The sequence below is a fragment of the Oreochromis aureus genome, linkage group 4 (genome assembly GCF_013358895.1).
Source record: "Oreochromis aureus strain Israel breed Guangdong linkage group 4, ZZ_aureus, whole genome shotgun sequence".
Taxonomy (NCBI): Eukaryota; Metazoa; Chordata; class Actinopteri; order Cichliformes; family Cichlidae; genus Oreochromis; species Oreochromis aureus.
The window spans coordinates 32,002,849-32,063,796 of NC_052945.1; the positions used below are offsets into that span (position 1 = coordinate 32,002,849).

A 60,948-nucleotide genomic window follows, 5' to 3' on the forward strand; every position below is an offset into this window, starting at 1 on the left:
TTTCTGTTGCGCTGTTTAGTTTTCTATTGACTGAAGAAAAGTGAAAATAATTTGCTTTCTTTTGCCTGTTAGACATTAGTTCTCACGTCACCATCACCACAAAGACTTTCCTGCGCTACAGAGAGCTGAAGGTGTTGTTGGACAGCATCCGAAAGTTCTACAACAACATAAAAGTGATTATTGCAGATGACAGCTTAGAACCAGAGCCAATTCATAGAGAAAACATCTTACATTACCTCATGCCTCCAGCACAGGTATGTGTGGTATATCCAAGAATTTGAACCACAGTGGTGTTTTACTAAATATGTAATGTTGGTACAAACTGTTAGTTTAAATTTTCTACAAAACCAGATGAATCTTTGAGTATAATTCAGATTTCCATATGTATGAATTTAAAATAAGTCTGAGCCATGGTGGGTGATGGAACGGTTCACAGGCGAGTGTGAATCGGTGGGAATGAGCACCTCCAAATCTGAGACGATGGCCCTCAGCTGGAAAAGGGTGGAGTGCCACTCCGCTGACGCTGTACCGGTCTGTTGTGGTGAAGAGAGACCTGAGTGTAAAACCGAAGTTTTCAATTTACCAGTCGATCTACGTCCCTACCCTCACTTATGGTCACAAGCTGAAGGTAGTGACTGAAAAAATGAGAAATGGGCTTCCTCCGAAGGGTGGCTGGCCTCTCCCATAAAGATAGGGTGAGGAGTTCAGCCATCCAGGAGGGGCTCAGAGTAGAGCTGCTGCTCCTTCACATCGAAAGAAGCCAGTTGACGTGGTTCGGGCATCTGAAAAGGATGCCTCCTGGGCGCCTCCCAGGTGAGTTGTCCTGGGCATGTCCCACCGGGAGGAGGCCCCGGGGCAGACCCAGGATATGTTCGAGAGATAATATCTCTGGGCTGGCCTGGGAATGCCTTGGTGTTCCCCCAGACAAGCTGGAGGAGGTGGCTGGGGAGAGGGAGGTCTGGGCTTCTCTGCTAGGGCTGCTGCCTCCATGACCCAGCCCCAGATAAGCAGATGAAGATAGATGGATGGCTGGATGAATTTAAAGTTTGGTTTTTGCCAATGGTTTATACTTTTATCAATTAAAACAAACAAAGAAACAAAAAACAGTGTTGCTTTACAATGACTTTTATTCTACTGGTCAACTGAGGGCACCATTACAACAGACTGTAAAAGATTAAAATGTTAAGATTAAGGTGTGAAAGATGTTTCCTTCCTCAGGGCTGGTTTGCAGGCAGAAATCTGGCTGTTTCCCAGGTAACAACTAAATACTTCCTGTGGGTGGATGATGACTTTGTCTTTACAGAGAAGACAAAGATCGAGAAGCTTGTGGAGGTGATGGAGGCGAACCCTGAACTGGATGTGGTAAGAAAAATAGCTCACTTAAAGCTTTTGCAGTTTATTTAAAATAATTTGAATAGAACATTAAAAGGTAAATATAATACACCCATAAAATACACATGTTAGACTGATGTAATCCTTTTGCCTTTATTACATCTGACCTAGTTAGGCCTTTTGGACCATGTAGTATTCCCCTATATGCTAACATTTGGGGTCTTAGCTTCACAGTAACTTCTCAGAGCAGCTCTGAGCAAGCATGTAGCAGATCCTTTATAATCAATGAAGACAAAGGTTATTCTAGATTTTTGGGTTTACTGTAACACAAGCAGTTATGACCAGGCATGATAAAGTAAAGTTGGTGGAACCAGCTTCTGGACAGAGGCATAGGTTACCTGGAAGACTAGTCTCAGTTCTAGATTTGCTTTTTAAAACAAAAGGATGACAAGTAGGGTCTATCTGAACATCTATTGAACAAAATTGGAGCTTGCAGTGAAACAGTAGCCATTTTGTAACAAGTTGTTTGGTTTCTTTATTCGTATTAGGTTGGTGGGGCTGTAGAAGAGAACCAGTTTTATTTTACTCTTATATATGAGGAAGGAGAAGAAAATGAAGGTGGCTGCCTATACAGGATGTCTCAAGGGAAATTTCACTCACTTCCTGGCTACCCACAATGCTTTTTGGCTAATGGAGTGGTCAACTTCTTCCTGGCTCGTACAGATGCTGTACAGAAGGTGGGTTTTGACCCTAAGCTACAGCGGGTAGCACATTCAGGTAGGTCCAGATCTCAAAAAAGTTTAGATCACAAATGACAGTAAGAGAATTTTATGTTATATATTAAATGCCAATTTCTAACTCTAGAGTTCTTTATGGATGGTCTGGGCTCTTTGCTGGTCGCATCATGTAGTCAAGTATCCATTGGTCATCAACCCAAAACAGCCGACAGCCAGAGTTCTACATACGACAAATATAGAATCCCGGGAGAAAATGATGAAGAATTCAAACTGCAGCTTCACTTTTACAAAAACAACCTTAAGTGCATTAAATATGGATAGAAAGAACACAAAGGACATCAGTGTCACTTTTATTGTCTTTATTGTTATTGTTTTGTCATGATCTCAGGGTTATCTGAGTTTAGGATTCTCTGTGAATATAGCCGAGTTTGGCTTTGTGTTTGGATTTTATTCATCCTGATTTGTTTTCTTTTTTATTATTCTTAGAGTTTAATATCTTGTGATTTTGTTGACAATGAATTCTGTTTTTACTTATTTTCTTTTGCTGTTTTGTCATCCTTGGTTTTCATTTATATTATAGATAGATAGATAGATAGATAGATAGATAGATGTATTAAAAAAATGCCCTCTCACCCCTGCGGGCGGTCTATCCTTCAAGCTCGGGTCCTCTGGAATGGGAGCACCTGGCATGGGAGCTTGAGGGTCCTGTGCAGTATCTTAGCTGTTCCTAGGACTGCACTCTTCTGGACAGAGATCTCCAATGTTGTCAACTAGCAGCTGGTTCATTTGTGCTGCCAGGCCCTCGTGGAGTGCAGTCAGCTTCTTCAGCCTGTAGGCGTGAACCATAACGGGGCCTGGTGCTGTTTAACTTTTCATATTGGATACCCTTTCTTGGATGTCTGCCACTGTGATGGTTACTGGACCCTGTTCGGGGAGGTTGCTGTGGTCTGCCCTCAGATCCACTAGCCACTGAGCATTGCCATTATGGGTTGCGTTCTTCTCCCATATGCTCTTCCAGTATTGTTCCATCTTCAGCCATGGTGGTGCTGTTCTCATATTGTTCCCCTGCCACTGAGAGTACACCTTTGCTGGTTCTGCGGAGAACAACTGGTTTATTCTCCTACCTTCAATCTCTCTAGTGTACCTCTTCAAGCGGCTGGCCAAGGCTGTGAGTCGTTGCTGGACAGGTTTCTGTACTTCTTAGGCACCTTCTACATCACACCTTTCTGCAGCTCCGATAGTTGGCTAACCTCCCTCCGTGCTACCTTGATCTTAGCCTCTAGCCTCCTTCTCCATGGAGGGTACTGCCCCTTGTGGCTGTTCAACTTGTAGTTGTGCATCTCATTGATCACTGCTGCCGTGGTGTAGATCAGCTTGTTAGTCTCGGAAATGGTGGCTGTAGGTATCATCCATAGAGCTGCATTAACATCATCTAGAAGGAATTGCAACTTGTATCCTAAACATTAAACCATTTGGTTGATTTGGATGGTTGCCATGTTTTTAGCTGGTAAAGTATAAAGCTTATAGCTGTACGTCATCATGAAACTGATACTAGCATGAATTAGCATAAGTTTAATGTAGCAGCATTAAATGAATCATATAAATACCAATGACTGATCAGAAGGGTTTTTAAGTCTTGATTTCAGTTCACTAGCGTCAGGTCTAGTGTTTACCATAAATGGTCAAATCAACCATTTGGTAGAGTATGTTTTTAGAAAATGATTTGGCCCTCATAAAACTTTATTTTATCTTATCAAACAAATGTTTGGTGAAAATTATATATTTTCATCAAACACAGTCATTTTTTTGGCATGTCAGTCCACATTTTTTAGCTTCCCTTTCCCGTTGCTAACTGTCTGTAAGGAAGCTAATTGAAAAGGTCTACTAATAAAAGACAGTTTGACATTTAGTGGATCTTTTGCGAATAACAATTTAAAGATAAGTGGTGCAAAAGGCTCAAACAGGTTAAGTTAATTTTAGTGCCTGTTTCAGAGACATATTGGAACTGCTTTTATTTTGGTCATCTGTTGGCTCTTGTGCTTTGTGTTTATTTTCACTTCATTTATCTTATTTCCACTGATTTGTTGCACCTGTTTTTTTTACCCATCTGTTCCCCACTATCCTAATAAACGTGTGTGTGTTTACTGCCTCAGTTTTCTCTTTGGCTTTTTGTCTCAGCACCTGTTACTCTTACTCAACACCTCTTTCTAAATCTGCAGCTTTGCTCAGTTTACCAGTGTTAAGTCAAATTGTTGAATGTGTAATTGTGTTTCTTAAATTTGTGAAGTCTTAGTTCAAGCAGTAGGATCAAAGCCATTCCTTTGATCCTGACCACCTCTCCAGCCACTCTGTGCTGAGGGAGGTTTTATTGCAGATACATTCTATCTGAAAGATCTGTTTCTTGTCTTGTAAGCTTCCTGCTTTTATGATCCTTTTGGTGAGCAGGAGGTCACACACACACACACACACACACACACACACACACACACACACACACACACACACACAGGTCTACGTGGTAAGGAGGGACCATACTACGTCAATCCGCCCTGTGGTGGTTTAAGGGGACTACCGTTTCCAGAGGACTTAGAGCCAAGGGAGCGAGGTTAAAGTGTTTGAAAAAATCTGAAAAAAATTTGGGTCACTTCGGACCTCATACACTCCCTGTCGAAGTCTAGATACACTGATACACACCAACCAGACTCTATTGTGTTTTCTGGAGACATTGTCCACTTGACAACGATATGTTTTATGAGGTCCAAAAAAACCCCCAATATTGGGTCTTTAAAGGGACAATGATGTCATTTTTAAATAGCTCATCATTACCATGAATACACATCTGACAGCACACAGGATTACTGGAACATCATTTTATTAGTGTTCTTGGATCTGAACATTAATTTTAACCATAAATAAAAAAGAAATCTATGGACAAAAATGCCCACGCTTCCCACAGAAATATAAAAATATAGAAAACAGAAAAATTAAAAACATTTAAAATGAATTTTAATAGTTTAAAGGTAAATATTAAAGGGAGAAAATATGCATTTATATTTTTTTATTTTAAATATAACCTGTCAAAAAATATATATTAAAATAAGAACCTGTCAAAAAAAACCTAAATAAATTAATTTTAAAAATTATGAAATACAAACTACTTCTGTAATTAACAAGAACTTTTTTTTTCTTTAAACAGAACATCAGTGAGGCAGCCTGCTGCACAATAAGTCAGTTTCAACAACAGTTCGGCAATCTGACCAAGATGTAAAACCACATCTGGCTAAACAGTTATTTTAGTTCATTTTTTTTCTGCCTTTTTGCAGTTAATCCTCTGTTTCTTACAAAATCTCTTATGTTTTGAACTGTTCTTCCTGCCAACACCGGATCTTCTACCAATTTGCAATGACTGCATTCATTTTTGGTGGCCAGTTTCCCTTCGTTTATGTGGTCTTTAAAATGCCTCATCACTGCAGCAACCTCAGCCTTGGACCACATGTTTTTGGGAGCTCTTCGGGAATTGTGGGATTGAGCAGCATTTTTATCTGGAAGATATATAAAGTAGTAGTAGTTAAAACAAACAAACAAACCAAAAAAAAAAAAAAATCATTTTCTTGTTAAAAGAATGGATGCTACCCTGTCCTAACTTCTGAAATGTGTTGGTACCATCAATATCAAAACGAGCTAAAATTCTCTTTGAAAATTTATCAAATTTCTAAAATGAGACAACATTTAGTGTTCCACTGTGAATAAAAGACTGAATAAAAAGTTGAATAAAAGTCTCTTGATGCATGCTCAATCATCCAGGTAAGTAAATCCCAAAACGTTGATTCTGTTAATCTGGACGTAGCGTTTTCAGTGGGAGAAACATTTTGTCACTCATCCAAGTGACTTTTTGCCACCACTCTGCAGTTTGCCATATGTTGCAAAGTGATGAAACAATAGATGATGAACAATTCAAGAACCTTAAAGCACAAACATCTAAGTGACGAAACATTTCTCCCACTGAAAAAACGTTCAGATGAAGAGAATCAACATTTTTACTTACTTACCTGGATAATGAGAATGCATCATGCAAGCACCATAGTATGTCACATTAAGTAGTCTGTAGACAGGCCTCACCCAGTCATTAAATTGTTTGTCAGCTATACAATTACCCTTGAGCTTCTGAGAATAATAGACTACGCATAATGGCTGTGATGTGATGATTCCGTCTAATCCCTAGAATTAAAGCAGGAAGTCTACTTTAACACATATGGATATTGTTTGATTTTAAAATCCATTGTGGTGGTGTACAGAGACAGAATTGCAATGAAATTACAAAGAACATGTCCATAAGCTTAGAGAACCAACTGCACCCCTTACCTTCAGAGGGAGCAGCAGTCGCTGCAGGCATTGTGAGTGGTCCTTCATCTGCTGATTACACAATTTGATTAAGTTTTTTATCCACAGAAACCAAGCTAGTGGTAACTTACCACAATCTACAGTGTCTTGGAGCTGCGCTGTGTTTGTGGAATCAGCTACTGCATGTACAGGCTCACTGGTGCCACACGCCGACATTGTGAGTGCTGTGTCATCATCATCTGATTCACTCTCACTGTCCTTTGTTTCATCATCACTTAATGCAATTTCATCTGAGAAATTGTGGGGGGGAAAAAACCCCAAACACAAACCCCCCAAAAACCTCACATTAACAACATGATATGACAAAATACAGAACAAATACTGGAAATTATACTTTTTCCACAGTACATAGTTTTACTATTTAAGGCCACCACTCTGCAGTTTGCTAAATGTTGCAAAGTGATGAAACAATAGACTTCAAGAACCTTAAATCATGGACATTTAGCAGAATGGTCTGTGCTTTTAGGTTTTAACTCTGTTGATAAAGCATAATATTCAACTACTGCCCTAATATTTGCTCCTTTCAATACAAACCTTCAATTTCGATCTCATCCAGTGATTTCCCCTGGATCTGAGAAAGATGTCCTTTTTCCAGTGTTAAAAGCAGTTTGGAAATCTTGGCCAGCTGTGTTGTGGGAATTGGTAATCTGTAGAATTCGCGGTGAACTATCATGACCCAAGAAATCTGCAACCTGATCAAGTTCATTGTTTTTCAAATTAAGGACTTGTGAGAGTGTAGCAACATGTTTTCTGAGCTGTGTCGATCTTAGATACTCAGGCTGCTTTGCTCCACACTGGTGTGCATGAACACGCAAGTAGTCCATTCCTCTGTAATGACTCATTGATCGGGGTCTTGCAAAGAGGTAGATATTAGTGGCACAAATACCACAGTCAGGCCTCCTACTAACCAGTAGTGACAGAGCATCCAGCATGCTTGGTGTTAGCAGCACTGGAACATTTCTGTCCCTTTCCCCCATTATTTCTATTCTACAGAAATAGTTACAGAGTCTCTGTTCCATTTGTGAGAGCCCCATGGCAACATCTGTGTGGAGTGCCGTTTTGTCTCTTTCAAGAAAACTTTTGAGGCGCATCTTTGAAACCTCTGCAGAACGTCTTCGATTGAACACAATGATTTGTGAGAGTGTAACTTGTGCAAGTTGGGCATAATTCTGAGCTGTGGCTTCATTCTCCAAGCTGCAAAAGGCACTTACTGCAGATTTTTGAAGGTAGTGATGGAGAATCCGAACATCTTCTGTAAAGGGCAATGTTGATGTCTTGTTAAACTTTGCCTCACTCAATGTGTTCAAGGCACAGTGAGACACCATCTCGGACCATTTGGAGACATACAACTTCTTGAACGCATCAGTGGACTTGATTAGGGCTTCATCCTCTGTCATGAGGGCACGACAATGGATAATGTCAGACATTTTATGCAGTGTATGTCCCAGTTTCAGCGCAAGGCTTGGAGTTTTGTATGACAGTGTCTCTTCATCAAAACCTGAAACTTTACTGCTTGCACAACTCTCTGGAAGTTAGCAGGCTTAATAGCTTCTTCCATGTTGTGCACTGAGAATTCTGTACGCAGACACAACAACAAACGTCCCGCTTCACGAAGCTTCTGTCGTATATAATCATGCTTTGTAGGGTCTTGTCCATGTTTATTGTAGAGGGACTGGGCAAACTGAATAACAGTAAAGTCATTTCGCACAGCTGAGGCAATCTCATCTTGTTTCATAACACCAAGAACCTTCCACACTCCACTTGACACCTGCGGATAACACTGAGACTCCAGAGTTAAAGCCAGGCCAAGTACTTTGGTTCTTCCAGGTTCTTTATCCGTGTCATCTTTTGGTTTGTTAGGACATCTGCGGACATGTCTCCAAAGATCCTTGCGAACATACATCCCTTGACAATAAAAGCAATGAGCAAACTTTCCCTCTACTGTTTTAATCTTGGGTCTTCTCTTCACTTTCAGTGGTCCCACTCCACCATTCAAAACTGCAGCATTATGCTTAAAATTTCTCAATTTCTCTAACAGGCTTTTACGCTCGTTTGAGTCTCTAGGCAGGGAAAATGCATGCACAACATCAGGAGCTGTTTTGTGCGTTTTCAGATGGCGGGAAATTTTAGCTTGTGGTTTACCACAAAAATAGCAGTAATTTCTTTTACTTAAAGTCATTTTTTCTGATTCAGTTTCGCAAAGCTCACTTTTATCTTCTGGCTTGTCCTTTGTCAAGTTGTGGATTAAATTCGTTGAATCTGATTGTTCATGCGCTTTGGAGATGTCATTTTGGCATAGCAGACCTTTTGATGTGCTTGGCAATAATGGGATGTCTTCATCTGAATCTTCATCATCTGACTCTGAATCTGGCATATATTCTTCTTCTGATATGCTGTGGTTGCCATCATCATCGCTTGATATTTGATCCAGAACTGAATGTGGCAATCCATCCTCCCCTGAATATTCAGAAATTTCTTCTTTCTGGAATGTAAGAATAAAAGTTATTTTAATTGATCAATACTTTAGACAGGTAAAAAATAAATTGAAAAAAAGTCAAGCCAAATATGAATGGGATACACACCTGTGTTGACTGGTGACAATTCTGATTTGCCAATTTTGCAAGGCAGGATTTGTGCCAGACCCCCAAACAAACTGAAACACATTTTGATAGACTTAATTTAGCTTTGCAGTTCTATTTAAGTGAAGTAGTTTTGTGTCAAAGCATTGCAGTAATGTCAAATGCTGAAAAAACAAACTGTTCACACTTAAGGATATTTTAATGACTACACATACACTGCTAAACCCCCACCAAAAGGACATCCCACATGTGAATGAATGAATTATTCTTATTAAATACTTTGTTCTTTAGGTAGCTGAATGGCATGAAAGTGTGTAGTTGAATGTGTGTGGCCTCCAGATGCCTGTATGACTTCCCTACAATGCCTGGGCATGCTCGGGATGAGGTGGCGGACGGTCTCCTGAAGGATCTCCTCCAAGACCCGGACTAAAGCATCCGCCAACCCCTGGACAGTTTGTGGTGGATGGAATGAGACATGATGTCCCAGATGTGCTCAATTGGATTCAGGTCTGGGGAACAGGCGGGCCAGTCCATAGCATCAATGCCTTTGTCATGGAGGAACTGCTGACATACTCCAGCCTCATGAGGTCCAGTGTCGTCTCGCATTAGGTGGACCCCAGAGCCAAACGCACCAGCATGTGGTCTCACAAAGGGTCCGAGGATCTCATCTTGTTACCTAATGACAGTCAGGCTCTCTGGCAGGCACAGAAATGCCACCCCACACCATTACTGACCCACTGCCAATATGATCATGCTGGAGGATGTTGCAGGCAGCAGAACGTTCCCCACGGCATCTCCAGACTGTCACATGTGCTTAGTATAACCTCCTTTCAGCTGTGAGGAGCATAGGGTGCCAGTGCCGACATTGCCAAACTTTGTGTTTTCTGGCAAATGCCAAACGTCCTGCATGGTGTTGGGCTGCAAGCTCAATCCCCACCTGTGGACGCTGGACCCTCAAGCCACCCTCATAAAGTCAGTTTCTGACCATTTGAGCAGACAAATGCACATTTGTGGCCTGTTTGAGGTCATTTTGCAGGGCTCCTCTTGTTCCTCCTTGCACAAAGGTGGAGGTAGCGGTCCTGCTGCTGGGTTGTTGCCCTCCTATGGCCTACTCCACATCCAGGTAGCACCTCCATGCTCTGGACACTACACTAACAGACACAGCAAACCTTCTTGCCACAGCTCACATTGATGTGCTACGCTAGATGAGCTGCACTACCTGACCCACTTGTGTGGGTTGTAGACTCTCTCATGCCACCACTAAAATGAAATCACCGCCAGCATTCAAAAGTGACCATAACATCAGCCAGAAAGCATAGGTGCTGAGAAGTGGTCTGTGGTCACCACCTGCAGAACCAGTCCTTTATTATGGTGAATTGACTATAATTTCCACTTGTTGTCTACTCTATTTGCAAAACAGCATGTGAAACTGGTTGTCAGTGTTACTTCCTAAGTGAACAGTTTGATTTCACAGAAGTGTGACTGACTTGGAGTTACATCGCATTGTTTAAGTGTTCCCTTTATTATTTTGAGCAGTTTATGTTATGGAATGGGGAATTGAGGACAATCCCAAGTATACCATTTTTACAAGGTCCTGCACGAAAGAGGTAATACTACATTTCTTTAATTAGACGTGACCACCCACTGATTAAAAAGGGAGCAGTGTTCATTTCAGCTAGTCTTAACTTGTTGAACTCTATTAATGCTTTTTACTATATACTGTACCTATTCACTAAATGTCTCACCTTTGCACTTATAGCCAAGCTACTTGAGGGAGGAAACCGGTCCCACACACTGAATGCACTTGTCCAAAGATGATATTGTTGTGCACACCAGACGATGATTGTGACACTGTTAGCAAAATATTGCAACATTTATTTGTTTTGGACAGTTGGAAAGGTGAGGTGTTTTCAGTTCAGTTGCAGATATCAACTAATACACTTCATCCCAGTATAAAATTTGAACGCAATCGACCTCTTCACTTTTTTCTACTGGAACCATTTTACTGGGATTAGGGGAATTGATTCTTTCACTTTGTTGTTATCTAGAATAGCAAATTGAGTTAAAACACTGCAGCTTCTTAAAAACGGCACATGCATTCTTATCTGTGTGGAGTGGGTCAGAGTAAAAAAAAACCCAAAACAATAAAAAAACAATCCTTCCTTATTTGCTTATCCTTGCGGCTGGAACCTATTCCAAATATGATAGGTGTACAATGCCTCTCACCCGAGTTGTATCTGGCAACTACAGCTTCGGCCAAAAGACATGCAGTTAGTGGGGTTTGCTGGACTGGTAATTCTAAACTGCCCATAGGTGTGAGTGTGGTAGAGTTTGTCAATGTGATACCCTGCGACAGCCTCTCACTTCAATGAACAACTGATTCCTTTGCAATCATCCATCCTCTTCCACTTATCCTTATCAGGATTGTGGGGTAGCAGGTTTGGGGCCTATACCAGCTACCATAGGGCAGTACAACCTGGACAGATCACCAGTCTAACATGGAAGGAAAAGCATTTGCATTCACACCAAAGGGCAGTTTTGAATCACCAGTTAACCTAACCCCATAAGCTACATCTTTGGACTGTGGGAAGAAGCCAGAGTACACAGCCAGAGAGAACCCATGCACTACAGCAGTAAAAAGTGCCTAAAACAAGTTAAGAAGTTGTATAGTACTATCTATCTTAATGTTCAAGCCTGAGTTTCAAACCATTTCAACATAGAAACAAAGCACATGCAGTCAGTTCTGCATGCTGTAGGTCAAACTGTCAAAAAATAAGAGAAGACCCCTCCTAAAACCAGAGTGATGTCACCATGAAGCAAACTTTGATGGAGTCCCCCAATAACAGTGTGGTCCTCCTAAGTCACATTTGGGTGGTTAACACACACACACTCAGATGTTATCCAGACTTGCACTTTGAAACAATGAAAAGGACCTACAAGCCACGGTCCATGTAAATCACATCACACCCAGGTGACTGCCAAACACACACACACAGCATCCATAAAGAATGATGATAGATTAAATTATTAGTTCATTAAGTGGTACACTGGATTATATTTACCCTTTCAGGCTCTGGATGTTTCAGGTCCAGATCATTGTTTGGAATGCTGTTTGGTTGCGGCTTTAGGCAGCTCACAGTCTTCTGAATCTGGCTGGTCTCAGTCTTCGTGTGTAACAGATAGAAAATGAAAATACAGTGCATTTTTGAAGAGCCTTTTGAAACATTAAAGAAACTGTATGAGAAAGATAAGTTTCAAGCTAATGTCTTTAAAATATTCACTGTCATGTATAGAGAATTTAAGGCTCTATGATTAAGAGAAAAATAGTCCGTGTGATTTCTTTAATCTTTTTTAAGCCATTGCTAAAGGAGTAAAACAATCACCTGTAGCAGCAACGAACTATCACTAGGGCCCATTTATCCTCAAGTGACAAAATTTAAACTGAATCTAACTAAAGAGGCTAGAATCACAGTAAACATCAATCACTGTTAAAATTTAGAAACCGAAAGCCATTTTTTATTTCTGCATACCTGCTGATATTTTTTTAGTGCTTTTAGAGGGCTTTGATGTGGCAGCCATCACAATTGCCTGTTTTCCATTAGTACCTACCCCTGTTTTTCCAGTAGGTAATAGTACCATGTAGTTTTTCAGTAACTACTGCACCAAGGTTCCAAGTGATCCAAAGTGATCAGAAAATTTGACATAGACAGACTGAATGCCACCAGGTGGCTGGTCAATGGTGTCACTCGATAAGTTATGAGTGCGCCTCCTTCATGAAAATCCAAGCCATCATTTTTGAAACTCTGAAATGTTTGAAATGGCTACCAACATTAACAGCGTGATCCCTGAATTGAACACTAAAGTACAGACTGAGCAGCAGGCATTTTGTCACCTTGACGTCCATGCTTGCTGGCATTTATATCACTGGATGCTCGGCTGCATTGCTATAGTGACCCCAGGCACAGTAGGTGATACTCAATTTCAATGGAAAACTAGATGCCCTAAGTCATGTTAAGCCAATTTGAGTAGGTACAAATGTAAAAATGGCTTACGGTATGCAATTTATCAGTTCCAAAAAGTACAATTGTAGAAATACCTTGCATCTCCAGGGCCAATCCGAGTCACCATAATTATAGTCTATTTCTTCGCCTGGACTTATGTCTCTGCTTGCAAATAAGCATAGATGGGGCTTTCCATTGATATTTAATATTTTCATCTTAGCACTTGGACTGATGTGGTTGTCGTTGACAAGTCTGCCTAATGACCCATCTTCTTGAGATGCATCCACACTGTGGGGTTAGGCAAAAAGTATTAGCTTAACTAGTTTTTGTTAGGAAGCTTTTTTCATAAATCAAAAGCAATGTGTAATTTAATCTTAATCAAACTACACTGATATAATACGCACCACCAGAGTTTTCCATCAAACTTGAATTCAAACATGAACACCTTCAGGCTGTCATGATAAACTCTGTGTCTCCGCTCACATTCTTCTTTTGTTATGAGTTTACCTCTGTATTCCAAAAGGAAGTCTCCTTTTTGGAATGGAACAGTCGTGAAAATGCCCCGACCTGAATTGCAGAGGCATACCAAGTGAGTGACAAAAGACAAAGTGACAAACTCCAAATCTAATCCAAAGTAAAGACCAACTTACCTTTGAAGGCATTTATGTAGTGGATATCAAGTCCCAGTTTGTCCCTTCCAGCAGAAACATGACAGACTGCATCCTCCCGTGGAGGAATGCGTCTCCTTCGCATGTTCTCCTGTACGTTTTGATTGATTGTATTACCAAAGCCTATAAAGTATTACGATTATCGTCATCATTGTCATCATCATCAGTAGTAGTAGAACTAGCAGTAGTTTACAGCATAAACACAGCTGACTTATTCATAGTCCTAATTTATGCCTTCTTTTAAAATGTTAAAGGCCTAGTTCTCAAAATGGCAACATGTGACATTTCTGTAACGGCGACTGTAGACAGTGATACAAGTACTGAGAAAGCTTAGGCATCAAAACTGTAAGAAGTTTTTTCTTCAGGCATATAAATAAACACATGACTAAATACACTTATACCCCTTGCTTTTATTTTAGGGCTGTCAGCAGAATGGACAGACATTGGACAAACTGCCCGAAATTAGCTGACAGCGACATCAGGGATTTTGACTCAGACTGCACTGGTTTAATTGTTAATCGCGTTAGTCGCGATGTCGGCATTAACACGTTTAAGACACAATAATGCTTTAACACCGAGTAAATCCTAACATGGGTTAGCCCGCTCTATCGCGTTGACGCGGTTGGTCGTCAGCCCTATTTTATTTACTCAATGACAAACGCTGAGGCAGTTTTACTTCTTCAAAGACTAACTAACAGTCCATAAAGCACAAATTAAACCTGTGCACCTATAATTTCATATAGTATTAAAGTCATGGTGCATTTTACATTAAAAAAGGCTTACCTTTGTGTTTTTAATCAGTCTTCATATTGCCGTCGACATATACTTGTTAAAGGGCACGCACGCGAAGTCGTGGCGCCGTTTCCTGTAGGTACCGCCTATATATATAGCCTACCAATCACAATGACTTCCAGCCGTGTGTATTGAAAATGTGTATTAAATTGCAGTAGTTACACACATGCACTCTAACTCGAAACATCGCTGTGCAATACACTGGAATACATAAAAATCAGGTGAGGGGTATAGGTGGACTTTTAAGAAAATCAGAAAATCTTTTAATTATAATTTAATAAATGAATTTAGACTACAGTTTAAGCAAATACAGGTCAAAAGATAAATAATGACCTCATAAGAAGTAGAAAAAAATATTATTTAGACACTTAAAAATGCATTTACAAGTCATGTTTTAGGGGGACACATGAATACACAGCAAAAAGTCGAAATGTCCCCGGAGCCCAGGTACAGTGTCAGGTCAAATGTCCATCCATACCACATAGACGCACGCACACACACACACACACACACACACACATACACACGCACGCATACACGTGCTTACACATACACACACATAGTGCCTTGTCTTAGAACCATTGGGGGGTTTTACGGTGGGAGGTGCTTGTGTTGTGTTGTATTGTGTATTGTAACTGTCATGGGAATAAATAGCTGCGAGGGAAGCTGGTCTTTGAAGGATTTGGGCTAGAGACAGGTGAGGAGCGTGAGCTCCAAGAGCTGGTTCTGACCAAAACTTCCCTCGTTAGCGAGTAAAAAGCCAGTTGAAGATGTTCTGTCTTGTTTTCCGTTCTTCATGAGGAATAAGTCTCTAAACTAGCGGGGCTTGTGGAAACACAGACCCAACAACCAGAGTTTCATATTGTACTTGTTACCTGTTCCCAACTGTGGTTGACTCACCATGTTGATGATTTTGGATACGGCAGGGAGCTGCTTTCAGTTCTAAAGCATGACCTAATCATCACCAAACACAATAACATGTTTAGATCCAGATACTCCCCTTAGGAGTTGGTAGAGAACAAAATCACAGCTAAAAGAGAGCAAAGACATTCAGATGGCCAGAAAAAAAAACAGCTCTGTTTAAAGATATGCCTGCATTATCCAGCAAAAGGTAAGCATAACTACATCCAGTATGTATGAAGATCTTTTTAATTGAGGGACAAGAATTAAAAAACAAATCACTGTGATTCACTGTATTTCATTTGGGGTGCACCATAAGAAACACATAACTCTTAAAAACACATTTGCTGTGCTTACAGATGGTATTGCAAAGAATGATGTGAAAATGAACGGTAGGTGTAGGTGTGACTAAAAATTGAAAGCTTTTTGTGTTATACTAATATTTTTCCATTTATAAGAGAGTAGATCTCATTTACTTATTTAAGTCCACTTTGCACTGATTTCATAAAATGAAATTGTAGTGCTCATTCTGAAGAAGGTACTAAGAAAACCATTTTTTTGAGCTCAAAATATTACCTCTTTTAATTACGAATCATGATTAGTTGATATTATATATAAGTTGCTGCTTTGGGGGGGAAACTGTGACATTATGGTCATATTGAATGGAGTTATGATTTAAATCTCTAATTCTGCTCAGTTTGACAGTCGCATATCGAGTTTCAGCTCATTAGCTATTCTGTCCCCAACTGTGGTTCATCCGTCATGTTCACAACATGATTGTGGCTACAGCAGGAAGCTGTTCTAAAACATGGCCTGTTCAGCACAAAACACAATAAATCCAGTAAGAGGTAAACAACATAACTTCTTTCTGTATGGTTAAATATTAAGCTTTTTGTACATAGGGACAAATGTGTAACTACATGCAGTACTGTATGTATGAAGAACTAACTTTAAATGAGGAAGTTAAGTTCAATCAGAACAAAAACAATAACAAAAAAACAGAAATTCCTTTAAATATGTTAAATATTTTGGGGGATTCATAGCACATCAGTTTACATGTATTCTAATGTATGTACTGCTGTGTTGTTTAATCTTTTATTTTGCAACATAATTTTAATCTATAACATTAATTGTGCGAGGTAAATGTAGTGAGGAAAAAATATAATTCATGCCACTGTGGCGTTGTTGAAGAAAATGCACAAAATGGTACTTCGAATTTATATTTAAATACAGGGTCAGGAATTCACTATTAAATAATATGAATAAATATGCTGAACTGTAGTTATGCTTTCTGATCCCTCAACAGGCATTTTGATGGCAACCACAAGTTGATTAGATGGCACTTTGTCCTGCATGGCTGTGTTGATGGACGAATTAAATAGTTATGTTGCTCATACAATAACAGAGCTTCAAGTGTCTTGTCATTATTTTTTGGAAAGAATACAAAAATAATGACACCTGATTCTTAAGGGTTTGCCATTAAGAATCAGGTGTGATCAGGGTATGGAAAATATACAGGTTGTTCATTTTCTGTTACAGAGAAGAGAAGTAGGCAGTGTCATTACAGGTGTTTCATCACAAAACCAAAGAACTAAAAGACTGTGGGCAGAAGTCAACAAATGTATCAAGACACTTTATAAATATTTTTTAACTTTATGGAACAATGGGGTGTGTTGGAATCACTTAACCTTCTTATTATGTTAAGGGTCAATTTGACCCATTCCAGTTTTTGTGTTGACCAAAATACTGGTCATCCTTTCTTTTTCTTCATGAAACCTTATGACTTTTCCTTATCTGGGGTCATGAACTGGTGTGTAAAAGATGGACACTTTGATGTGTCCTGGAATGTCTCTGCAGTGTTTGTATACAAAGATGATGTTGCGGGTCATTTTGACCCGCACACTTTTATGTAAGTAAAAAGTTGTTCAGATCCAAAATAAACATTTCCCTTTGATGTACTTTGTTTTGACTGCTTCTGAATATACATTCAGACCCAGGTGTGTATGCAAGACACTTTCTCTCCCCTATTCTTGTCACTGTTCTCATGTCATTTCAACACACGAAAAATGAGCTCCAGGAAGTTGACGACTGAAGAAGCTTTATCACTGCTTTTCAACTGGGATAGTGATGAAGAAGAAGATGTTTCAGAGACTGAGGATCTTTCAGAGGCTGAGGACAATGTTATTGATGATCCAGACTGCCAATTTTCAGACAAGGAGGAGGATTCTGAGGGAGAGTGTGCCGCCATCTCTACATCAAATGAAAACTAAGGAATCCAGCAATCATCATCCACAGAGGAGACATGGACATCTAAAGATGGTAATATAAAATGGTCATTATCACCACACCGAAGTCAAGGCAGACTGTCATCTTCTAATGTCATCAAAATGACTCCTGGTCCTACAAGATTTGCCATCACACGAGTTGATGATATTCAATCAGCATTTCAACTCTTCATATCCCTCCAATAGAAAGGATCATACTGGACATGACTAACCTGGAAGGGGCGTGTATTTCAAGAGAAGTGGAAGCCACTGGATCAGACTGACTTGCATGCTTATATTGGAATTCTGATATTAGCTGGAGTATACAGGTCCAAGGGAGAAGCAACTGCAAGTCTATGGAATGAAGATAATGGAAGGCCAATCTTTCGAGCAACAATGTCTTTGGAGACATTTCTCAAGATATCTCGTGTGATCAGATTTGACAACCGTGAAACCAGAGCTGGTCAACGTGAAAGAGACAAACTTGCTGCAATCAGAGATGTATGGGATAAATGGGTGGAAATTCTACCTTTGTTGTACAACCCTGGTCCCCACGTTACTGTTGATGAGCGCCTTGTCCCATTCAGGGGTCGCTGTCCTTTCCGACAGTATATGCCCAACAAGCCGGCCAACTATGGCATCAAAATATGGGCAGCCTGTGATGCAAAATCTAGCTATGCATGGAATATGCAAGTGTACACTGGAAAGCTACCTGGAGGAGCATCTGAGAAGAATCAGGGGATGCGTGTGGTGCTGCAGATGAGTGAAGGGCTGCAAGGGCATAACATCACCTGTGACAATTTCTTAACATCCTACTGGCTTGGAGAGGAACTTCAGAAGAGAAAGCTGACTTTTAATTAATTTGAAAGCCTGATGCTTAGCCTTGTCCACCCCAGCTGTAAAACTCAGAAACCAGTCTTACTTGTTATCATCTATCGTCCACCTGGGCCTTACACAGAGTTTCTCTCTGATTTCTCAGACTTTTTATCTGATTTAGTGTTCAGCTCAGATAAAATAATTATTGTGGGTGATTTTAACATTCATGTAGATGCTAAAAATGACAGCCTCAACATCGCATTTAATCTGTTATTAGACTCAACTGGCTTCTCTCAAAATGTAAAAGAACCCACCCACCACTTTAATCACACTCTAGATCTTGCTTTAACATATGGCATAGAAACTGAACATTTAACAGTGTTTCCTGAAAACCCTTTGCTGTCTGATCATTTCCTGATAACATTCACATTTACAATAATTGATTACACAGCAGTGGAGAGTAGACTTTATCACAGTAGATGTCTTTCTGAAAGTGCTGTAACTAAGTTTAAGAATATAATCCACCCACTGTTATCATCTTCAATGCCCTGTACCAACATAGAGCAGAGCAGCTCCCTGAACGCTACTCCAACAGAGGTCGATTATCTTGTTAATAATTTTACCTCCTCACTACGTACGACTCTGGATACTGTAGCTCCTGTGAAAACTAAGGTCTCAAATCCGAAGTACCTGACTCCGTGGTATAATTCTCAAACACGTAGCCTAAAGCAGATAACTCGTAAGCTAGAGAGGAAATGGCGTGTCACAAATTTAGAGGATCATCATTTAGCCTGGAGAAATAGTTTGCTGCTTTATAAGAAAGCCCTCCGCAAAGCCAGAACATCTTACTATTTGTCACTGATTGAAGAAAATAAGAACAACCCCAGGTTTCTCTTCAGCACTGTAGCCAGGCTGACAAAAAGTCAGAGCTCTACTGAGCCAACAATCCCTTTAACGTTAACTAGTAATGACTTCATGAACTTCTTCACAAATAAAATTCTTATCATTAGAGAAAAAATTACCAATAATCATCCCACAGTTGTAATATCGTCTACAGTTACTTTTAGTACCATTGATGTTAAGTTAGACTCTTTTTCTCCAATTGATCTTTCTGAGTTAACTTCAATAATGAATTCCTCCAAACCATCAACGTGTCTTTTAGACCCCATTCCTACAAAACTGCTCAAAGAAGTCCTGCCATTAATTAATTCATCAATCTTAAATATGATCAACCTATCTCTAATAATCGGCTATGTACCACAGGCCTTCAAGGTGGCTGTAGTTAAACCTTTACTTAAAAAGCCATCTCTAGACCCAGCTGTCTTAGCTAATTATAGGCCAATCTCCAACCTTCCTTTCATATCAAAAATCCTTGAAAGAGTAATTGTCAAACAGCTAACAGATCATCTGCAGAGGAATGGCTTATTTGAAGAGTTTCAGTCAGGTTTCAGAGCTCATCACAGCACAGAAACAGCTTTAGTGAAGGTTACAAATGATCTTCTTATGGCCTCTGACAGTGGACTCATCTCTGTGCTTGTCCTGCTAGACCTTAGTGCTGCGTTTGATACTGTTGACCATAATATCCTATTAGAGTGATTAGAACATGCTGTAGGTATTACAGGTACTGCACTGCAGTGGTTTGTATCATATCTATCTATTAGACTCCAATTTGTACATGTAAATGGAGAGTCCTCTTCACCCACTAAGGTCAATTATGGTGTTCCACAGGGTTCAATGCTAGGACCAATTCTATTTACATTATACATGCTTCCCCTAGGCAGCATCATTAGAAGACATAGCATAAATTTTCACTGCTATGCAGATGACACGCAGCTCTATCTATCCATGAAGCCAGGTAACACACACCAATTAGTTAAACTGCAGGAATGTCTTAAAGACATAAAGACCTGGATGGCCGCTAACTTTCTGCTTCTTAATTCAGATAAAACTGAGGTTATTGTACTCGGCCCTGAAAATCTTAGAAATATGGTATCTAACCAGATTCTTACTCTGGATGGCATTACCTTGGCCTCCAGTAATGCTGTGGGGAACCTTGAGTCATTTTGACCAGGACATGTCCTTCAACGCACATATTAAACAAATATGTAAGACTACTTTCTTCCATTTGCGCAACATCTCTAAAATTAGAAATATCCTGTCTCAGAGTGATGCTGAAAAACTAGTTCATGCATTTATTACTTCCAGGCTGGACTACTGTTATTCTCTATTATCAGGATGTCCTAAAAACTCTCTGAAAAGTCTTCAGCTAATCCAAAATGCTGCAGCAAGAGTACTGACAGGGACTAGAAAGAGAGAGCATATTTCTCCTGTTTTGGCTTCCCTTCATTGGCTTCCTGTTAAATCCAGAATTGAATTCAAAATCCTGCTCCTCACATACAAGGTCTTAAATAATCAGGCCCCATCTTATCTTAATGACCTTGTAGTACCATATCACCCTATTAGAGCACTTCGCTCTCGCTCTGCAGGCTTACTTGCTGTCCCTAGAGTATTTAAAAGTAGAATGGGAGGGAGAGCCTTCAGTTTTCAGGCCCCTCTTCTGTGGAACCAGCTTCCCGTTTGGATTCGGGAGACAGACACTATCTCTACTTTCAAGATTAGGCTTAAAACTTTCCTTTTTGCTAAAGCATATAGTTAGGGCTGGACCAGGTGACCCTGAGTCCTCCCTTAGTTATGCTGCAATAGACGTAGGCTGCCAGGGATTCCCATGATGCATTGAGTTTTTCCTTTCCAGTCACCTTTCTCACTCACTATGTGTTAATAGACCTCTCTGCATCGAATCATATCTGTTATTAATCTCTGTCTCTCTTCCACAGCATGTCTTTATCCTGTTTTCCTTCTTTCACCCCAACCGGTGGCAGCAGATGGCCGCCCCTCCCTGAGCCTGGTTCTGCCGGAGGTTTCTTCCTGTTAAAAGGGAGTTTTTCCTTCCCACTGTCGCCAAAGTGCTTGTTCATAGGGGGTCATATGATTGTTGGGTTTTTCTCTGTATTTATTATTGTGCAATCTACTGTACAATATAAAGCGCCTTGAGGCGACTTTTGTTGTGATTTGGCGCTATATAAATAAAACTGAATTGAATTGAATTGGTTAGCTAACAAGGCACAAGGACATCACCAAATTCTATTTTCTCCCTTCAGATGTTATCCCCGGCCTTTACTGCAAAACCATCTTTATTGGCAGCATTTTTGTGTGTCTTTCTACCTTCAGTTTTGACAAAATAAATGAAAGGCATGCTCTACTGGGTGAGATCAAGTGACTGATTTCACCATAGAATTTAAAAACTACGGTTGCATATGGTCTGCATCAAATTATAGTTGTAATGTTATGGAATAATTCAGTTCAACTCAGTTCAGTTCTATTTATACTGTCACGCAGGCAGAAGGGACTCAGGCGCAGACCAGCTGAACTAAAATTACAGTCACAAGTTTATTTATGAACACACCACGTGAAACTATATACAGTGTATGGGGGCAGGGATTTTCAGTGGTCCAGGGGGAGAAAGGGAAGAGGGTCCAAACACACTCCGCTTGTTTGCTCCTCTCGCATTTGTCTTCAGCACTCTCACCCACTCCACGCCACGCTGGCAGGGAAAAAGATCAAGGAACAAGGAGAGGTCCAGGAGTCTGTGTACAGAAGAAACGCAGTTAGAACAAACTGAGAAATCATGCAAAAAACAGAAATTATCAGAGCTGGACTGACAAGTATAACTCAACAATCCAGCAAAGACTCCCTCTGAGCCCTCAGCTTAAATAGCAGCCCATGAGTCAAGGTAATCAGGCAGATTCACAGCAGGTGCGTGGGCCAAGGGCGGGAGCCCAGCTGAGCCCCGCCCAGGCAGACAGGTGAGAGACAAGAGAGAGAGGGGGGAGAGAGAGACAAACTCAAAACAACATGTGGCCTGGAAACTAGGTCAACCAGGGAGACACGGAGACGATGACATATACAGCGCCAAATCACAACAACAGTCATCTCAAGGTAAGGTAGACCCTACAATAATAAGAGAGCAGGCCTCGGGTTGCTATGAAACTGACTGTCAGCCAATTCCCCAGTTACCTTTAAACCTCTGCTCTCTGTAGAGAGAAGGTGAGAGATCGTGACATTTATAGATATAGCTGTAATTCCTAAATAGTTAACAAGGATACTTTTCTTAAACCCTTTGACTTAAAGCTGAAAGTCCACACTTCAATCATATCTTGATCATAACCCGACTAACACAGATTAATGACCAAAATATGTGTACTAAAGTATAAACAGCGAATGGTAAAACATTCAGCATCAATATGATTATTGGTTTGAAACAGGTTTTAATCGGGTTGGTTATTGGTGGGTTATTTCTTAGTTGCACTTCAGCATGTGACAGTAATTAAAAGCTACACTTTAGCCATGGCTCATTGTCAAAGTAGCAGTTCATCTTACCTGAATCTTTAAATCTCTCCCTTCCTAATTATGCCCCTCCATCTTTTTTCTTACCATGATAATTTTATCTACTCCATCTATTCCTTACTTCTCCACAGCTGGTGCTAGCAGCAGCAGCCAACTGTGACTGTAGGGCCTGGTTACTAGCTGTTACTAGTTGTTGCTGGTACTACTGTTCATGATGAAGCAGCACTAATAGCTGATATATTGGTTTATGTGACACATTTTGCTGCATCTATTATTTCAATTCAATTCAGTTCAGTTCAATTCAATTTTATTTATAAAGTGCCAAATCACAACAACAGATGCATGAAGACTCTTCAGAATCAGAATCAGAGAGACTTTATTAATCCCAGAGGGAAATTGAGTTGTCATAGCAGCAAATATATAACAAACATAAAGCACTCATATAAAAAGAGTGTTGAAACAGATATTGATGGATAAATATTAAGATTAATAGATAAGTATAGAGATATAGTTACAACTCTAAATATCCATAAAAATATACAAGTATGTGTGTAAATATATACCGTGGAGTACAAAAGTGACAGGGTGCATTGAGATGTGATTATTTCTGTGATTAGTTCCACATGTGTGGACCTGACCCAAGTGGATTAATTAAAGAGTCTGATACCAGCAGAAGAAACAACCTCCTGTAACATTTCCTCAGACAGTGAGGTTGAAGGAAGCTGTTGCTAAAAACTGCTCTTCAGATTGTCCAGTGTGTTGTGGAGGGGGTTGGAGTCATTGTCAATGATTGCCAGCAGTATCACCAGCATTCTGTCACTGTTCACCTCCTCCAGGGTGGCGATGAGTTTGTTCAGTCTTTTGTGTCCTTTGCTTTGATGCCTGCACCCCAGCAGACTGATAAAATGTTGTAAACTCTGACCGTTAGTTCTTGCCATAGTTTTTTATTGGATTCAGGTCAGGTGTTTGGCTGGGCCATTCTAACAGCTTTATTTTCTTTCTCTGAAACCACCTGAGAGTTTCCTCTGCTGTGTGTTTGAGATCGCTGTCTTGCTGAAACATCCACCCTTGTTTCATCTTTATCATTCTGGTAGAGGGCATCAAATTTTTATCAAGATGTCTTGGTACCTTTTTCCATTCATCTTTCCTTCAGTTATATAAAGCATGCCAGTGCCCTATGCTGAAAAACAGCCCCACATCATGATGTTCTCCAAACTTCACTGTTGGCATGTGGGGTAATCTGCAGTGCCTTTTGACCTCCAAATATCATGTTTATTATGGCATCCAAACACAGACTATAGTCCTATATAGGCATCCAAACAGCCTGTGACTATAGTCACAGGCTTGTCTAAATGTTGCTCAGCATTTTTTTTTCTTCAGCAATGGAGTCTCGCTGCTGGTGAGGTTGCATACAGGCCATGGTGGTTGAGTGCATTACTCATTGCTTACTTTGAAACATTGCTGACTCATTCTCATTGCTGATTTCAGGTCTTTCTGTGAGCTCTCCACAGTTGGTCTGTCTGTGTCAGGCATGTACATGTCTCTCTCAGTCTGATTTTGTAATACATTAACCAGCTGTTTTGCCAACACTCAGCCTTCATTTTCCATTCATATTTCAAACCCCCTGTAGATTATTATCCATGTCACATACTGCTCAATGCTTTTAATTCAGCTGATTTTTTTGCTATTAATGTATTTTAATATATTTATTATAGATGTACTTTTAATCAACTGTCTTTTTGGTTTCTTTGTTTTATCATAGCTATGTGGTCCTCACAGGACAGCCACCACAAACATATGCTTGGATGCTGGACATTAAACAGAATACAAGTATTTAAAATGAGCTCAATCATAAACAGCAGCAATATTAATCCATTTAAGACTCATGGAGAACATTTTTCTACAGAATAACTATTTTTACTTTTGGTATTTTATGCAAAAATTATTCAATAATACAGTTTTATGTGTTAACTTTAGTGTGTACTGTTGTACTGTACTTGTTAGGTTAGGATGCCTGGGTCGTTGACCCAGGGTTTTTTGGGTTTATTATATTATTTATAATTTCTAGTCTTTGGGTTTTTCTAGTCTTCCTTATGGTTTGTCTCTGTGTAATCCTTAGTTGCTGTCTCCCCTGTCCACTATATCCCCGTGTCCAGTCAGTGTCTGTGTCTGCCCTGGTCCCACGTCTCTGTTCCCTCTGTAGTGCCTGCATGTGAGTCTGTCTTTTGTTCAGTCTGTGTTATGTGTTTCCTGTTTTACTTTGAAGGTCTGTCTTATCTCAGTGTGTTCAGTTTACGCTTCCTGGTCTCGTCAGTTCTGATTTGCCCCAGCTGTGTTTCCCTCCTGTTGTCCATTCCCTGATTCCTCCCTCTATGTATTTAAGCCCTGTGTTTTCATCAGTCCTTGTCGCGATCTACCCTTATCTTGCTGTGTGTTCTGTCTACGTAAGTGTATTTTGTATTCTTAGTTTTGTTACACTTTTGAGTTCAGCATTAAAGCTGTTCTGAGTTCACGTCTGTCTTCGTAGTCTGCACTTTGGGTCCTTTTCCTGTCTGCACACAGCCTACACATAACAGAAGATCGCGACCAGAAAATGGACCCTGCAGACTCTTTTTCCTTGGAGTACAACGCTGAGATGGAGCGGATGGTGAGCCTGCTTGACCGCATCGCCCAATCCCCAGATTTGAGGACCATGGCAGTCGGGCTGAGTGCAGTGGATGCCGTCATTCGGCATAACCCTCGGCTTTCTCGGTTTGCTAAGGACACCAAGTTGGAGAACACCATAGCTGCGTGGAGAGAGCAAGTCAGGGCTAGTGAGCTTGCTCTCTCTCTCACTAACTCTTCCTCTTCGCTGCCCCAGTGCCACATACACTCCCCACCTGCCTCAACACTGCCACGGACTTCCTCTCCCTCGCCACACCAGCCGGGACCTCGTTCGCCTGCCTTTTTCCTGGCAGCTATGTGGTCGGAGGATGAGGAGGTGGTCTCCATGTCTCCACCAGTTCCTGTTCCCTCATCCCGCAGGAAACGGCGCCCTCGCCACCGCCACTCCTCTCCTCCGTCGCCTGTTCTGTAACCTGGTCCCGCTGGAGGGTCCGAGGGGCCCGTCCAGCCTTCTGTTCCCGCTGGGGGTTCTGGAGAACCGCACCAGCCTTTGTTCGTCTCCGCTGGAGGGTCCGAGGGGCCCGTCCAGCCTTCTGTTCCCGCTGGGGGTTCTGGAGAACCGCGCCAGCCCTTGTTCGCCTCCGCTGGAGGGTCCGAGGGGCCCGTCCGGCCGTCTTCAGCGGCAGCTTCGTCCACGCCGCCTGCAGCGGCAGCGGCTTCAGCGGCAGCTTCGTCCGCGCCGCCTGCAGCGGCTTCAGCGGCAGCTTCGTCCGCGCCGCCTGCAGCGGCAGCGGCTTCAGCGGCAGCTTCGTCCGCGCCGCCTGCAGCGGCAGCGGCTTCAGCGGCAGCTTCGTCCGCGCCGCCTGCAGCGGCAGCGGCTTCAGCGGCAACCGTCGCGCCGCCTGCAGCGGCAGCGGCTTCAGCGGTAACCGTCCGCGCCGCCTGCAGCGGCAGCGGCTTCAGCGGCAACCGTCGCGCCGCCTGCAGCGGCAGCGGCTTCAGCGGCAGCTTCGTCCGCGCCGCCTGCAGCGGCAGCGGCTTCAGCTTCAGCTGCGCCGTCGTCTGGTCCAGCCTCCTCATCGGCTTCAGCGTTGCCTGCAGCGCCACCATCTCCAGCTCCCACGCTATCGCTTGCAGCGCCACCTTCGCCCGGTCTGACCTCGGCTACAGCTTTGCTTGGTCCTGCCTCGGCCACGCTGACGTCTGGACCACATCCTGCGCCTCTACAGCGCCGGCCTCCTTCCAAGCCTCTGATTGCTCGTCCTGTCCGGCCTGCTCGTCCTTTCTGGCCCCCTTCCAGGCCGATGATTGGGCATCCTCGCCGTCATGGACGGCCTCCTGACCTGCTCCGTCGCCGCCGGTGCCTCCCGCCCGGCCGGCCTCCTGAACTTTTTTTCTGGACTCTTGGGCCGTCGTCCTCCGGGCCGGCCCCCTGAACCTTTTCGAGACTGTCGCCTGGGCCTCTGCGCCTTTCGTGGGCCCTTTTGTTTGTTTTCTTTTGGACTGTTCCTGGGCCTCGGTGCTGTTGTTTTGTTCTGTTTTGGACTTTGTTCCCTGTGTTTTGGTTTTTGGCTCCTTGTGTTTTTGTTTCTGTCCCTCCGTCCAGTTCCCCCGCCGCCCACCCTGGTTGGGTTGGTTTTTGTTTTGGTGTTTCCGTTTGGGCTGTCTGGGAGCCAGCCCTTTGGGGGGGGTACTGTTAGGATGCCTGGGTCATTGACCCAGGGTTTTTTGGGTTTATTATATTATTTATAATTTCTAGTCTTTGGGTTTTTGAGAGTCATGTCTTATGGTTTGTCTCTGTGTAATCCTTAGTTGCTGTCTCCCCTGTCCACTATATCCCCGTGTCCAGTCAGTGTCTGTGTCTGCCCTGGTCCCACGTCTCTGTTCCCTCTGTAGTGCCTGCATGTGAGTCTGTCTTTTGTTCAGTCTGTGTTATGCGTTTCCTGTTTTACTTTGAAGGTCTGTCTTATCTCAGTGTGTTCAGTTTACGCTTCCTGGTCTCGTCAGTTCTGATTTGCCCCAGCTGTGTTTCCCTCCTGTTGTCCATTCTCTGATTGCTCCCTCTATGTATTTAAGCCCTGTGTTTTCATCAGTCCTTGTCGCGATCTACCCTTGTCTTGCTGTGTGTTCTGTCTACGTAAGTGTATTTTGTATTCTTAGTTTTGTTACACTTTTGAGTTCAGCATTAAAGCTGTTTTGAGTTCACATCTGTCTCCGTAGTCTGCACTTTGGGTCCTTTTCCTGTCTGCACACAGCCTACACATAACAGTACTAAAGGAATGCTTTGAAAAATTCCTTCACCACTTGTCATTGTCAGCTGATCTTTAGTAATACGGTAGATATTTAACTGTTGAAGTAATAACATGTTACAGTTCTTCAGTCAGGAAGAAACGCAGGAAGGTGAAGATTACCATGTAGAGTGCAGATGGGCAGTATAAATGGTATGTTTTATTCTGATCCTATTTATTTTGAACTGATAAATCATGGAGGAAGCAGTTTTTGTTTGTGTATGAGTTGATGGGGTGATGGCATCTCTGCTTGTCTTTCTGTAAAAGTCATTTGGATATGTATTATTTTGGATTTTACAGTCTACTGTTGCTTTTCGATATTTCTTGAATGTAATTTTTACAAACTCTTTTTACAGTGCAACAAGGGGAAGTCTGTGGTGCAGGTAGGCTGTACATTACACCTTAGCACCAAGGAGGGTATTTGATAGAGGTGTGCAGGCAGGTAGCACTGACACTCCCCTAACGGGTTTGTCGTCTGTCTTCAAACAAGTGTTGCTGGACATTTAACATGTTTGGATTTGCTTTTGTCTGTACATGATTGAAATTACCTGTGGTCAGGCTTGGAGACTCAAACACACCCTGCTGCCTGCCAGTGGAAAGGTCTGTATTAATTCTGTATCTTTCACAAGGCGGAAATTTCTCATAGTGGAAAGCTGTGTTTACGCTTTAACGCTAAGGCTATTTGACTGAGGTGCACATGCAGATAGCAACAGCACTCCCCTCAGGCTCTGTCTTAAAATAAGTATTAGTGGATATTTGAAATATTTGGATTTGCTTTTCTACCCACATAGTTGAAAGCACCTGTGTTCAGTCATTGATATTGTATGCAAGTTGACAGGATTTTTTTCTGTAGTTTACTTAACACTTGTGGTTAAGTAATATAATGTAATGAGTACATAAGTCACATCTGTAAGTCAGATGTACCCTTGAGTTAGAAAAGACTAATTTGAATTGCTATTTTGAACAAGTAATGTGAAACTTTTTACTTGTGCTTACTTAATGTCAAATTTGTATCATGTTGTTTTTTTTTTTTTTTTTTTTTTTTTTTTTCAATGTTCTGAATTTCTATGCTCCTCATCCAGTTCTGACTTGTTTGTTTTGTTTAGTTTTTTTGTTTTTGTTTTATTCTCTATTTATTCTCTATCATCTTTCACAATGTGGAAGTTCGTCCTGCTGAAAGGCTGTGTTTATGCTTTATCACTAAGATTAATTGTCTGAACTGCCCAGGGAGACACCAACAGAATTCCCCTAAGCCTCTGTCTTAAAATAGGTATTACTGGAGATTTAACATTTTTAGATTTGCTCTTAACTTTTGCAAATGTTTTGCAAAACAGGCTCCACTAGCTGTCATACTGAGTGTTACTTTCATTGATATGATTACTTGTTTCAGTGTTGTTGGTTTTTTGTTTTGTTTTTTTTTTTTTAAATTAATACACTGTTTAGTAGCATCTACGTTCCTTTAATTTTGTCAGTGACTTAACATTCGCGAGTCCAATAATATAATGTATGCTTGCACTGTAACAGTTATATAAAAAGTTGCGTAAACAAAAAGAAAAAAAGAGAAAAACAAAGGTCGTTTCTAATTAGTGAATAGGTAACTTCAGAACAATACAAAATATGACTGTTGACCCTTTATGGCACCTTCAAGTTGTAGTAAATCAACCTGCATCTGACTGCAGTTCTGTGATGATGTGCTTTTTTTTTTTTTTTTTTTTTTTTTTTTTTCCCTGTTTGGATGAACTGATTTTCCTCTTAGGATTAACTTATAGTTACTTGTGTCTGTGGAAGTGTTAGTTCATCTTTGCATACTTTTAAATGAAAAAGTATCCACACTGTTCAAAGGATGCATTCAGTAGCGGTTTTTGACACGGGCGGTTGCCCGGGGCGGCATCGTGGTGGGGGGCGGCATCGCGGACATTGGCAAAAAAAAATTTTTTGCTCGTACTCATGCTTCCCCGGCGTCAGCAGCACATATTGGGAATGTCATAAGCATCAATCGGTTTTCTATCGCCCATTTGCTGGGAGTAAGGGCGCCCTCGTTTGCGAGGTGCGCCTGCTGCTTGCGGCACAGAGAGGGCGGGGCGGTGGGGGATTCTCCGGCTGGCTGGAGCAGCATCTAATAACCAACTCACAAAATAAAAGAAAATAAAAACAAAACAAACACGAAAACACCAGACATTATGATACAGACTTATAATTTGCACCGATGTTTTTTCGAAATTCTATACGCGAAAAGTGAGCGCGAGAGCCCTCGGTGCGCCTGCTCGCTGCTGAAGTCAAAGTAAACTTTATTGCTATATACAGTACAGTATATAGAGAGACGACGAGGCTCCAGTTACAGCAGTGCAAGTAAACAAACAATAAATATAAGAGTAAGAAAATAAATATACACTTTAGGACTCGGGCTAAAGGGATCAATAACAATTTAAAATGTATATTTTAGTTTGATGATTTAAAGTCTCACACACAACCCGTCGAAAGGGGAGGGAGACCTGCTGCTTCCAAATCGAGCACATTTCATTCATAATGTTGTAAATCCAAGCCCATTATGTATTCATGATTTGAATCCTGGGTTGTGCAAAATCCCAGAAATAAACCCTAGAAAAAGCGAGTCTGTGAACTAAGGTGTAGGTCTGTTGTGGTGATCCTCGGGTTGGGGGATGGGTGTTCATACTGGAGTGCAAAATTAAAACCAATGGAAGATGGACAAGAAAAGTTCAAAGCCATCAGGTGATCAGTTTAGAAAAAACAAAAGAAAAGGAGGAGAAACGAGCAAAAGATACAGGTAAGCAGATGTGTCACTGGATGGCAGGTCATCCTGAAACAATCAGAATACTTTATTAATCCCTAAGGAAATTATGTGGGTTACAGTTGCTCCAAGAAGAAATTCTAAAAATAGTAACAGTAAAAGACTAAAGTCCAAACAATACAATATGTCACAGATTTTACACATTTAAGAAATAGCAGTAATATATAGATATATAGAGATATATAGATATATATAGATATAGAGAGATATAGATATAGATATATCTATAGATATATATATATATCTATAGATATAGATATAGATAGAGAGAGAGAGAGAGAGAGAGAGAGAGAGATAGATAGATAGAGAGATATATAGATAGATAGATAGATAGAGAGATATATATATATATAGATAGATAGATAGAGAGATATATATATATATATATATATATATAGATATATGTTTGGTGCCCTGAGTGTTCGCCCAGGGCACCAAACACCAAACAGGCTAGGACCGCCACTGGATGCATTTACAGGATCCAGTGGCAGTAATATGTTCTAGGGTTTCTTGTAATGACACAAGCAGCTCCATTTTAGACAGCTGAGGTCTATTGACATGTTTGTGTGGTAAGCCAGAAAGAGAATAGAATTACAGCAATCAATACGGCACGTAACCAGAGCATGTAGGAACAGCAGTACTGGGAGGCTGATTCCACACTTAGAGATATGAGTTTCATCTGGTTATTTCAGGACTGTTACAACAATAAACTGAATAAAACTGACTTTTATGGTGATGTAGTGCATGCTTTTGAAATGCCCCTCTTAAGTTCATTTATATTTTTCTAATTAACATTATTTCAAATAATCACAGAAAAACACAACTATTGTGATACAAAAGCTATAGGAAAGGAAAAATATCAGTTTGACTTGAAGTCACAGAAAAAATGGAATGCAACTTAAAACTTTTAACCTGAAATATTATTAGCACTTGATCTGAATGGATACAGTAATTGTGATCATAATACAAAACTGCAATATAAAAAAGTTAGATTTCATGTGAGTGAACATGGTTTCTGCAATTCCACTACCCATAATGCTCACAAGGACAAACCCAGATATAGATTTAACTTAAGCAATATGAAAGCCTTTATTCTTTCATATTGACAGAGCAAAGCACACAACCTACAGTGGCCCAAGATGCTGCTGCATCTGGGCATCAGCAGCTGGCACTGCTCTGTGAACCACTTTGCCCCATCCTTCTTGTTAATATAGAGCAAGTTGTTATAAGGTTAAAGTCAACCAATGAAAATCCCATTTGACTGAAATGCTACATGCTTAACAAATCCTTATCTGTCAATTACCTTGGCCACACCTATCGCTTCAGATAAATCATTTTTCAGGTTTCATGACTGAATTTATGTTTCTTACTAGCTTTCACTTTGTCCACACAGTTACCACACAGTTATCAGATACCTTGAGCAGAAGTGAAATTCAATTCAGTTCAGTTCAATTCAATTCAATTCAATTTTATTTCTCCAGCACCCAATCACAACAATAGTTTTGTAAGGTAGACTCTACAATAATACATTCCAAGAAAAAACCCAACAATCATATGAGCCCCTATGAGCAAGCGCTTTGGCAACAGTGGAAAGGAAAAACTCCCTTTTAACAGGAAGAAACCTCAAACAGAACCAGGCTCAGGGAGGGGCGGGGCCATCTGCTGCAACTGGTTGGGGTGAGAGAAAGAAGACAGAATGAAAGACATGCTGTGGACGAGAGCCAGAGATTAATAACAAGTTTGATTCAGCAGAGAGGTAGAGGCAGAGAAATAATCAAACCTTAAAATAATCTCTAAAACTCTTTGGCAGCGCATCCACAAATTCAACTTCTGGCACATCCTTCTATACCTCATAGTTTAGGATTATTCATAAAATCATCACTCCATGCTATCGCCACTGATTTTAATGTGTTTAAGCAGTTACATTTTACAGATCATTAAATGTCCTGACAGCTAACCTTCTGTAACATGAGTGCTTTTGTGTGTCTGTCTCCACAGATGTTTTTCAACAGATTTCAGCTGCTTTCTGCTGTTTGCCTGATGATCCTGATGGCGTTCTATTTCATAGATTATAGTAAATATCTTGGAGAGCCACCCAACATCACTCCCACTACACCAGAACGAAGGTATAACCAACTCTGTGTGTGTCTCTGTGTGTGCATATGAATTCAGCCTGTCTTTCTTTTATTCTATGTAACATTTAAAAGTTTTTTTTTTAAAGAATTTATATAAAATTGTTTATAATGATCAAAGAAACATCTCCAAGCACTCCTTTTTCATAGTCATATTAATTGTTTCAACAATGATGAAAGCAATGATAGACAGGCACAGGTAGCCAATATCAATACTATGAAATGCATTTTTTATAACCTGCTTTATCTTGCATGTCCATTCAAATGTATTTGCCAACCATATCAAGTGCCTCAAAATGTCTTTGCATAGTTGATGATGGAGAATTATATAGGAGGTCAATATGTCAAAAGTTGCACTATGTGCTTTATGACGCGAAAGAAAACATGATAGGATGCTGAGAGAGAAACTATTGTATTTTATGAGGACAGAGAAGCATGCGTATGAAGACAGTGGGACACTGGTGAGGTGTGCGATTGGAGTGACTGAAGCATTCAATGTGGAGATAGGAATATATTAAGGATGAGCTCTGAGGCCCTTCTTGTTTGCAATGGTGATGGACAGGCTGATAGATGAGGCCTGCCAGGAGTCTCCGTGGATTTGGATGTTTGCAGATGACATTATAATCTGGGGTTAGAGAAGAGATCAAGTTGAACTTCCTTATGTTGGGTCTTTAAAAACTGAACATCAAACTAATCAAACACTGATTTAAATTATAATATATTATAGAATGGAGTGGTAACCACTCAGGATGTCTATATAACAGCCATTCTTCAGTATCTTTATCCTACAGCCATGTTTCCAGGTCACCTGTGACCAGACACCTTCCTCTACCTGGTCCCTGCACCTGTCATCAAGGCTCAACGATCCTAAAAGATCACCTCCCTAAGGAGCAAAGTGAGGAGCTGAAGCAACGACGAGCTAGGGAGTTTCAGCAGAACAAAAACAGGTACCAGCTCCATGGATGGAATGTTGGAAAATGTTATTTTCCAAACCATCAGCATGTCAGGAATAGAACAGCAGAAAGTAATCTTTGTTTACCTCTGCTCACGCCTCGTCTCTTCAACAGGACAACCTCAGTACTGTCCAGACTGCTGTTTGCCTTGCCTAACTCTCCTCTGCAGTATCCTATCCAGGGTTACACAGTGCAGCCTTTGACCTCCACTGTCATACCAGGTATACTGGGCTCAATATGCAGAGCACTTTGTTATTGTTTACTGTTATTAAATTGATTGTGGACAAATTGATCCCTTAGTGCACAATCAAACATGGCAAACTCATGTTTATTGTGCTCTCCCACACATATGCACTTGTATGGCTGTACCCTTTCCAGCGAGCTCAATCCCACTACTCTCCTCTCCAAATCTTGCACACTTCTTCTGGGCCCTGGCAGCTTCTGAATTATCTAGGGAAGGCGTGGTTAGCATGGTTAGTGTCACACAGTCAAATTAATCTCACTTTGAACTGTGACTTAAGCGTTTTCCACATCTCTTTTATTATGTTGTGGCACAGTAAGCTTTAATGTTTAAACTGATCCAGTTTAAAATTTCAAAGCTCTAATGTGCATGTAACAATCGCGTCTTGTTCTTTTTACAACAATGTTGTCGTTTACTATTATATTTTTTTATGTTCTTTAAAGATTAAAAAAAGCATTTCATAAAGTTTCTGTTGTAGGCGTGATAGGCATCATTCTCTCAAGCAGAGAAGTCATGTGATTTGTGAGACACTCCTTTTGTAGTTGGGGGGTGCTGTCAACACCAGCCCTGTATGTAAACACACAGGACAAATCCAGGGTTAACTCACGTCCAGATTTAATCCTTACTTTCCTGATGCTTTGACCTCTCCACAAAGATTCATGACATTGTAGTTGTTGCATAATTTTGCTGACAGACAGTCTGAAAGTCATTAGTTTTTCCCTCATACTGTGCATGACTGTATCTACTCCCTCGTAGACCTGTGCTGAAACTATAACTAATGATCAGGGCCTTTTCAAATAAAAAAAGAAATGGTTATCAAGGGGATTTAAAGGAATCTCTTGATGCTCTTTATGCCCATGCTCTCCTAAAATGTACACTGTACCCTGGGCCTGTGTCGGTTTTCTCCAGATTTTTCAGCTCCTTCCCACAGTCCAAAGAAATGCTTGTTAGATTAACAGGTGGTTCTTAATTGTACATGCATGTGAGGTAAAGTGTGTAAAGTATAGAGTCTAAGTCACTGTATGAATGTGTGAAATACTTCTTAGAAAACATACTCTATAAATCTGGATACCCAACATCATTTGCCTTACCAAATCTACTTGCTTGTTGAAAAGTCTAAACTTGAGCTAATTGTCTGTCTTTTCATAAAAGAACTGTTTTCATTTCCAGCTTTAGGGCTGCATGCAGAAAAAAGAAACAGCTACAAGGTTGGTGTGACATCACAGATGTGGGATTTCTCACCCAGATTCCACTATGGAAGCTTATTTCCACCACAAAAAACCCCCCCACAAAAAACCCCACAACCAGACAAACAAAAAAACAAACACACAAACAAATGAATGATGCCATCTATGAGTAAAAATTATGTTCTTAAAGTCAAATTTGTCATCTCAAAATTTTGAGTTATTATCTCAAAATTTCAAATTAGGCATTTTTAACGTATTAACTTCTGAGAAAAAGTCACAATTTTGAGATAACTCAAAATTTCAACTTAGCTTTGCCAATCAGGAAGTTGGCAATATTTTTAATTCATTAATAATTTTTTTCAGTGGTGGAAACAAGCTTTAATATCTAACTGATGGTAAAGCATAGTAGAGGTTGCCTGGTTTATTCAAGGTGGCTGCTGAAAGTGTAAAGTTCATACTTCAAGGGGGATTCTGATGTATTTAACTTTCAAATGCCTAAATGTCATTAAATGCAACGATTGTGATCCTACAGTTGTGGCTTGCTTGATCCTTCTCTTTGTGAAACAAGGACAGAAAAAATTTAAATTACTAACTTTGCAAAACTAATTGTGGACAAGACACTATTTTATACCACTATTATTTTACAGCAGCCATCTTGGTGTTAATCTTGAGATTAAAAAAACAAAGCTCTTTGGAACTGTGAAATTCATTCCTTGTAAATGCTGCTGAAGGTAGTTTTAATTCTGAAAGCCAATATATTATTCTAAGTTTGCCAAGCTTAATTTTATGCCATGGACTACTTAAAACATTGCACACTATTACTCAAAAAACTGAAAAATTGAAAACTTTGCAAATTAATAGATATTCCTATAGGCATTTGCAGTGTTTCTTATGTAGCACCTTCTACTCTTCTAGAGTACTCAAAGTCCTTTATACAACATGCCTCATTCGCCCTTTCACACAAGATCTTTTACTATGCATGAGTGCTTTTTATATCTAACATTCACACTCCGAGAGACTTGGAGAGCACCTTGGGGTCAGCATTTTGCCCAAGAATATTTGGCTTGCAAACAGAAACCGCCAGGGATCAACCCACCAACCTTTCAATTAGCAGATGACCTTCTCTACCTCCTTAGCCACAGGCATTGTCATCCAGTATTTCATAACAAACATGATTTTCATTGAAATGCTTTCTGGTGTGACCCATGCTTTGAAACCTGAGTGTGAAACCTGAGTTCTGCACTATCTGCACACTGTACCAATAATAGTATAGTTAAGGGTACCAATTCTCTGGTTTTGTGGTGTAGGCACTTGGGAAATTAACAATGTAATTAAATAGTAATAATTTTTACACAAAAATATACTCATAGTCAGGTGTTTAAAGAACTTTTTTTAATTGGAGGGGTTTCGCCTTGCTTTCAACCTGGAATAACTAAGAAAATTAGAGTAACCTAAGCCTGTTTCATATACAGCTTACTGTAGCTATTATTGTTTAGATGATTGTATAGGTATCAATATTCTGCTTCACATTATTGAGGTCTTTTTGTTGTAGGTGGTCTTAAGTGTGTCTAAAGGCATCCTCACAACAGATATACCACATCAAGACACGACAGTCAAAGGTGAGAGTCAGAACTAAAGTTTATTTATAAACTGGTGAAAAAATCAAATAGTTTAAACTCTAAGCTGTATGAGACATTTTATGGGTCAATAAAAATGTTTCCTTTTTTTAGTGGTTGTCAAACAAATATGGCTAAAGCTGATCTGGTGAAGCAAACTTTCACACTGCCTTAAAAACTTAAAAATTGAGTATCATGTCTGTGATAGTCATACCGTGTTATATGATCGTTACAACACAAAGTGAACTTGCTGCATCTATTGGCTCTTACACATTAACATATTAACCAAGTTATTGTAAGGCTGTTGTGAAATTCTTGTTTTTTAATTAATTCACAGGTTCTGGTGAGAACAAACTGATTATTGAATCCAGTAACCTGGTGCTCCTCAACAACTTGCTGGCCAAAGTGTCCTATACCAGCACTGTCTACCATATAAACACTGGAGACCTTGGTATATGTCTAAGAAATGATAAATGACCTAAAATTTCAAATTTTGATATCTGTATGTTCTTTTGTTTATGAGCATTAATGGCTTTCTCTTTGCTCTGAATGTAAACTTCTTTAACATCTTTAACATTAAGCACAAGTGGATTCAGGTCATAGTGAAAAGTGTTTCCTTAATTTATTTTTGTTTTCTCTACTTCTTCTATAGCCACATTGCAGTTTGAAAACCATGAAGCGGTGTTCCCATTGCCATCAAACAGCCTCAAATACCAGTCCTGTATGACATAGGGACAGGTGCGCTTTTTATCAACATTCAGTCATGAAATGCTTATTATTTGTAAGGACTAGATACAGCCTGCTCTAGCTGTGCTATCCTTTTCTTCTGACCTTTTCTGTTGCGCTGTTTAGTTTTCTATTGACTGAAGAAAAGTGAAAATAATTTGCTTTCTTTTGCCTGTTAGACATTAGTTCTCACGTCACCATCACCACAAAGACTTTCCTGCGCCACAGAGAGCTGAAGGTGTTGTTGGACAGCATCCGAAAGTTCTACAACAACATAAAAGTGATTATTGCAGATGACAGCTTAGAACCAGAGCCAATTCATAGAGAAAACATCTTACATTACCTCATGCCTCCAGCACAGGTATGTGTGGTATATCCAAGAATTTGAACCACAGTGGTGTTTTACTAAATATGTAATGTTGGTACAAACTGTTAGTTTAAATTTTCTACAAAACCAGATGAATCTTTGAGTATAATTCAGATTTCCATATGTATGAATTTAAAATAAGTCTGAGCCATGGTGGGTGATGGAACGGTTCACAGGCGAGTGTGAATCGGTGGGAATGAGCACCTCCAAATCTGAGACGATGGCCCTCAGCTGGAAAAGGGTGGAGTGCCACTCCGCTGACACTGTACCGGTCTGTTGTGGTGAAGAGAGACCCGAGTGTAAAACCAAAGCTTTCAATTTACCAGTCGATCTACGTCCCTACCCTCACTTATGGTCACGAGCTGAGGGTAGTGACTGAAGAAATGAGAAATGAGCTTCCTCCGAAGGGTGGCTGGCCTCTCCCTTAGAGATAGGGTGAGGAGTTCAGCCATCCAGGAGGGGCTCAGAGTAGAGCTGCTGCTCCTTCACATCGAAAGGAACCAGTTGAGGTGGTTCGGGCATCTGACAAGGATGCCTCCTGGGCGCCTCCTGGGTGAAGTGTTCTGGGCATGTCCCACCAGGAGACCCCGGGGCAGACCCAGGACATGCTGGAGAGGTTATATCTCTGGGCTGGCCTGGGAATGCCTTGGTGTTCCCCCAGACAAGCTGGAGGAGGTGGCTGGGGAGAGGGAGGTCTGGGCTTCTCTGCTAGGGCTGCTGCCTCCATGACCCAGCCCCAGATAAGCAGATGAAGATAGATGGATGGATGGATGAATTTAAAGTTTGGTTTTTGCCAATGGTTTATATTTTTATCAATTAAAACAAACAAAGAAACAAAAAACAGTGTTGCTTTACAATGACTTTTATTCTACTGGTCAACTGAGGGCACCATTACAACAGACTGTAAAAGATTAAAATGTTAAGATTAAGGTGTGAAAGATGTTTCCTTCCTCAGGGCTGGTTTGCAGGCAGAAATCTGGCTGTTTCCCAGGTAACAACTAAATACTTCCTGTGGGTGGATGATGACTTTGTCTTTACAGAGAAGACAAAGATCGAGAAGCTTGTGGAGGTGATGGAGGCGAACCCTGAACTGGATGTGGTAAGAAAAATAGCTCACTTAAAGCTTTTGCAGTTTATTTAAAATAATTTGAATAGAACATTAAAAGGTAAATAGGGATGCACCGATCCCGATACTGGTATCGGGTATCGGTGCTGATACTGTAAAATGTGTGCGTACTCGTACTCGTAAAAGTCAACCGATACCATGAACCGATACTAATGTAGCCCGGATGGGAATTTGGTAGTAGATACTCATAATTCCCATGGACTTGAACGCCACATAAGGTGTTCACAGTTCACAGAAGAGAACGGCATGGAGAGATGCACGAGGTTAGCTGAACCAAAGTGAGAGACTCGGCTAGTTTTACTGAGGTTAACTTGCACAAAAGAGTGTGTGACTAGAAAGCTAACCGTGTGAGAGGTTCGCAACAGAGTGTGGGTGAAGTGACTTTTTGTTTCAACGGTCGCACCACCATCCGTGGAAAACTGTGTTTCCAGCCATGACCGCCGAGGCTAAAGGCTAGCCCGGACTGCTTGGCTGCGCCACGGAGGCAGCTGCTATGGACTGTCGGAGAGCTGGACAGTGACTGGCTAACGCGCTGTAGCAGAGACAGCATCGGGTCCGCAGGGAGTGGATTTAGTGTGGGACTGGTGAATGGCGACCTACCGAGCAACGGAACTGTAAGTCAGACTTTTGTGCTCTTACTGGGGAGAAGAGGATTTTTCTCCATCGTCCGGCGTGAGCAGCAAACAGGCCTGCAACAAGTGTGAATGTGAGTGTGTGTGGCGCCCATGTGTGAATATTGTATGTTTAGTGGATTTATATAACGTGTTTTGGAGTGTATATTAGTGAGTCACTTACCAAAAGGTGATAACATAAGTTGGGTTGTTTAATATAATTTGAAAGGGAATTATTTCATTTATACAGTGTATTTCATTTGGTTAAGGAATTGGAATATCATTTGAGTTTAAAAAAGGGATGTGTTGTACAGTATTTGTCTCTGCCCTTACGTTCAGTAAACGTTTCGTTTGTGTTAAAGAGTTGTGTGGGGTCGTTTCTTTACTACCGGTTAAGTTTAACTTGTGTGTGGCAGAAGTATCGGCTTTTGTACTCGGTATCGGCAAGTACTCAGATCCAAGTATCGGTATCGGATCGGTTTGAAAAAATTGGTATCGTTGCATCCCTAAAGGTAAATATAATACACCCATAAAATACACATGTTAGACTGATGTAATCCTTTTGCCTTTATTACATCTGACCTAGTTAGGCCTTTTGGACCATGTAGTATTCCCCCTATATGCTAACATTTGCAGTGTTGGGCAAGTTACTTTGAAAAAGTAATTAATTACAGTCACTAGTTACTTCTTCAAAAAAGTAACTGAGTTAGTGACTGAGTTACAAAATTCTAAAAATAATTAATTACTTGAAAAGTAACTATTCCGTTACTTAAAAAAAAAAATGTTTAACTCTCTGGGGTCCAGGGTATAAATGGCCCTTTTTAACTACTTTTGATTTTACTTCTATATTTCACCTTTAAAAACGATTTACTTTGCCTTGTTTGCTATCATCCTTTTCAGCACAATCTCACATCTCAATTTAAAGTTATGTTTTCATTTTGACATACTGTATTAACACAATTGATCTAAAATCAGACAAAAAACATGAAATCCGAGTAGAAAAAGTTATAATTTTTACTGTAACAACCACAAACACGTTTATTGAATCATATTTCATAACTTTAAATGCAAATATAAATTGTCAATTTTAAAATCATATGCACAAGTTTTGCAAACAACAAAGTTATTTGCAGCCATTTACCTTTTACCCTTTTTTAAAATAACCATTTCAAACAATCAGCAGTTCTGCATTCAATAAGATGCCACACAAATTATTTGTGCCACTCCAAAAAAAAAATTTCTGTCCACTATAAAGGAGAACATCACAGCCTGATACCTGCAGGTCTGACAGCAGCAGGTGTATCACTCCTGTTTCTACCTGGAGACAGCAGTCGCCTCATTGTTCTGACACACAATACAAAACTATCCACAACACTACACACTAACTACACAAGACAACACATTAACTACACACTCCAAACACGCTAAACGTCACAAATCTCTCACATCTCAGAACTCGCACTCTCTCTTTTTCTGCTGTCTTTCTCTCTCTCTCTCTCTCACCATCACTCCTAAAACTAAAACAACCAAATGTCATGCTGCCATATCATTTATTGATTGGTTGACATGGTACATTTTTCCACCAACACCAAAGGGGTGTTTTTTTTGTTTTGTTTTTTGTTTTTTTTTGGTTATAAGCAGAGAGTGCTTGCTAGCGCTGTCCTTAGACAGTAAACGTGCCGAAACTATTCTGGAAAAAACGCCACGTATATATTGTTTATCAAAACTCTGGTTATACGTGGCCTATCAACACAATTTAAAAACTGGTATTTATCACCTTGTTGCTTTGTAATCTTTAAGTGGTCGTGTGATTGGCTTACCACTACTACTTTATTCTTCCTCAGTCAAACAGCAACATGATGTTGTTGAAACATGCGATTGTTTTGCTCCCTAGCTCCAGGTGTTGTGCCAAAAAGTGATCGTCTGCGAGAAAGTGATTGCCATCTGCGCGCAGCTGCTTAAAGCTGTAGCGCCCAGATTACTTACAGCTACTTCCGTGCAACTGATATAAGGTGCGGTAAGCTGAACACAGCTTCAACCGTCTGTTTGTTGAAAAATAGTAACACACCCGCATCGCATTTTCTTGTTAGTAACTGTAACGGCGTTGTAACGATAGAAATAGAAATTACTTAGATTACTCGTTACTGAAAAAAGTAACGCCGTTAGTAATGCCATTACTTGTAACACCATTAGCTGTAACGCTATTATTCCCATCACTGAACATTTGGGGTCTTAGCTTCACAGTAACTTCTCAGAGCAGCTCTGAGCAAGCGTGTAGCAGATCCTTTATAATCAATGAAGACATAGGTTATTCTAGATTTTTGGGTTTACTGTAACATCTATTATTAACAAAGACCAGATGAGTAGTTATGACTAGGGATGGGTATCGTTTAGGTTTTATCCGATACCGGTGCCAAACCGGTACTTTTGAAACGGTGCCGGTGCTTAAATGGTGCTCAAACCGGTGCTTAAAGAATGGAGAACACAAAATTGGTCCAAAACCTCTCATGTTCAGCTTTTTTTTTGTAAAAGATAACAATGTTAGCCTTTTCTGCAGCTATTGGGCATATATGGTATCACTCTTGGCTGGAAGCAGTGCTTAAACAATGGAAAAAACACAAACTTTGTCCAAAAACCTCTCATGTTTAACTGTTTTCCACTTTTTCTTTGGTCATTTTAGCCTTTTTGGCCCGGGTGAAGGGAGTATCTGCCATCAAACAAGAAGACAGCTGCATGTAACTACGACGGTGTTTGCTAGTTCACCTTACATGCATTAATGTAATAATGTGGTTAGCCTACTCAACGTTAATTACACACGAACAACATGAAGCTACTCACGCAGAGGAGAACGGCTGCTGCTGCCATCATCATCCGTCATCATTTCTGCTACGCTGACAGGGCTAGGGGCCAGGACTCTCTATTGGGGGGATGTTGCTAACTCCGGGTCCGATAACAGGCACCACACCCGCAGTAGATGTGCAGTGTGAGGTCTCGCAGCAAGCTATCAAACACGGCTTATTTCTCGGCTTTAAAAAAACCGCTATGCGTCGCCAGGTGTTTCATCAGATTTGAGGTGTTACCTCCTTTGCACAGTATCACAATATCAGCTTAAAGCACTTGTTGCAGGCTGCTGAGTTTGCATCTTTTGCTGTGAAGTACAGCCAGACTTTTGATCGCTTCGCCTTGGACATTTTTAATCTGTAGCTCTGCTCTAAAAGAACGTACGTACCTGGCCCCGCCTACTATCCTCGGAAACGTAAAATGATTGGCTAGAATTGGCTCAGGGGAAAAAAAAGCACCGAAATAAAGCACCGAAATGTGCGCTGCTTTTCGGTCTGGTTACTACCGTTTATGTCAGCACCGGTGCCATCATGGCACCGGACACCGGTACCCATCCCTAGTTATGACCAGGCATGATAAAGTAAAGTTGGTGGAACCAGCTTCTGGACAGAGGCATAGGTTACCTGGAAGACTAGTCTCAGTTCTAGATTTGCTTTTTAAAACAAAAGGATGACAAGTAGGGTCTATCTGAACATCTATTGAACAAAATTGGATCTTGCAGTGAAACAGTAGCCATTTTGTAACAAGTTGTTTGGTTTCTTTATTCGTATTAGGTTGGTGGGGCTGTAGAAGAGAACCAGTTTTATTTTACTCTTATATATGAGGAAGGAGAAGAAAATGAAGGTGGCTGCCTATACAGGATGTCTCAAGGGAAATTTCACTCACTTCCTGGCTACCCACAATGCTTTTTGGCTAATGGAGTGGTCAACTTCTTCCTGGCTCGTACAGATGCTGTACAGAAGGTGGGTTTTGACCCTAAGCTACAGCGGGTAGCACATTCAGGTAGGTCCAGATCTCAAAAAAGTTTAGATCACAAATGACAGTAAGAGAATTTTATGTTATATATTAAATGCCAATTTCTAACTCTAGAGTTCTTTATGGATGGTCTGGGCTCTTTGCTGGTCGCATCATGTAGTCACGTATCCATTGGTCATCAACCCAAAACAGCCGACAGCCAGAGTTCTACATACGACAAATATAGAATCCCGGGAGAAAATGATGAAGAATTCAAACTGCAGCTTCACTTTTACAAAAACAACCTTAAGTGCATTAAATATGGATAGAAAGAACACAAAGGACATCAGTGTCACTTTTATTGTCTTTATTGTTATTGTTTTGTCATGATCTCAGGGTTATCTGAGTTTAGGATTCTCAGTGAATATAGCCGAGTTTGGCCTTCTGTTTGCATTTTATTCATCCTGATTTGTTTTCTTTATTATTCTTATAGAAAGTTTAATGTCTTGTGATTTTGCTGTTTTGTCATCCTGTGTTTTCGTTCATATTTTCATTGTTAATCTAATACACCAAAATTTAAAACTATATATCTTCACAGAAGGACAAAACACACCTAAAACCAACATGACTAATAGATGCTGTAAGTCATTTATCTATGCCACCTATGTTTCTATGTAATAAAAGCAAAGAAATAAATATACAAACTGTACAAGAAGAAAATCAATGAACAGTGTCGTGACAGTAATAGTTAAATTTGCTAAGCCAGATTCCTCCTTTATTCTACTAATTTTTAATATCTCATGTGGTTGTTGGTTGTTTCCATTTGCATTGTTTGTTTGTTTTTTAAATTTATTCTCATGTTTTTTTCTGTTGTGTTCAGTGATCACTTATATTTATTTATCACCACAGTTTATGTGTTATTGTGCAAAAGGGAGTTTTTTCTTCCCACTGTTGCCAAAGTGCTTGCTCATAGGGGGTCATATGATTGTTGGGTTTTTCTCTATATGTATTATTGTAGGGTCTACCTTACAATATAAAGTGCCTTGATGTGACTGTTGTTGTGATTTGGTGCTGTATAAATAAAATTGAATTGAATTGAAAAACAACAAACCCAATTAATATAGCCATAACACACTGAAGAATATCAGATTATACAAAAACAAATAATTGCACTACTCCATCCCTAAAGTGCTCAAATCCTGCTTGGGAGCTAGCCAGCTGTTCCTTGAAATTTGTCTTATGATAGTTTACACAGATGTACAGTGGCTTGCAAAAGTATTCGGCCCCCTTGAACTTTTCCACATTTTGTCACATTACAGCCACAAACATGAATCAATTTTATTGGAATTCCACGTGAAAGACCAATACAAAGTGGTGTACACGTGAGAAGTGGAACGAAAATCATACATGATTCCAAACATTTTTTACAAATGAATAACTGAAAAGTGGGGTGTGCGTAATTATTCAGCCCCCTGAGTCAATACTTTGTAGAACCACCTTTTGCTGCAATTACAGCTGCCAGTCTTTTAGGGTATGTCTCTACCAGCTTTGCACATCTACAGACTGAAATCCTTGCCCATTCTTCTTTGCAAAACAGCTCCAGCTCAGTCAGATTAGATGGACAGCGTTTGTGAACAGCAGTTTTCAGATCTTGCCACAGATTCTCGATTGGATTTAGATCTGGACTTAGACTGGGCCATTCTAACACATGGATATGTTTTGTTTTAAACCATTCCATTGTTGCCCTGGCTTTATGTTTAGGGTCGTTGTCCTGCTGGAAGGTGAACCACTGCCCCAGTCTCAAGTCTTTTGCAGACTCCAAGAGGTTTTCTTCCATGATTGCCCTGTATTTGGCTCCATCCATCTTCCCATCAACTCTGACCAGCTTCCCTGTCCCTGCTGAAGAGAAGCACCCCCAGAGCATGATGCTGCCACCACCATATTTGACAGTGGGGATGGTGTGTTCAGAGTGATGTGCAGTGTTAGTTTTCCGCCACACATAGCGTTTTGCATTTTGGCCAAAAGTTCCATTTTGGTCTCATCTGACCAGAGCACCTTCTTCCACATGTTTGCTGTGTCCCCACATGGCTTGTGGCAAACTGCAAACAGGACTTCTTATGGTTTTCTGTTAACAATGGCTTTCTTCATGCCACTCTTCCATAAAGGCCAACTTTGTGCAGTGCACGACTAATAGTTGTCCTATGGACAGATTCCCCCACCTGAGCTGTAGATCTCTGCAGCTCGTCCAGAGTCACCATGGGCCTCTTGGCTGCATTTCTGATCAGCACTCTCCTTGTTCGGCCTGTGAGTTTAGGTGGACGGCCTTGTCTTGGTAGGTTTACAGTTGTGCCATACTCCTTCCATTTCTGAATGATTGCTTGAACAGTGCTCCGTGGGATGTTCAAGGCTTGGGAAATCTTTTTGTAGCCTAAGCCTGCTTTAAATTTCTCAATAACTTTATCCCTGACCTGTCTGGTGTGTTCTTTGGACTTCATGGTGTTGTTGCTCCCAATATTCTCTTAGACAACCTCTGAGGCTGTCACAGAGCAGCTGTATTTGTACTGACATTAGATTACACTATTAAATTCAGTTCTTTGTATTCCTTAATGGCCAAGAAAAACACGGCTCAAAGTGGTCTAACTCAAAACATGATCTTTAATTTTACATATTCCGGGATATGGAGACTGAGCACACACAGAAAAGCTCAAATCTGAAATCATTAGAAGCCAGCATGGTTATACATATTGTTCCGCTGCACGTCACGCACTCAGTTTACTTAGTTCCTCTTTTGGTGTGTGATTTATTAATATGCCTGTCCACTGAAACTTCCTGTGCAGCTTGCAATAACTTCCCCTTTTTGAGGTCTGTTGCCAGGGCAACCTGTCTGAACTTAGTTTCACTTTGTCTGCTCCTAATATACTACAAAAACATGAAGTTCCTGTCTGCCTGTGACCTGGTCAAGTCTGGGCCTCTCATTAAACAACCTAATCAGCAAATACGCATTAAATATATATATATATATATATAGATATATATATATATATAGATATATAAATCTCAACAACACACAGGTGCACTCTATTTAGTCATTAGCACTCATCAGGCAATGTCTATGGGCAACTGACTGCACTCAGACCAAAGGGGGCTGAATAATTATGCACACCCCACTTTTCAGTTATTTATTTGTAAAAAATGTTTGGAATCATGTATAATTTTCGTTCCACTTCTCACGTGTACACCACTTTGTATTGGTCTTTCACGTGGAATTCCAATAAAATTGATTCATGTTTGTGGCTGTAATGTGACAAAATGTGGAAAAGAATCCTGGTGTAGATGAAAAAAAAAAAAGAGCTCACTCTTTCTTCAACCGAAACGATCAGGTGAACGTGTAGATACTGTAATCTTCTGATTCATACTGCAACATGCTAAAACAGGTCATATCTATCCATCCAGTTAAGAATTGCTGGGGGGCTAAAGTCTATTTTTATTCATGTTTTTAATTGTTTTTATTTTCTATACTGTCTGAGAAGAAACAAAGCCCTTCTAAAAGCAACATGTGCTACTCTGAAACCCTTTAAGGTCTGCACCAAGAAAAAAACACTGAAACAATTTTGGAGCAACAATAACAATAATCTTTATTTTTTCTATTCAAACAACCCCATAATTTTATAAACAGTGGTCAAGATCGCCGTTTACAGTAAAACTCAGAATACATACATTAGAGAAAATAAAATAAAATTCTTGGACTCTCCATAAATCGCCATAAATCTTCCTCAAATGTTTGCTAGTGCAAGACAACCGCAAAACTGCAACAGTAAGTTTTGGGGCATTAGAATCCCTTTGCTTCTGGTGGTAACTTGCAAAGCACGGTCAGTGTACATTGTGTACACTGTGTAACTCAAGAAACATACTGTATTTCTGGTGTTTACGCCTTAACAAAGACTTTGGACAGAGGTAGCAGGGATGTATGGGATGTGAAACAGTGTGTTGCTGAGAGGAGGCTGATAGTCAGTGAGCTTTAGATGCTGGCATGTTGACTTAGTTCACATTGTGGGCAATGCCAATCAAACCCTTTTATGAGATATTGGTTTTTGTTCAGTGGAGCACAGTCTTTTACAGACAACCCACCAGTCTGAGATGCATAGGTCAAAGATATATCCAAACAGGTATATATCTTGACCTCCCACAGGCATCAGAGTGCATGGCCTTGCTCCATAAAAGGTTTTTGAGCCCATCTATTATTTGTTAAGCAGAAAGAAAGACCCTAACTAACATGTCATGCGTTGTTATAAGTTATGTAATATGTCAGTTTATTAATTTATGCCAGTTAGTAAAATTACCCACAATGATAATACATTCGCATATTTTTTTCTAGACATTTATATGATGACAAAAGTTGATGGTACTACTGATGAATATTAGATAAGATTCTTGTTATTGTTTTTTTTCTTTTTTTTTAATCTAATCAAAATTATAAATTGATCATCCTGGAATTGTAACTTGTACCCTTAAATAAAAATTGAACCATTTGGTTGATTTGAATGGTTGCCATGTTTTTAGCTGGTAAATGTAGAAATGTTTAGCTTATTTTAGAGTTTAGACATGTAGGAATGTTTAGTTTGTTTTAGAGTTTAGAAATGTGTTAAGATAGAATGTAGAATTATGGTAGAGACACTGACACTGCCCTGGATATAAATAAAGGCCTGACTGTGTCATGAACTTAGGAGTAGATCTTAGGAGACCCTCCCAGTTGAACTGTGAAAGTAAGACAAAGAGGAGTTAATGCTGAGTGGAAATTCCCAGAGGATACCTGTGTGGGGTCTCAATATTCGTAACTTGATAACTGTGGTCTGGAGGGGAGATGGTATTTATGGCCCCTAGGAAGAGACACATACCCACAGTGTTTTAACTGATATACTCACACATCCACATGCACACTCACTCACGTGCACTCACATAGACACGCGGGTACGCGCACACACAGGCACTCACGTGCTCGTGTACATAGACACAGACACAGAGTTTGCAGCACATTGTGGGGGATTTATGACGGGGTCGCCTCTATAAAGCTGCCTGGAACTAACAAAGGGGTGAAGAGTGTTTCAGAGGGACACCGGCCTCGTCTTCCCTTCTAGAAGTGCATGCTTAAATGAAGATGAATAAAGATGAATAAAGTTTTTGTAAAAATGACTACTGGGTCCGGTGCCATCTCTGGAAGCCCGAAGAATAAAAAAGAACCGGGGTAAAACTGATTTCCCAACAGTTTTGGTGCCGAAAACCCGGGATTCGCTCGAGGCCCAGAGAGGAATTGGCAGAGCTGAGATCGTGAAACGAGGCGAACAGAGAGCTAGCTCACATGATTAAAAGGTAAGCATGACCTGTTTATTTTCGAACCGTGCATATTGCTTAAAGCCTAAATTATCTGTTCGCTAAGTTGAGCGTATCTCAGTGTAAATTCACTCAGTAGCAAAAAGGGGTGGCTAGGTCCATCCCGGCATGACTAAAGCAAGAGACTTTTGCTAAGAACTTCAGGTTGATGTTTAGCGCCCCGTAAGAAAATCTCAGTGCGTTAAAGCAGGAGACGTTTGTTACGGATTAGTAGAATCGGTGTTTCATCCGTATTAGTTATTAGGAAAAAAGTGGCAGTGTGTGATCCGTCCTCCGTGCGTTAAAGCAGGAAACGTGTGTTACTATTAGTTAGAAAGCGGGGTTTAAGGCCTCGTCGCCGGCTGAGGGCCGTGTGTGCTCCGAGTTTGGCAACTCCACCCTTCTTCGGACGCGTCGTTGGGACCTGTGGGACAGGATAGCCGGGGTGGTGACCTGGGCACTGAGGGCGCCTGAAATAACTAAAGCTAGGTGTTGGATCCTAGTCGCGGTTGATAACCTGACTGCAGTGTGTGTAGACTGTGTAGTGTGTGTGTGTCAAAGCGCCGTTAGAGTCGGCGTCTCGTTTGAAGTACGGGAGTCAATTAAAGTAACAAAAAGAATTCGTGTCTAAAAGTGTGTGTTTGGGGAAAAGTGTGAGTGTGTGTAGGAACTAAGAGATTTGAGTATAAGATTGTGTTTTTTGTGCTGTATGTGGACGGGAGGCCGTGCCACTAAATGTTGTGTATTCTGAGTTTATTGGGGATTGAATTTGACTGTGTTTTGAGACAAAAGAGAAATCGCGGTTAAAGGCTGCGATCTGAAGATCGTGAGTTTATAATTTTGTTTTTGTTGAGTTCTAAAAAGCGGATCATATCCACTCTGTGTGTTGATCAGGGCGTTGTCCTGAATCAGCAGAGGAAGTGTCTCGCAGAAAGTTTGAATGGGACTGTGAGAAGCATGAGGTGTGTGTGAGCCAGCCTCGAGGGGCGGGTTCACAGGTGGAACAAAGGAGGAGTAAAATGTGTGTGTGTGTGTGTGTGTGTGTGTGTGTGTGTGTGTGTGTGTGTGTGAATTCCTCGATGACAAAAGAGGGAGAAAAAGTAGATTTGTTGATTTTCTGTGAAATAATGATAGTTAAGAAATCAAAGTGATCAAATAGGCAAAAGTGAACTAAAATAAATAAAGAAACCTAAACAGTGGATTAGCGTTAAGGCAATGATAAATAAATTGATAAAATTAATAGTGACATTTAAAGGTGACCAAGTACTCAAGGAGGAATGGAGAATTTGTTTGCTGATTGTATGAGAGCTGTTGGGGTGAAAGAAAAATGAGCTTGGAGGAGTGAGTTTACAGGTTAATGTGTGGGTGTAAAGCAATGGGGTTAAAAAAAAAAGAGAGAGAGAAAAAAGAGAAAGAAAATAATGAGAAAAAAAGAAAGAAAAAGAAAATAAAAGAAAATAAAAGTGTGGAAGTGTGAGTGGGAAATTGTCTCCAATTGGGTGAAGCAGTGACACTACAGGTCACCTTCTTCCCCTGCTGGACACAAAAGAAAACATAATTTGGAGTATTGTGGATGAAAATAATTAACAATAACATCAAGAAGTTTTTTGTGTTTGTGGTTAAGAACAAATAAAATTTCATTGTTGCGGTTTAAAGTCAATAGAGTTCAAAACAAAATAAGTGGAGATGTGTTGCTTTAGGAGTGATGAAAACATATGCAGTCACACTGAATAATGAAAGTCTCTCAGTCTGTCGATTACAGGTGGGGAACGGACCTGGATCAATTCTCCATGGGCGACAGTCGGAAGACAATTATAGGTTAAGATCATTAGAAATAAAAAATAGAAACACCCAGCCAGAATTTTTGGCTGAATTGTTTTGCAGCTTCCCGTCCTCATCCTGAACAAGCAAGCTCCAAGGAAGCTAATCTCTCCCTGAAGACACAGAGTGCAGTTCCAGAAGCACGAGCATGAACATCAACAGTGGACAGAAGTCCAAGAGACAATACCAGAGACCTGAGCAGAGAGGTCCAGCAGCACTATGGGCAAACGGCATCAGAAAGAGAAGATCCATCATCTTGATTGGATGAATGGAGATGCGTTTCCAGCAAGCTGCAACTTCACTGTGTGTGAAGGACCTTTGAGGAGATTGTTGGAGTTTGACACTTGCCCTGTTTGGAGCAAGATGGCAATGAAAGAGACAGTGGGAGCATACACGGGACACAGCTGAAGAGAACTGACTGCGATTGGACTGCAAAGTGGGAGAGAAGAACGGAGAGAAAGGAGCAGGTGAGGACAGAGGAATGCTGTTTTAGTGTGGGGAATCAAATTGGGTTAAGGAATCTGGGGAGACAAGCGACTGCCTTGAAGTGGAGGATTGACAAAGTGTCCAGTCCACCACAAAAGGGGAAGGAAGACAAGCACTGAGGTATGCAAGAGTACTGTTAGAAAAATGGACAGACAACACCACACATGCACATGATATGCACTCCAGAGAATATGAAATCATACATAAAGTGTTACACATCAACAGAGGGTATTTGTAGAAGGGGTTAATAACACACAGCGTGGTTGCCGATGGTAACCTGCAAGCATTTGGGGTTTAGTTGTGCCTGACTATGACAGAGGTTTTCATTTAGATGTTTCTGAAACAAAATTTGGAGTGAACGGAGTTTTGTTTCAGAAAAAAGGGGGAAGGTACATAAAAGAACCCACAGAAATAGAAAATGTCTTAACCCGACTAACACACACACACACACGCAATGAAGCTCATTAGGATCAAACACAATTTTAAGTAGGAAATACTGTTACCATCATCCTGTCTGGTTTATTGAGTGGGTTGAGAAGTGATACATAGATGACTGAATTAGTATTATTTTGGGGAACATGATAACAGGGGTGAACAGAATCCTGCAGCCAGAGTTTAAATGAATAAAACTAGCAGATTTTTTGTTTTGTTTTTGTTTCTGATGTATGGGGAAGGTTTTACCATGGCACCAAGTTTTAGATTTGGTGTGTTTTCACCCATTAGAAAACTAATATTCTGGGGCAAGTCCTAAGACTGGGCTTCTGTATTTTTATTTACTTTTGTTTTTCATTTTTTTCTGTTATTTTTATTTTATTTTTTGTTTTTGAACAGTGCACTGATTTCTGTTTGTGAATTTCTTTTCTTTAAGCAGATCTGCACGACGGGAATTAAAAGCACTATACAACATGTCGAGAAAACCATTGCAAGTGATTTTCTCCAATAATTACAATGGGCTCTGGAGAAAGCTGCTTATTTGGGACAATTAGAAAATGAGAGTCCCTGCCCAAAAAGGATTCAGCGAGATAATCCGATCTAAAAGTTCTTCTTTTCTTTTTTGAAAGGACGTCATTTTGCTGTGGGTGGAAATGAAAATGCGACGATAATTTCCACTATCAGCAAAGAAAGAATGAATGAATGAATGAATGAGTGAGAGAAAAAAACTGACTGACTGGTAAAAGCTGACAATAGCTGACAAGACTTGACCACTACTCAAGGTTAACCTCCACCTAGACAGGACAAAGGGTGGATGAATTTATGTGTTTCTTTTACAGGAGCAGGAAGATGACAGCAGCATCCTAGGTTGCGTGATGATTTAACCTCTTAAATGCCACTTTCTGTGTTTGTCAATCTATCAGGGGTGTGTTATTCATGGGCTTGTGCGCAGCATTAACATTTACATTTCTTTTCTACAGCAGAGAGTTAATCATGTGTTTGATTATGTGAGTTACAGTAGGACACACTAATGGTTAATGTTCTTTCTACTACAGGATTGCTGGGTTTATGTGGGAAGGGAACTGTGTTTACAGGTTATGAGTTGGTGATGCTGTTACACTGTGATGTTGGGAGAATGTGAAGGTTACTTTTACGAAGTGAATAAAATGTAAGACACATCCTGTGTTGAAACCAGTGTCACTCCTTTTACAGCAGGCTTAACGTTAGGACCTTGTACAGCACCTCTGGAACCTGTCGACCTGCGCCTGACCACCAGGATTGTCCATGTGTGTTGTTAATGTTTGTTTTTCTAAGAGTGCATGTAGAGGATTCAGCAGAAAACAGACAAGTGACATGAGAAAACAATAAGAGATGCAGTGTTTATGGAATAGTTTAATATGGGCTCATTAGCTCATTGCTTGTCTTTTATGCTGAATACTTTATTATTCTTATGAGCTATAGTCGGTTGAAAATGTGAAGTTTGATTTAACAGATTTGTCTTCCAGGATATAGGCTCCAGGTGGAGCTGGGAGTTAGACAAGCTAAACATTTAATTGCTGACTGATGTTTTTACACAGGGTTACAGGTTGGAGTATGGCTGCTCCAAGTGGGAAACCCTGGAGATTGTTTTAGGGAGACTGTGCCACATTCTATGTCTCATTGGGAAGTTGGCACAGTTCTCATCATCATTTTTTATACTATTTTATTATTGTCTTTGCTATTTGTGCTAATTTTATTTATTTTAATGTCATTTTAATAAGCATTTTTATATATATATTTTATTTATTTTTATATTATTATTTTTCTTATTTTTTAACATGTTCAATGTATCACTTTGGCATGTCAAGTGTACAGCACTTTGTGTTCAGCTGGGGGCTGATCTGAAAGTGCCATATAAATAAATTGCTTGCTTGCTTGCTTGCTTGCGCATGGTGAAAGCCATGTGGGGAGAGGAGTGTTATTTTTAAATCTGTAGATGTCGTGAGGTGCCATGACGAGAAGGAGTGACTGAGGAGATCGTCTACAAGATGGGAGCTGAGGCCAGGAGAGAGTCTTCAGGAGGATCAGAGATCACCTTCAGCACAGCAGACATCGCGCAGGAGATCATCAGGAGGAGACTCTGCACAGCAAAATCTTAAATAAAATGAAAGAGTGTTGACGTTGACGTTGAGGAAGACAACTAAGGTGTACGACGTGCTCTGCCTTAAAATCTTCAGCAGTGTTGGAACGTCAGAATCGAGGGATGGAGAGAGCATGCCAAGCTCCAAAAGTGACAGCGCAGAGGAAGTCCAGCGATGGAATTGTGATTCTGTGAACAGCACAAATGATTTGATGCTCTGCAGAGAAGCCTTTTGTGAGGGAGAGATGTAAACAGACAAGCCTTTCATCTAAATTTATATCATGTCAACTTCTCTAGGCTGGTTAAGGGGAATTTGAGAGAAACGGTAGTGTTAGGTGTGATAACTGTTGTTATTGTAACTGTGATTTTTCTTATAAGTGAATTGCCCAGAGACAGACCCGAATCCATTCCGCGACTCCACCATCACAGGCCCGGCGGCGGTTTAACCAAACGTAGTGAAACAGGTAAATCAGATGAGTGTTTTGATTATTATGGCGGTATAGAGTTGGACAACGTTAAAGGGTCCACAGCTTCGTATACATTTGATCTTTGTGCTGTCATTAAATGTAAAGGTTTAAACAGTTCATGGCAGGGATATGATGTCTGGGTAGGTTACAATCCAATGGTAGATATAGAGTGTAATAATCAGAAGCTTGGCTACCCCTATTACACTTATTGGAAGGGCCCGTGTGAGTACTGGTCTACCATAGTGGAGTATTCTGGCACGTGGCGCTCGTACAAGGACACCGCGTGGCAGAAGCTTGGGTTTCAGCGGGACTTCTCAGCTGGGCAGAACCCGTTGACCCTCTCACTGAATCGTTGGCATGACACTGTGTGGCCTGCTCAATCCGTGGTGTACTTATTCATAGGGGTAGACGTCTCAGGGAAGGACCCATACGGTCTGGTTAAAATTAATTTTAGAGATTTTGCACCTGATGTGGGTGAAATAATTGTATTAACACCTCCCCCACCATTGTCACTTTCAGAATCGGGCCCACAAATACTTGAGGTAGATTATACAAGACTCAAACCTAAACAGCTCATTTCAATGGCCACTGGCTACCGTGAGAGCAATTTATGGCTAGATTGGCTCATCCAAAATGCTAGGGAACAGAATGTTTCAGATTGTGTGGCGTGCGCAGCGGCCCGCCCACATCTTTTCACAGAACCAGCTCCTTTATATCCCGAAGACCAGTGGGGATTTGAGTGCATGCTCAGACTCACCAGAGAAGTGGCTTCTGAAGGTAATTGTACTATGTTAGCAAGTTTGTTTCCACCAATAGGTAATGATACTGTACTTGGTCCCTTCATGCCAAGAAGACCCAACTACACGTGTTTTGACTTTACTGTGTCTTTCCCTGACAGACATGAGCATGAGGCCGGGGAGATTATCGCCGATTGGTGCACTGTGACGTACCTGGCCAGAGGAAAGGTATCAAAAGACACCGGCACTGAAATAGGCCTGTGGGCACGTGCTGGTTTGTATTATTATGGTGGCTACAGACTCTATGTTAGAATTCCTAGTGGGACTTTTGGTCTCTGTGCCATGGTACGTATAGGTGCACCTCTCGTTTTAGTAGGAGAAAAGGGGGTGCGGCTGGCTAAGCCTGGCACTGCTCAACTGACAGCCACGTGCAGACGTCATGTGTTGGCTAAACAGTCACCAGGATCGTTTGACCTTACAGTAGGATCACCAACATACATAGATGCTATTGGGGTTCCTAGGGGTGTGCCTAAATGAATTTAAGGTAGTGGACCAAATTGCTGGAGGATTTGAAAATTGTCCAATGATTTCTGCATTTTTTTCAGTAATTCCAAATAAGAAGGTGGATCGTATTAATTATGTGCATTATAATGTCCTGAGATTGGCGAACCTTACTAGGGACGCAGTTGACGGACTTGCTGAATAGTTGGGTCCAACATCTTTAATGGCAGTACAAAATCGGTTGGCATTAGATATGTTGTTGGGAGAAAAAGGGGGTGTTTGCGCTATGTTTGGGGATATGTATTGTACTTTTATTTTAAATAACACAGCTCCAGGCAGCTCTGTGACCCAAACTCTGGAAGGCATAAAGACGTTGTCCACCACGATGTATGAGCATTCGAGATTGGATAACCTGCTGGAAGCGTGGATGATTTCTGTCTTTGGGCAATGGAAAGGTTTCCGTATGTCAATTATGATTTCTTTGTCTGTTTTTACTGCAATATTAGCGACGTGTGGGTGTCGTTGTGTGCCTTGTATCAGAGCTTTGTTCATAAGACTCATCAATCGTGCTGTGGGAGAATCTGATACAAAGTCCAACACCAGGAGACCACTTTTGGGAAATGGGGAGTCACAGTATGAAAACATTATGGTGAAAGATTTAGTGTAGTTTTATCTGCCATAGGGCAGATAAAAAGGGGGATTTGTAGAAATGTTTAGCTTATTTTAGAGTTTAGACATGTAGGAATGTTTAGTTTGTTTTAGAGTTTAGAAATGTGTTAAGATAGAATGTAGAATTATGGTAGAGACACTGACACTGCCCTGGATATAAATAAAGGCCTGACTGTGTCATGAACTTAGGAGTAGATCTTAGGAGACCCTCCCCAGTTGAACTGTGAAAGTAAGACAAAGAGGAGTTAATGCTGAGTGGAAATTCCCCAGAGGATACCTGTGTGGGGGTCTCAACATTTGTAACTTGATAACTGTGGTCTGGAGGGGAGATGGTATTTATGGCCCCTAGGAAGAGACACATACCCACAGTGTTTTAACTGATATACTCACACATCCACATGCACACTCACTCACGTGCACTCACATAGACACGCGGGTACGCGCACACACAGGCACTCACGTGCTCGTGTACATAGACACAGACACAGAGTTTGCAGCACACTGTGGGGGATTTATGATGGGGTCGCCTCTATAAAGCTGCCTGGAACTAACAAAGGGGTGAAGAGTGTTTCAGAGGGACACCGGCCTCGTCTTCCCTTCTAGAAGTGCATGCTTAAATGAAGATGAATAAAGATGAATAAAGATTTTGTAAAAATGACTACTGGGTCCAGTGCCATCTCTGGAAGCCCGAGGAATAAAAAAGAACCAGGGTAAAACTGATTTCCCAACATAAAGTATAAAGCTTATAGCTGTACGTCATCATGAAACTGATACTAGCATGAATTAGCATAAGTTTAATGTAGCAGCATTAAATGTATCATATAAATACCAATGATCACTGATCAGAAGGGTTTTTATTCCTTTATTTCAGTTCACTAGCTTCAGCTCTAGTGTTTACCATAAATGGTCAAATCAACCATTTGGTAGAGTATGTTTTTAGAAAATGATTTGACCCTCATGTTACCTAATTTTGTTCAGTGAAGTCAAAAAAGTGTTTGATAAAAAATTTTCATTTTTCACCAAACACAGTCATTTTTTTGGCATAATGTCAGTCCACATTTTTTAGCTTCCCTTTGCCATTGCTAACTTTCTGTAAGGAAGCTAATTGAAAAGGTCTGCCACTTAAAGACAGATTGACATTTCGTGGATTTTTTTTTTTTTTTTTTTTTTTTTTTTTGTGAATAATAATTTAAAGATAAGTGGTACAAAAGGCTCAAACAGGCTAAGTTAATTTCAGTGCACGTTTCAGAAACATATTGGGACTTAAAATGTGCTCTACCAAATGGTTGAGCAGAACTTTGCACACACTTTTGATGTATGAATATTTTAGCTTACATTTCAATGGTTCCAGGACCATTGGATCAGGTGGTAACGAATGTTGGGTCTAAACATACGACCCTGCTGGAATCAGAGCACGAGAGACTGCAAACAGAACACTAGAGCCACTCATACAGTTTACTTGCAAGGGGAGATTGCACTCACAGAACTGACAGAAGCACGCCTGTAGCCAACTCCAAACAAACTCCCCTCGCAGCCTTTTATTCAGAGAACATACAACCCCCATTGTAAAACCCATATGGTGTGTCACAAAAGCTAAGGCACTGTGTGTGTGCATGCATGTGCAAGCATGTGAGTGAATGTGTGTGTGTGTGTATGTGTGTATGTGCCTCTGCGTAGTGACTTCTTGTTACACAATATATGTTTACAACCGTTCAACAACATCCCTACTCAGAATCTTTACATGGAATGTGCCTGCAGTTGAACACTATAGCTATAGCCTCCCCCACCATCCTACATGCAGGGGAGGAGAATAGAAACAGAAGAATATCTTTAATAATGCAGTTTAAACAAGGTTCACAATTTGAAGCACAACAATGACAACTTTTAACAAAATCACTCCAACAACTATGTAGTGCCATCTAGCAAGAGACAGGGCACACCTTGAACAGGTCACCTGTCTATTGCAGGGCTAACACAGACAACTCTGTCCTTACCTTCACCTACATCTCCTTTGCTCTTGGCCCCTTGCATACCCGCTATTGGAGTTGTTACTCAAAAAGAGGAAATACTGCATTTTAAAGAAATGCAATGTTTATTTACATTCTATTAAAGTCTGACTGGAAATGGAAGCCAGAATGGAGTCATTCACCTCTTTTCCTCAGTACTTGTGTTAGTCTATTTCTTCTGCCTTTAACCTTTGGCAGTCTGTTGATGTGCCTGTATGTGTGTATGACGGAGCTGTATAAAAGTTACTGTGTCACAGAAGTTTCGTGGAACAAATTTCACACTCATAGATGTAGATTTTTTAGGAGTATCTAACATATTCATGTTTAGTGACACAGTTAATTGACAAAATGACTTTCAACATTTTTGTGACACAAATTTTATAAATGTCAGGATCCTTCAAAGGAAATGTCACCGTTGTTTATTTCTGTTTCTCTGGATTTTTATCTCCAGTTTCTGTCGCCTACATTTTGTCCGTCTTTCATTACAGCTGAATAATTAAAACCAATTCCAGCTTCATCCAATGAAAATTTAAGGTGGGTAATTGATGACAGCAGACATTCTAAACTATTTTTTTATATCAAACTTTTATGATCTGTATGATGATGATGACAACGTGGCTCAAGCTAATTAAAAAAGTTACATGGTACTCTACCTGAGCACTCAAAGCACCCTACAACATGTCTCATTTACATAAGGACTTTCTATTTAACATTCACATTCCAATAAACACATCACAACACATGTATCTTTTTACATGGGGCACAAGAATTAAAAAACAAATCACTTTGATTCACTGTATATCATTTGGGGTGCACCATAACAAACACATAACTCTTAAAAACACATTTGCTGTGCTTACAGATGGTATTGCAAAAAAGGAAGTGGAAATGAACGGTAGGTGTAGGTGTGACTAGAAACTGAAAGCTTTTTGTGTTATACTAATATTTTTCCATTTATAAGAGAGTAAATCTCGTTTGCACTGGTTTCTTAAATTGAAATTGTAGTGCTCACTCTGAAGAAGGTACTAAGAAAACCATTTTTTCAGCTCAGAATATTACCTCTTTCAATTATGAATCATGATTAGTTGACATTATATATGAGTTGCAAACTATAACAAACTATATATAAGTTGCTGCTTTAGGGGGAACTGTGGCATTATTGTCATACTGAATGGAGTTATGATTTAAATCTCTAATTCTGCTCAGTTTGACAGTCGCATATCGAGTTTCAGCTCATTAGCTATTCTGTCCCCAACTGTGGTTCATCCGTCATGTTCACAACATGATTGTGGCTACAGCAGGAAGCTGTTTTGTGTTCTAAAACATGGCCTGTTCAGCACAAAACACAATAAATCCAGTAAGAGGTAAACAACATAACTTCTTTCTGTATGGTTAAATATTAAGCTTTTTGTAAAAAAAAAAAAGCTTACAAATGTGTAACTACATGCAGTACTGTACATATGAAGAACTAATTTTGACTTTCACTCTTCCAATCAGATTCTTCCTCTTTTTCTGTGTTCTTTAACCCCACACAGATTCAAGACCTGAACCAAGAGAAGGAGCTGCAGTATGGAAACACAATATAGTACAGACTAGGTACAGTACAGTCTACTATTGTATATAACCTAAATTTGTACAAATACCTGTTATATGCTAAGATAACAAGATAAGATACTGCCTTTGCTGTTACTGCCGTGAGGGACATTATTACTGAAATGCTTCCACACGCGTCACTGAAAACCAAGAAGATTTCAGTTGAACAGGAAGGTATTTTAGCTGCACAGGAAGGTGAGAAAAAACAAACACATTGGTGATGTCTATGCAACAGCCTGTTAGAGGTATAGGTGAAATTTTTTTCCCTTCAGCAGTGACTATCCAAACCTAGCAACCTATTTCAGCAAGTGGCTATCCTAGCTGCCCCTATAGTCTGGAAAAGACTGTTTCTGACAGTGCCTCATCTACAATTAAATCTGGTCCTTTTCAATTTTTTTACATACATTCTTTGTTGCTTGAGGTGAGATTCAATGAATAAGATCTTGAAATATTTTTTTACTTGTGCTCTGCAATGTATTGAGTCACTGCAAAATGAAAATTCTGACAATATCAGACAAGAGAGGCTTTATAGAGGCTTTATGATGATACACGAACTCTATCAGAATTTCGATATGATCCTAATAATATGGTTGTCACAAACCTACTCCTTGTATAGATGCTTTGTCAGCTTGCTACATGAATATGACACTGGACAGAGGTCTGCGATGTGACCCATAGTTTGTTACCCCCAACAACCTTGAGTTGCCATCTAGGTTGGCCACAATATGCTATATCTGCTGAACAGATTTCTCACTTTCTGTCCATTGGTATTGTAACATAGTAGACTAATGTGCCTGTAATAATTCGTCTCCATATTATTGTGTGAAGTTGCACTGGTTTGGGAGTGGTTGTGTGTGTCACAATTGTGGTGAGCTAAAATGGGGTTGGACTAATTGGAGGGAGGTCTACTTATAGCCCACAATACAAACACTGCCGTGTTATGTTGTCTCTCTGTGCAGGTATGTAATGTGACGAAACCTAGGATGACCTGATATGTTTGGGATGGATGGTTTGTTGCGTTGTGAATTATATAATGAAACAGTGTTATTTTGTCTCTCTATGCAGGCCAGGCCCTATTATACACCGTAGCCTAAAGGCAGTTGAGTTGCAGAGGCCGGAGTGATCACTGGCTGTCTACTTAAGCTGGGCATACACTGTGTGATTTCTGGCCCATTTTGAGACGATTTTTCAGTCGTACGACTGTTTTGGGGATCGGCCCGAGTTTCGCCTTAATCGTGTGTTGTGCATTGTGTAGTATACATGGGGTAAAGAGAAGCGATTGACACCTCACGACCAGCTCCCGATCAGCAATTATATGATCACAAGAAAATCAAACCTGTTTGAGATCCTGGCCCCTCGTGAGGGTATCGCACTGTTGAAGCAGTGCCATGAGCCAATTTA

General features: G+C 40.5%; 2 protein-coding genes and 1 pseudogene across 2 annotated transcripts in view; 2 read left to right on the top strand and 1 right to left on the bottom strand.

Moving 5' to 3' along the window:
- Positions 1 to 4,221, top strand: part of LOC120440038 (beta-1,4 N-acetylgalactosaminyltransferase 2-like) — a 7,837-nt gene extending 3,616 nt beyond the window's left edge. Inside the window, exons 8-11 of the mRNA XM_039611597.1 lie at positions 73 to 254; positions 1,219 to 1,362; positions 1,881 to 2,109; positions 2,197 to 4,221. Of these exons, the coding sequence (XP_039467531.1) occupies positions 73 to 254; positions 1,219 to 1,362; positions 1,881 to 2,109; positions 2,197 to 2,390 (749 nt within the window). The 3' untranslated portion in view covers positions 2,391 to 4,221. The remainder of the gene's footprint in view (positions 1 to 72; positions 255 to 1,218; positions 1,363 to 1,880; positions 2,110 to 2,196) is intronic.
- Positions 4,222 to 12,084: 7,863 nt separating this feature from the next.
- Positions 12,085 to 13,819, bottom strand: LOC120440039 (histone-lysine N-methyltransferase set-1-like). The gene is made up of 4 exons (XM_039611598.1): positions 13,701 to 13,819; positions 13,455 to 13,617; positions 13,146 to 13,338; positions 12,085 to 12,213 (listed from the first exon to the last, which is right to left on the bottom strand). Exons 1-4 carry the CDS (start codon positions 13,801 to 13,803, stop codon positions 12,085 to 12,087), a joined length of 588 nt encoding a protein of 195 aa, XP_039467532.1. The 5' UTR covers positions 13,804 to 13,819.
- Positions 13,820 to 27,901: 14,082 nt separating this feature from the next.
- On the top strand, positions 27,902 to 44,394 carry LOC116321921 (annotated as a pseudogene).
- The last annotated feature ends 16,554 nt before the right edge of the window (positions 44,395 to 60,948 follow it).

Bases quoted from the DNA above. Each gene is read 5' to 3' on its own strand.
- LOC120440039 (XM_039611598.1), bottom strand. From the start codon at position 13,803: ATGCGAAGGAGACGCATTCCTCCACGGGAGGATGCAGTCTGTCATGTT. The intron at 13,618-13,700 runs GTAAGTTGGTCT...TCTGCAATTCAG, and splicing joins CTACATAAATGCCTTCAAAG to GTCGGGGCATTTTCACGACT. The intron at 13,339-13,454 runs GTGCGTATTATA...CTAACCCCACAG, and splicing joins TTTGATGGAAAACTCTGGTG to TGTGGATGCATCTCAAGAAG.